At 44.0% G+C, this 54,634-nt stretch overlaps 1 protein-coding gene across 1 annotated transcript; it reads right to left on the bottom strand.

Moving 5' to 3' along the window:
* Positions 1–7,188: 7,188 nt before the first annotated feature.
* On the bottom strand, positions 7,189–30,228 carry GOLGA5 (golgin A5; the record flags this gene model as incomplete). Its single annotated transcript, XM_084241054.1, has 12 exons — positions 7,189–7,269; positions 8,398–8,461; positions 9,817–9,922; positions 12,120–12,345; positions 13,987–14,085; positions 16,828–16,956; positions 19,507–19,677; positions 21,668–21,871; positions 24,489–24,612; positions 25,065–25,284; positions 26,644–26,868; positions 29,685–30,228. 12 exons carry the CDS (start codon positions 30,226–30,228, stop codon positions 7,189–7,191), a joined length of 2,193 nt encoding a protein of 730 aa, XP_084097180.1.
* Between the last annotated feature and the right edge of the window lie 24,406 nt (positions 30,229–54,634).

The raw sequence follows: 54,634 nt of genomic DNA on the forward strand, positions 1-54,634 counted from the left end.
ATTTTTCACAATTAGGGGACATTACTCTAATGATCAGGGGGAAAAAATGATTTGAAATGTATTTTAGATCCAATTTTATGACTAAAAATAAAGCAAAGCCTCGTTTGCCTTCTGCAGAAAGGCAATTTCCTGCTTGGGTGACTGATGGAGTGTCTGCTCCGAGAGCTCAGAGAAATAAATCAGATGTCAGCAGGGAACACACACACCTGCTCCCTCTCACACTGATGGAGAACAATTAACTCTCATCAGAACGTATCTGGCTTCGCCCCAGGACTAAATGTTATTTGAAAAAATATGGCAGCTTTCCTCCAGCACCGAAGAGCTACTGGACGGTTCTAGATAAACTGGGAAATGCAAGACTTTGTTTCGGCAGATTTGGTAAGCTGACGTGATCGGAGCCAAGTAGTAGAACCTGTGGCTATGTGGGAACAAAGGATGTGTTTGCTCTCACTTTACGGCTGATCAGGGGCCTGGGGGGGTCTCTGGACTGTTTGTGAAATTATAGAACTGGACGTGAGGAGCTTCTGTCACAGTCAGCTGATCGAAGACCATGTCTTAGTCCAAACAAATACAAGTTAGGTTGTCCAAGCTCGCTGCAGCCCTGGAGAGAGAGCCGGAGAGCCAGAGCCGCAGGCGCATCACAGCAGGTTGGGGGGGGGGCGGGGTTCCGGGGGAGGTTGGGACAGTCCCTAGAGGGGCTGGGAGGGGCGTTAAAGAATTGGGGTCCAGGCCTGGGTGGATGCTGGGAGGCAGCAGGGGCGATTTGGTGGCTGAATATGTCAGTGCTGGTGCAGCGTAAATGAAGATGCTCAGGCTCTTGTGCCATTGGCCTCTGTGGCTCTCACCTGCGGCCTTGAGTGCAGGAGGCCTGGGGAGTGTGAGCAAGTGGGCACACCTGAGCCTGGAGGCTGAGCCTGGAGGTGCGGCAGAGGCTCTCGCGTGGAGAGCTGTGGAGAACAGCTCCGACAGGAAAGAGCGTCTAGAGATGTGAGGGGGCCCAAGTTGCTGCGCCCCTGCGGGCTCGTGTCCCCTGTGCACTCTTAGAAAACCTGTGGGCATGACGCCCCGGGCTCCAAGCTTCTCTTTTAAGCTGCCTGAACAGATGAGCCTGCCCGGCCTGGGATGGCGGCGGAACAGATGGCCGTCTAGGGGGAGGGTAAGCGGGGGTTCCAGCTGTCGGGGACACAGCAGCCAGGACTTCAGAAAGGAGCGCGGCTCGTCCTGACAGGCTGGGTGGTTGTGTCCGTGCGCGCACGAGCGGCCTTGCCCCACGTCCCGATCGTGTGATGTCCTGGGAACAGGCTGACTGCGGCTCAGCAGGGTCGTTCTCTACTTTCTTAGCCCCGTTAACTTTACAACAAACACACCAGCCAACAGGAAAAATACTTGATACACTTTTAGCCTAGTGTCGGGCAAGTAAACGAGATCAGGCTTTCCTGCCCTCCCGCCTTGAGGCTGGATGAGGGATCCCTGCAGTCCTGAATGCAGGCCTGACGGCGGCACCTGGAGTGGGGTGCGGGCATGTGTAAGTGGGTGCACCTGGGCTGAGACTGGGCTTGTAAGGGCGGCGTCACGGGGACGCTAGCAGGACCAAGAGAGCAGAGAATGAACAGGAGAGCAGAGAAGCAGAGACCACTGCAGAAAGCCGGAGAGCCCAGATAGAGTGAAGACTTGCTGGGGGCTGGGAGACCTGCCAGCCTCCCGGCCCCCCGGCACCCTTGCCTGCTGTGTACCCAGTAAAATCCCAAAAGCCACCGAGGTCTCCAGGACTCTCCAGGACCCCTCTTTACCCGTCTGCTCGGGTCATAGAAAACCTGCCCTGTGTCCTCCTGCGCACTGCACTGTAACGCTCTCCTAATGGATGGGGAAAGTCTTCGGCTCTTTCCTACGGCTCCATTCTCAGAGATGAGACTCTGAGGGTGAGAGCTGTTCAGGGACCTTCCCTGTACCGCCGCCGGCTAAGCAGCCAGAGCCAGCAGCAGGCAGCTTTACATTTCTACTTCTTTGTTGTCAATCATCGCTCCTCACCAGTCCTAGTGCCAAACATCACGTTCATTCCAGAACTCTGCGTTGAATCTTAATACGTGTCTTGTTCTCTTCCAGGCTCTGAAGATGCAGCTGTGATGACAGGTGCAACCGGCCTCGAGGTCGCTGGAGTGATGCAGGTGAGAGGCAACTCAGCTCATACGTATCAGGATGTGGGACTTACTGTGTGTGGAGCTCCTAACAGGGAGGGACGCCGTAGCGTGTCTACACAGGCATTCACGATGGCCACAAACTTGGTGGTTAAAAAAAGCGACTTTATTCTCTGTAGTTCTGGAGGTCAGAAGGCTTGAATCTGGGCGTTGGCAGGACTGAATTCCTCTGAGGAGGCTCCAGGGCTCTCCCCAACTTCCAGAGCATTCCCTGGCTCATGGTGCGTTCTCCATCTTGAAGGGCAGTGAGTGACTCATTCTCCCTTCTGCTCCGTCATCACATCTTCCCTGACTGTTCTGTTTTCATGATGACTGGGCGTAGCCGGGTGATCCAGAGCACTCCCCCGTGTTATGATCCTTGACCATATTGGCAACGTCCTTCTTGTAACATGTTCATAGGTTCCAGGGACTACATGGACATGGTTGGTGGGGGGGTACTTTTCTGCTTACTGTAGATACCCAGCCTAGTGTGGGGGGTTCTTTTGGAGAAGGAATTCTGACTTCATAGTAAAGCGGCAGCTGACGCCAGGAGGGAGCGGGAGCCGAGCAGGGAAGTGTGCCAAGCAGAGCAGGCAGGTTGGGGCGGGGGGAAGAGAGAGCACTGGTGGGGCACTAGCCAGCTATTGCCAGGTCACGCTGCAGTAGTGCTCGCCCGACCTCAGGGGCTGCAAGAACACAGATTTCCTTTTCACTCAAGCTGCCCGTGCATTGTGCACATGCTCCGTGTTTGGGTTCTGCTCTGTCTTCATTGCAGGACCTGACGGAGCAGCCCTCTCAGCACATGGCAGGGTAACAAATCAGGTGGCAAAGCCACAAGATGATGCTGGAAGCATGTGCCTTCCCCTTGCATTTCACCAGCCAGAGCAAGTCAGGTCATGTAGCCAAGGCTGCCGTTATTGGGACAGGAAGTAGAATCCTCCCTTGGGAAGAGCAGTGAATGATTGCAACAGCCGAGGACTAGTCCGGTCCAGGAGCCCGGAGAGTGAAATAAGATGCCGGGAGTGGCTTCAAGCTGGTGGGGTATTGCAGGCCTGATCATGGATGCCTTAAAAGTTAGTCGGCTCCGTAGAGACAAGAATAGGGTCTCAACCCAGTGTTCCTCAACCTACTCTTTCATTATGACTGCCCCCCTGTAACATCTTCACGCCGCAGACACTCTATGTGCTGCATGCTTATTTGTGCTTTGTAGCCCAAAGCAGCAAGGTTATTTTTGGCCACCTAAGAACTAATTTTTACCCTTGTGGGAGGTATTGCTGCCTGTTGAGAATGCATGTGGTAACCCTGACCGCTTTGCAAAACGTTGCTTTGCAAACCTTTCAAAAGCTGACCTTAAATGTCTTACTGCTTTCGGGAGCCTTCTCCACTGAACGGTGGCTGCGCCGGTGACCTGGGAGAGTCCATTTAGCTTGGCTGTTGAGGAAAGACCTTCACTGGGTCTTTTGTGTTTCATTCCTTATGGCTTTTCCCTCTTTGGGAAACCCCAGCAACCTGCTATCAATGTACCAGGCCTGTGTCTTCTGTGCTCTGGTTTTGGAGATGAGCTGAGCTGCATGAATGGGGCAGACCCCAAGCGCAGGTCTAAGATCTAGAGACACTGGGCATGAGCTCAGTGCTTTGCTGATTTAATCGAAAGTCAGGTCATGTAGCCAAGGTCAAGTTCAATGAACATCGGTTGAAGACCAATTATGTGCCAGGCACTGAGGAGACACTAGTGGATTAAAAAAAAAAGCAGTGTTTGCCCTCAGGGGATGACAGATAGCCAAGATATGTGCGCCTGTGAGCTGATACTTGGCCGGGTGATGCCAGGTGGGTTGGCCGAAGGACGGGACACGCCTGCCCCAGACAGGACAGCTCTCCTCTCAGATTCGTTTCCTCATTGTCCTTGACTCAAGGAGTTGACTCTGGAGGCTCAGAAGTCAGGGGGTGATTGTCTAGATTCATCCATGTGGTTTTCTTTGTCAGTGGGTAGCAAAACCACCTCTCAAAGCAAGTTCTTTACCAAAATGGCACGTGGAACAACTCTGTTTCGGAGTTCTAAAACAGTTGAAAGGTTTTTCCTGTTTAAAGAAGGTGGTGGTTCAGGGGCAGAGGGGGCTGCAAGATAGGTTTTCAAATTTAAAGTAAAGTCCTCCCTGGCTGGCGCTGCACTCCGTGCTTTCTCCCTCTCTACCCAGCCACGCTGGCCCCGCTGGCCGGGGTCCCCTGGACACACCCACCAGGGTCGCCTCAGAGGTTCTGCACTTAACCTAGTGCTACTCCATTCTGTTCAGCCCAGAGCATTCTCCCGAGGAGCACCCTGCCCTCCGCCCCGCCCTCTACTTTCACCCACTTTTCATCACGTGACGATGAACATGCATTTAGTTTGCCTTCCCCGCTTCAATGTAAGCGCCGTGAGGGCGGGGGCAGCTTTTGCCCACCACTCTGCTCTTGCTGAGAAGGGGCCTGCCCACGGGGTTCTGGGCATTTGAAATGATTTTGTCGTTTTATTATGACTTAAGATTATTTTACCACCCACTTTTTTTTTTCCTGAGACATTTTTCATAAAAAACCCTCTGTAGGGCCTCCCCGGGTGGTGCAGCGGTTGAGCGCCGGGCTGCGAGGCTGCCTGCAGCCTCTGCAGCCCTGGTTCGTTCCCCAGCCGCTGGCGAGGGGCCCCCCCCCACACACACACACACAAAGCCTCTGTAGGTAACACACTGTTTTATTTTGTGGCGTCTGTGTGTTGAGCCTGTGCCCGCATTGGAAGTGTGGAAGTTTAGAATCACTCCGTCTGTGCTCTTCTCACCCAGGAGGGTTACTGGGAATGCTGGTCCTGTGCTCAGAACCTCCACCGAATCTGTTGTTGCTTCCTCTGACAGCGGCCTAACGTGCCCAGGTCACCAGGCCCTGCCTATCCTCCTTGGCTTTACCAGTTCTTTCCTCCTGCTTCTGTCCAGACCAAGATTCCCTGAGTGACCTTTTCCAGTCGGACTGGCCTCTTGCAAGGGCCTTAGAGCCCAGAAAGGCCTATTAGTGCAGCTTGGTTTCCCTCCTCCCAGGTTAGCTGGCTGTGAGCTTTCTAAGGCTGGACTGCTACTCCCAGACAGTCTCACCACATCTACAGAACATACAACTAAGATGGTTTCTGCCCTAGTTTAACACAACCCATGCTTTGTCCTTTTGATGTTTTTATTCTGTAGGTTTTTTTGAACGGTAGCGTTTGGTAAGCACAAAATCTGGAGGAAAGGCAATTATAAAATGATTGTATTTTCCAGTTGGCAGCTGTGAGTACAAAGGAGTACAAGGGCCCTGACAATCCATGTACGTGTAGGCGCGCACACATCTTTAAACACACTGGATTGAGGGGAAAAACCCGGCTGTCACGCCGTCTTTCACTTAGGTTAAGAAGGTTCAGTGTTATCTGAGGATATGTGAATGGGAGCACTTCAAAAAAATCACCCATTTGTTAGTGATGAAGGATATTGAAACTGAAAACTCAATGACAGATTCAAGTAGCTGCAGAAGAATCAACTCGGAAACACTCCGTCAACTAGTTCCAAATCCAAGAATGTGTAAAGACTGAACAAAAGGTTTAGAAACATCGCTACAAAAGCCAGGCGGACGTGCAGAGACGGGAAGTCTAGCAAACACCATGCTGAAACGTGCTATTTTCCATTTTAAGTATGTAACCTGGTTTTAATCATTTTCCAGAAATGCATCCAAATTAGGAGGGAAAAAAGCCTTTAGGAAATACTAAGGCTAAAGTCCCTTTATTCTGTGTGAGATCAGGCCTGATTCCCGGCTCTGACCCTCATAGCCCATCGTGTCTGAGCAAGAACGAGGACAAAACGCCCACCAGACTTAGCCTCTACGCCCCCCGCCTTTACTGTCTCATGGCCACTGCTGGACATGGGACTGTCTGCCTTTTTCTTTTATGCATGTTGAAAAATGCCCAAATGTGCCTGAGGTGGCTTTAAAACTTCATTTTCTGATGAAAAAGAAATACATAGAGCCACTGGTGTCCCCAAGCTTCTACAGAAACATGCAGGATACTAAAGTCACAGCACAGAGTTTTAAGACCAGGAACTCTGGTCAGGGTGGGTCCGGTAGACAGCTGCTCGATGCAGTGGGCAGGAAGGCCTCACCCGCGCGGAGCCCAGGGACCAGGGACGAGCACATCTGGAGACAGACCAGCCCGGGGACAAAGTGAGAATCAGACACGGGGGTGGGATGGAGAGCAAAACAGTCATACTGAAACATCCCTTCCCAAAGAAAAACTCCCAACGACTCCTCGCTGTAGTGTTTTAAAAATGCAAAGGCTGCCAGAACAGGTTTGATTCCTAACCGCTCCAACAGGGCTGCAGATGGCCTGAGCTAGAGAAAGGAAAATAGGAGCGTGTGAGAATCAAAGGACGAAGGCGGAGGGCCTGGCCAGCACCAGCGCCGTCAGCAGCTCACTTCTGGTCCGTGCAGAAAAGTCTTGTTTAATGGGGATGAAAACCATCACTTACAAAAAGAAATGAGCATAAGTTGAAGTATTTATAAAAAGATTTATACCAATCAGGCCTTTAACATGTAAAAAGTAAATCTGTATTTGCAGAGTTAAATATATGAAAATACAGAAGCAGACTGAATTATCAAAAAGAAAACATTTTATTTATATCACTAAATACAATTAGTTTCCCTGATTATAACCCACCAAGAGCGTCGCCTTCAACAGGATGGTCTGGTCACGCGAGCAGCCCCAGCCTCTCCGTGTGTACAGACACACACTAAAGTCACTGGTCTCGGAAAAAGCAGAGCTGAGCAAGTTAAATTAATGTCTGTCTAGAAACTCTTACCATTTGAAGGAAATCAGAGGATGATTTAGGTAGCAGGATACTCGTATAACTTAGGGGGTTAAAAGCTCGTAGTGATAAGTCATCTTGTGCACTCTTCTCAGGCGCCTTGTGCACCCTTCTGCAGAGCCCAAGCCTGGAAAAAGCCGGCTGGTCACGGAAACACTGGGCTCAGCTCACTTGCCGTGTGGCTGGTCATGATGCATTTCTGGCGTGTAAGTCAAGAGAACAATCATAACCCAGAGGTGAAGCAAAGCCTGAAGAGAGAGAACAATTTGTGGGTTGGCAGATCCATCGACCTCACCAGGGCCCCGCGGTGCGGTGGCGAGGCCAGGAGCTGCGTCTCAGCTCTGCTCCTGCCACCAGCCTGCGCCCGCGACGCTGCAGGGCTCAGCACAGGCTCACCGGATAGTAAGGCAGAAACAAACGTACAATCAAATGAGCTCAATGTGAGGCAGAGTAACAGATGTGATCCCTACAGGCTTCTCTGTGAGGAGGAAGGTCCCTCACACGACGCACGTGTCCACACATGGAATCCACTGGGCGACCACACGCAGAGCAGCTTCATAAAAACTGCTACACCCCCAAGAAGTTGGCTGGAAAGGATTTTAGCACAGACTTAGGGCTGGGGTTTTGAAAGCGGGTTTAGCATGAATTAGCGAAGAGGAGATGGGGAGACACTGTTGACAACATAGTGTCAGGTTTAGAGGTTGACTGGGGTCAGAGTACAGGCCTCCAGGGGTAAATCCCACTGACCCCCTGGCCATGCTGGGACAGACGAAGGCGGCGGGGCCATTGTTGTGTGTCTGTGGCGTCACTGCCCCGGGACAGACAGTGCCCCTGGTCATGACCTCCAGCACCTGGGAAATGACCCCCGAGGTGGGCTATCTGCTCCAGGTCATTCAATTTCCTGTCCGGCTTCTGTTCTCCCCATTCCTCTCTTCTTAAAATTTTATTTCAAGGAGTAACTCTTCCCTCTAGTGGACCACAGGAAGATTTCCAAGTATGATTTTATCTCTTTTCAAGACTTGAGGTCCATTTAGAAAAGAAAGCAAAAGTCATGGAAAGAATTTAAAGCAACTTTACATCAAGATCAAAACGAAAACAACTGTTTTGTACAATATATCAATCAAGGAGCTTAAAAAAATGGAGGTAATTCTATTAAATTGTATTGAAGTTAATTTTATTTGCAAGAAAAGCTCTTGAGCAATTTATATTTCAGACAAAATGAATTGTCTACTTGCACCATAATGGAAGAAAAAACCTTAATGAGCAAAAATAAGTCCTATTTCAAAACTGTGCTCAACTTTTACTCAAAAAGGTCAGCAGTTGAAAAACGAAATAAAAATAAACAACAATGAGGCTTTTTCAAACAAGTTACTTACCATGTATATAATTACAAAAACCCGGGCTATGGGGTATCTTCGGAGAAAAATTCCCAGGCGGATGCTGTGCAAACAGTGGTGGGGAGGGAAAGACAAGAGTTATTCTCACAACTGATCCCCCTGTGGTCACATCTAACAAGACTCTAAAATTTCACCCATTTAAACAACGTGGCCACCATACCAGGAGAACTTTAAAAAACAGATTGTTAAATGATTACTTGAAACAACTATACGACGGCCACAGTAATAACTACTTCCATCACCATTTGGGGCTTGGCTATTAAACGTCAGCAAACACTTTCTCTTAATTCTTTGGCTACACTTGGAGGAGGCAAAGTTAGTGCTGCTCTGCATCATTTTTTAGGAGCTAAAGAAGTTAAAAAGATGAGGCAAGTGTGAACATGTGAACTGGGGGAAAAAGTTGGCCAGGGATTAATCTGCAAACGGCTAATCCAGGCGCTTTTGCAAGGACGCCTGCTTCCAAAAGGCACAGAACTCTCGCAACGCCAGTGAACGGGCTAAGAGCGAGAAGCAACATGATGTCCGGACCTTACTGCTCTTCTCTGCAAGACGGCTGTTTGCACAGGCAGACACACCTTCCTGCTAAGCCTTGCCTTGCATGTGGGTTCCCTGAGAATTATGATGTACATTAAAAACAGCCTTAAACAGATGTGCTTAGCAACCTGGAGATAACAGCCTCTAGGCCTATGGCTTTGGGAGCCGTAGTAAGTCCTTATTTTTAACACCATAGCTCTATTCTGACACATAAAGGCAAGAAAGCATTGCTCTATTATGCAAGAATTCATTAAAATTATTTAATTATAAACACTAAAAGGCAAGAGTTTAGCATGTTATTTAGACATGAACTTTATCGAGGACTATTAAGACATTTAAAAAATAAGGCAGATGGGCCTCCCCTGGTGGCGCAGCGGTTGAGCGCTGGGCTGCGAGGCTGCCAGCAGCCTCGGCAGCGCCGGTTCGTTCCCCGGCCGCCGGCGAGGGTCCCACAAAAAAAAAAAAAAAAAAAAAGGCAGATGCCTGCGAGTGTAAAAAATTTATTTAAAAATACACAATATACAAAATGCTATTTATGTAGTATACATAAAATACATACTGAGCACTGTGGGATAAAACATTCAAACGGATGTACTTCTATGAGATAGGTTTTCTCAACCATGAATTTTTAAATAGTTTATTCTAGAAAGCGGAGAAAAGGGTGAGGGTTAATGATGTTCAATAAAAGAGACACTGGCAGACCTCTTGAAGTAATTTCAGGACACTGAAAGACCATGAAGGGAATAAGGTAAATGTCATTTTAATTATCAGCGCCGCCGAATGGGCCTGTGACCTGCGATGGAGACCCCTGAAAAAGGCACACAGCAGCAGACGGCCCCTCTCTCACGCCGCCAGCTTTCTTACCTGAACTGGTCGATGGAACTAGCAGCTTTTCGGACCTTTCCATACATTCCCACCAGGTTAGCTTCCGAGTCAGTAAAAAGAACAGGGACGTTTCGCAGACGTGTGCCTGTTTTAAACAAGAAAAGGGCGAACTGATGTAGATACCAAAATCACCTTTCTGACAAAATTGCAGCTGAACATATTTTATGCTACACAGGAATGAAATGCTCAAGGCCAACTTTCTAAGCATTACATTCGAAGTGAAACCATAAAGAGAAGATAAATTAGAGAACATATCTAAAGTTGCACATCCACAAAAATCAAAATTTAAAAACTAAGAAAATTATTTCTCCATGAAATCAGTAAATCGAAGTCTACAGATACTTGGTGTTGATGACTCATAGGCCCCTCCGTCCCGTGCTAGCTGCACCCTTCCTACAAAGCTGAGGACTCCTAAACTCTCATCTCCAGCCTGGACCACGCCCTTAACTCTAGACTTGTCCAACTGCCTATTTCATTTCTCCCTGGATGTTAAACAGACACCTCAAATTTAGTACCCCCAAAAATATGATCCAGATTTTCTGTTCCCGGCCAACTTACTCTTCCTGCAGGCAACAACCCCATCCTTCCATCTGGTCAGGCCAAAAACCTTGACTCCTTTCTTTCCCTCAAACTCCCCATCCAATCTGCCAGCAAGTTCTGTTAGTTTCCCTACAACATAAATTCTGAATCCGCCCTACAACCCCCACTGGCCTGAACCACTACCACCTCTCACATGCATACAACAGTTCCTCCCAGCTCTCCCTGCCTCCACTGGCAGAAATCTGCATTCTGTTCTACAGAGCAGCCAGAGGCCTCTTGTTCAAATTCATGCCCACAGTTACCCCTTTTAGGACCCTTCGGTGGTGTCCCACGTCAGAGTTAAAAGTCCATATTCAAGCCAAACAGCCTCCTCCGTGTTCTCCGTAATCACCTGACATTGCTCTCCCCCTCGTTCTGCCTACAGCTGCACCTGCCTGTTCCTACAACACTCCTGCCTCAGGGCCTCTGTCCTGCTTCGCTCTGAACAGGTATACACGTGAACACTTTTCCCGTAGCCCGCCTCACAGTCACACTGCCCTAACCACGTATTTGAATTATAATCCCGTCTCCACACCTGGTACCCTGAACCTCTCGCTCCTGCTTAATTTTGCTCTGCCCCATATCTCACCACCTCACATAATCCACTTGTATTCCCCACCTATACTCCGCGAAACACCAGCTTGTCAGGCCTGCGGGTAGAGGGGTTGGTTTCTTGTTGGCCTCTGAATATCTAATGCCTACAATAGTACTGGTACCCAAAAGGCATTTAGTAACTACTTGTCTTTAAATTGGCCCAGCAATTCTATTTCTAATAATTTATATCCTGAGAAAATAAAAGCTGTGTACTGAGGGTATTTTCTTCAGCACTGCTTGTATTAGTGATAAAAATGGTACAATCTAAATCCCCAACCACAAGGAATTGATTAAACAAATGATGGTATTTCCATTGATGGATTTCTATGAAGCAACACATAAATTACATAAAATATATTATGAAAATATATTACAAAAATTTAAATTATAGGTACTACATTTATAAGGAAAAACTGAGAGGAGATGATCCAAATTGTCTGATTTCAACTGCCCCTCTTACGTATTTCCTTTCACAGCAACTATATTATTAAAAATATACATATAACATGTATTTTTTAAGTTAAAAATTTTTTTTAATTTAAGCAACAAAACCGTGGTATGTTAAATGACTACTGTGCAGACTATGAAGTCCTAAAATTAAAAATCTAATCTATTGAAGCTTAAACTAAAAATCCTTAATACCTTTTTATTATGTATTTTGGACATCTATTTTAATTATAGACCATGGATATGCCTATGTGACTATGTATTAGCTGGTAATACCTGAAATTACAGACTGCAAGATTATTAAATTGCATCAAAATTCCCAAAGTCCTTCCCATATTATTTGCCTCTTGAATTATGAGCTTAGCCAGCAATGTCCTGTTAAATGTTCTACATATTTCAATACAGTTTCAGTCCTCAGGCTCCTCTCTAAGGGACATTCACGAAACCATCATCCAGCTCACTAACCACCACAAACAGCGAGCACATGGCCCAGGCCTCACACTAGGAGAAAAGAGCATTCTTTGTTGGATGAAGCTTCTTTTCATTCAAACAACAAGTCTTTCTGCAAGTTTCACTCATGTCTGAATTAGCAAGGCTGTAAATTAAGGCAATGAGACATTCTGCTGAGCGTCCTTGCTTTATTACCTTCCTTGTTTTATTACCTTCACCACTGTCAACTCCAGACATGTTAATGGAAGACCCGTTGCTCCCACTTCCAGCTACACACTTCATCTGCTGCTCAAGGCGCTCCAGCTGAAAGACCAGAGAGTTCTTCTCTGTGCTGAGATTCTCCAGCATGGTCTGCTTCTGGATGAGTGTCTCTGTGAGCTGATGGAGTCGATTTTCTAACTCGGACTGACTGCTATTGCTTAAAGTTTTATTGGTGAGCTGAAAGGCAAGATGTTCAGAAAATTTAAGTCATAACAACACAGAAACCGAATTACCACATCCCCACAAGTAAACTGCGGCATTAATTGATTTCCAAAACTGTATGATGATTCTTCCATTATCAACAGAAGTAATTTTTCCAACTCTAAGAGTGGATGATGAAATCAATATGGTGGGTCACATCAGCTTTAAAAAAACAGAAGAGCCTGGGATATATCAGATTGCCCAGTACATAATGTGACAATATTATTTTGTGAAGCTTCTGTTTGTGAGAACCTCCTACTCTTTATTCTAGAAAAGTTGTAGCTTAAAGGTTTTAGCTTATATTCCAAATTGATTTTTGTTAACTTTATAAATCTAATTAGAGGATAAAGGTCAAAGTTGATTTCTTCTATTATGTTTTTATCCAGTGCCATACAATAGTTTTGAAAGAATGAAAAAATAGTATAGCGGTAACCTAGTTTTCTTAACTAACATATTGTTCTCCTAAGAGGCCCAACGGTAATAAGATAAGCAGAACCAGATTTCTTATTGTTTACTCAGTAAAAATCTTAGCTCACTCTGATTTTTTTTTTAAACAATGTATTAAGATATTGATCTCTTTGTAAATTGTCCAAGTCACCTTATTTCTATGAGACAGTTTTTTTTTCCCTGTTCTGTATAGATCAAAAAATTTTAAGACAAATTCTCCTTTGGCTAATTCTTGATTACAAAAAAGGTACAATATCTTAGTCATAGTAGGCACTCAATGAAAATTTATTTAAGGATTAAATCAATTGGTGGTTTATGCTCCTTTCTTTAACTTTCTGCTAGCAGGGCATGTTATCATTTGTAAGCATTACAGAAATGTAGGCAAGGGAAGGAGAAAGGAACAATCAAATCAGTTATCCCCAGCTTTTATAAAAATAATTCTTTTTCTCCTGCTTCCCTCCCCCATTAAAATATTTTAAAACATTTTAAAATAGCCCAAAATTTAAATTATGGGCTACTATGAAGTCTGAGAACTTAAAAACTAAAATTATTTGCCTTTTCATGTCCTAAGTCATTAACTAAAATAATCAAACCACCTAAATTATTTAAATGATAAATGCATCTATAATTTGCTTAAGTCAATTGTCTGGCTGTAAGGGAGGAAAGACAAAGCACAATTCCAGGATGAGCGAATGCATGACATGGTCAGTTAAAAACAAGCTTTGGGAAATCTGGGTGGCAGGTACATGTTTTCTGTGCTTTATAGTTTCAGAGTTAAAGTAAGTTCTTGGTGACTTTATAAAGGACTTATCGATCTGTGGTTAACAGAAAATGTATCACTGAGTCATTTTTATAGTAGAAAAGAGAAGCCACCAGAGTTATGAAAATGGCACTCAGCACAACTACCACTGAAGTTAGAAGATACAAATTTGGGGTAGTTCACATCTCCTTGAGCGATTTTGCCAACGATACCTCTATAAGAAGCAAGCCATAGAAAATGGTAAATGCAGACCCACAGCATTAGATGAAAATTTGTATCAGGTTGAAAAACCTTTATTGCACTGTTGCAACAACAGAATTCAGGAAAAAACATGGGCAAAGAAGGTCTTACTAACTCCTTTAAAAAATGCAGTTTTACAATAGTGTCTTTTCCCAGGTGTTGATTCATACCTGATTTCTGAGTTTCTGAATTTCTTCTTCTCGATCTTTAATTCTGCTTTGTAATGTGTTCTTTGTTCGATAGAGATCTTCTTCTATGTAGTGGAATTCCTAGAGTGAGGTGTGAATAAGCAACCGCTAAATCAGCATTCTCTGCTCCATCCCCAGTACCTAAAACACTGCGTGCCACATAGAAGACAATCAATTTGCTCTGAGTAAATATACTGAATGAATAAATGAACAGACTTGGCTGGGTCTGGGGAAAAGTCAGTACTCCAGCATGATATATCACTTTGTACATGATGAATAGCCAAGGACAAATCTTAATGTGGCCAAGTGTTTTTGTCCTTTTTGGGTAGGTGTGGAGGAAGAGAACATCATGTATAAGTACATCCAACCTCAAAAAAAAACCCTGCCGAATGGTTTTCTGACTTTTCCACAAAAGACCTTTACCATTCTCACAGCAAATGGGAGAGTTCCAGATCCTTCCAACACTTGGCACTGTCACCTCAGTCAGGGCAGCCTCCTTATTGGATGTGTAGTGCTAGCATGTGGGTCTGGATTTGCATTCGTTTAATGATGCTGAGCAGTTCTTTTGGCGCTTATTTGTATCCAACGGTATCTTTACCTGTTTTGTCCCATCATTAGTACGAGAGAGAGAACAGAAAGAAATACCCCAGGGTACTAACAATTGCACTGATGCACTGCCAGTTTGCACAATGGACATAGTCAGAGTCGGGTCTGAATTTAAGAGCAAAACTCACGCCAGGGAAGAAAGAGCAATTAAAGTTAATTAAGCACCTTCAAGAGCATCATGTTTAATTGTGCAGACAATGTAAGTGAAAAGTGCTGGACGAAGAAGTAAATGTGGTATGGAATCCCACTGTGAAGATGATTTTATGAGTAGTTCAGCCTACTCACTTCAAAGATTCAAAAAATTGAGATAAGAAAAGACAAAATTAGGTGGGTAACTGGGCTATAAAAATCGAAATTTATAAGAAGGTTTACCTGGCGGAAGTTTGAGGTTAGCAAAAAATTTAAGGTTAAACTAACGAGGAGCACTAAAGGAATATTTAGTCCCAACAGTGAGTACTTTCTGTTGAGAACAACTGATTCCTAAGAGCCTATAGCTATATTCAGTCCCATTTTCCTCTAACATGGACTCTCCCCTTTTGAAAGGGCAGTAGACGTGGATGCGGCAAAACCATTTGCCATAATGATTTTATCTCATCAACCATCAAGAATATTAATGTTTTGCCTTTTAATATACAGTAGCTCCCCTTCAGTAAATTAAAATGCAATTTCCGAAAGGACAGTTAATCTTTAAATTACCTAAAACAGCCCATGTTGAGCCCTGCAGGTTGCTATTCAGAGAGTTTTGTTCTCACGAAGGAAGCGCTTGCAACTCTCATTATAAAAACAAACATTTTTTTCCTGAGAATAAAATCAATTTCAGAAATGATAAATCCCAATAGAAAAACAATCTTTAAGAATATAAATATGCAGAGCTGGGAACATGAGTGATGAACTGAAATTTCTAAGTTTTCTCTTCCGTAAAATGAAGAGTACAGTGATTTCACTGTGAGGAGGCTGTAAGTACCTATAACAATGTCATTACTCAGGAAATTACAGGTGCTATTAATATTGGATACTGAATCTTATTCTGAAAATGAGATTGTAAACACATTTAACTGTTAATACTGAAACTCTAAGTATGTTAACATATAATTATTGGCTGGGGCACAGATAACTGCTAACTGAAAAATGAAAAATTTTAAAAGTGATCTGAAGAATTTAATTTTAAATATCATTTGTAGGAATAGTTTGTATAAGCATTTTCTTCTCAAATATTTCTTTTTTTTAAAGATTTATTTATTTATGCATATAACAGCTGGGGCACAGGCCAGATATGTGGGGGGGGGGCGGTGAGAGGATTCACGAGAAAACAGCAGGGAACAGAACAGGCAGACTGACTCTAATACACTGCTGAGGGGAGCAGCAGGTGAGACAGGAGAAGTCTGCTTCGCCATGTGGGTTGCTCCCTGGCCAGCCAGGGATCAAACTCGTGCTGCAAGAGCTATGGATTGCTTCATAGCGTGGTGCTTAACCCCTTGTGCCACCAGGGAGGCCCTCTTCTCAAATATTTCTATTAAGTATTTATTGTTGTTTCTAGAAAGTACAAATATAAGAAAATACAAAAATCAACTGAGGTTTTTAAGTGTTCTATACATATACACTCTGACAAGGAGATACAATTAAATGCAGAATAGAGTAGCAGAAATAATTCTGGGCTCCAGGATAGAAATCCTGGGTTCTAGTCGAATCTAATTAGTCATGTGAATTAAGCAGGTCTGCAACTATTTTGTGCCTCTCTTTTTTATCTGTTAAAAAAACAATGAAAAGGGCCTCCCCGGTGGCGCAGCGGTTGAGCACTGGGTTGCGAAGCTGCCGGTGACCTCTGCGGCGCCGGTTCGATCCCTGGCTGCTCCCCGGCCACCGGAGGAGGGTCCCACATGGCGCGCAGACCTCTCCTGGTCCTTCTGCCTGCTCTGCTCCCCGCTCTGGCTCTGGTGAATTCTCTCACCCTCCCGTGCTTCTGACTGTACCCAGTGCTTGTATAAACAAAACAAACAAACAAACAAATAAATAAATAACCATGCCTCAATTAAAAAAAAAAAAAAACAAAAACAATGAGAAGAGTGAGTAGTAATAAGTGGGACTTTGAGGTCCTGTCTACCATTAACACTCTGAGCCCATCCTCTAGGGACTTCAGTGAGTTACTTTTCTGCGAAGCTCCATGTGACCCCTAGTGGACAGAATCCACCTTGGGCATCATGAGTCTAGAACACATACCTGCTTCTGCCGCTCCAATTCTGCCTCTAGTTCTTGTTTGGATGCTTTCTGTCCCGCTATCTGGTCTTGCAGATCCTGTAGCTGTTCTCTGGCTGATTCTGCTTCACTGACCTGCTGGGCCTCCATGTCCTAGAAAAAAATGACCCTTACATGTGAAATCAGTAGCTAACCACTCGATTCGACATTTACTGAGCAATCGTGGTGAAATCACCATGAATGGGCTCAGCAGGCACTGGAGGGATACAGAGGAGGGAGACCTGGTATCAGCCTAAGAGGAATTACATAAACTGACACTTCATTATATAATATGGCAAATGGTAGGAGAAATGAAGAGGATACTACAGATGCCACAGCACAAAAAAAATTTAGTTTGGTAAGAATGAGGAGACTGGAGAATGAGACTCACTAGGAGCTGTTTCTGTTCAAAAGTTAATTTCAAAAAGAACAGAAACAGCATCAATGTAATGAACAGCAAAGTGACTACAGTTAATAACACTGTGCTGAATATTTGTTGCTATGAAAATAGATCTTAAAAGTTGTCATCACAAGAAAAAAACCTGTCAATTATGGATGGTAACTAGGCTTCCTGTGGTGATCATTTTATAACACATACAAATATTAATCATATGGTATGCACCTGAGGCAAATACAGTATTACATAATGTCAATTACATCCTGGGGGGTGGGGGGGGAATCTAACAACAAAAATACTTCACTACATTAGTCCCCTGAAACTGCAGTCTGTAATTAGCTTTTGTGGTATGTGGTTCTCGCATCACCTGACATTAGCATATTGTCTTTTTTTTTAAATGAGCCATATTACTATAACTTGTTTTTACATTTTCTCATATTTCTTACTCTAACTTCTTCACTTGGTGTCAATAGTATCATTTTTCCAAACTCAAGAACCACCTCTGGCTTTATGTGAAATCTACTAGTAGCAAGGAACATGGCTCTAGATCCTAGATTTCTATATTCTGGAATTCACTATTTTCCCCTATGGGTAAGCATTAATCTATTCATATAGTAATATATAAGATTAAAACTAATATTTTAATATCACTTTTTAATCTTTTGATAATCTGTTATTTCTATAAACTGACAACTTCACATATTACCTGAAAGAACTGACAGATTAACAACAGTCAAAGAATCACAGTGTAATAATCGAAACTCATACAACTTTGTGGATATAGAGGAAAACAGTAATTATTTTTCGCGTTGGTTACGTTTCCAGTGTTATTGATCTTCACCATCAATTTGACTAGATTAGATGAATTCTTGAGATGCAAGAAGCAGGCACAGTGGTTAAGAACTCATGTTCTGGAATCAGACAGACCAGGTATCCTGGCTCTGCCTCTCCCTCTTTATGGCAAATTACTTTCTTCTTCATGCCTAAACTTTTTCAACTGTAAAATGAGAACATCACCTCTCTCTCAGGGTTATGGTAAGAAATAAATGAAAGGATGTATGTCAAGCACTTGGTGCAGTGCCTGGCAGATAAATGCTCAATATGTTATAACTATTATAACATTAACAATTCTTCCATTTTGCTAGACCTAATCTACTATCTTTGAGGTATTATTTCATAAAGTTCTTGAGAAAGGGTAGGAAAATGAGCCAATGTCATCAATAATGCTAGGGTAGGGATAAGATTAAATAAACAAATCATACTTCTCATAATCTCACCCAAAAGACATGGAATTGGCATGAGTAACTTTAGTATCCATGCAGTTTCTAAGTTCATAGGCCTGAATTCTTCAAATTTAAAATTTACAAGGAAAAATAAATTCTGCCTTAAAGAATTAGAAAAAAATCCAGAATAACAGCAGCTACTATTTACTCAGTGTCTTATGTGTCAGGAAGGATGGCAGGTCCTTTACCTGCTTTATTCCTTATCCTCAGTAGGCCCCTCTATGCAGGCGCATTTTACAGATGAGAACACCAGGCTCAGGGGAAGAAGTGCCTCCTCGTGTGCTCATCTGTTACATGCCAAAGATGGGATTTACAACCAGGCCGGTCTGAAATTCAAGCTACACGGGATATTCTATTCTCACAGCTTCCACATTTTCCTTTGTAGTTCATAGACATCTTACAAATCAGTCATTTTCTGAGTTAATGCATAGGTGAATACCCTTTGTAAAAAGCATTTTTTTTTAAAAAAAGTCTCATTACCATGTACTTCATTGTCTGTCATTCTCAGGGACTCCTATGATATTTAAGTCAAAGATTTCATGTTTAAATAAAGAGCTCAATTTTATTTTTAGACTAAATATAGTAATTAGACATAAACTACAACTTACATGACTATGCATGAAACTGTAAGTAAAAGACTACCCTGATCCCATTCTAATATCAAAAAAATTCCAGTTTTATAGACAAGCCCAAATATAATTTGTTTTTAGCCACTAGATTATAAGATCCACAAATATGAAGATTCCTGTTCTCAAGCGCCAGGCCTAGGAGGTACCGGCACACAGCAGGCCCTGGGCAAGTAGTTGTTGAACAAGTGAATCTGGTGACCACGTTTCTTATTTCTATCCATGGACAAGAAAGCTGCTGCTCATCTTCTAGCAGAAGTTGCACACATTATTTTGTTAAAGTCCTCTCTCCAAAATACAGACTCCATCACCTCTCAAACTGCTAAAAGTGGGAGTAAATAACCATAATAGATCTTACCTGTAATTCGGATCTCAGTTGATGTATCTGGCCCATCAGCTTCTGTATTTCCTCCCTCTGCATCTCCTTCTCATGCCGAAGTTCTTCAAGTTCCATGCTATTAGCAGTGCTGCTATCTAGGCCTTCAAAGCCAGATCCCTCCTTAAGGCTATTAATCAATTTTTCTTTAGACTATTATAAAAAAAGAAATATCTTTAGGCAAAGCAGAGATTAATTTGTACGCTAAGTCTCATCTACCACACAGAAACTGAAATGCCCCAGAAACATTCCAACCCTAGGCTCCACTGATTTAACAGACTGTTAAATGCAGTGGGATAAAAACACAACAGAGGCTTGCTATCCAGTGTCTTTGGATTTTAGTCCCCAGGATCACGTTATAGTTGAAAACATAACACGATTTTTCTCATACGTTCTTCTCATGTTCCTTCCCTCTCCCCTCCGCAATCATATTCCATTCAACAAATATTTATGGAGCATCTGCAAAGGCACTGCGCTCAGTGTCCTGAGTAATCAAGGACAGCACCTCATTCTGGGTAGCACCCCCTGCCTTATGAATCAAAGGGAAGCTACAAGTATCCAGCGAGTGGCAATAACCAGAAGGTGAGAATTCCAAGGAGGAAAAACTATTTGAAGAGGAGGCGTCACCTGAAAGAGCATCTATGCCGGCCTTGGGAAACGGCTAAGATTTTAAAAGGCATAGAGAAAACAGAGCCAGAAGCTGGAAGTACAAAAGCACAGGGCCTCTAAGAAAGTACCATGAGATCAGAAACAACAAAAAGTACTATGAAATGTGCTCAGACAGTGTGTTTGGACCAATCTGTGGGGGCTTCAGATACCAGGACAAAACATTCACTTTTGCTAAGTTAAAACAAGTCACCAAAAAGCAGACAGGACAGTGATGTGACCAGAGATGTTTTAGGAGGGCTAATCGATAGTGGCATAAAGCAGGTGCCTACAAACTATGACTGATCTGGCCTGTGGCCTGTTTCTGTACAGCCACAAATAAGAATGGTGTTCATATTTTTAAGGGACTGCAAAAAGCAAAAACAGAGACTATGTAATGTAGACGACAGACACAAGGCCAAATGTACTATTTGGCCCTTTAGAGGAAAAAGGCTGCTGATGCCTGGTGTAAGAACAAGTTGGAAAAAGATTTGATGTGGGAAGACTAGTTTCGAAAGTGCTGTAACTCTAGACCAGTAATAAGGACCATCAGCTCTTTCACCTTAAATGCAAGTATTTTAAATTCATTCTCGTCCATCAAAAAGTTTTTACTTTTTATGTGGTAGATTTATGGGTGACTTTTTTCAAATTTTCTATGATAAATACAATCATGTATAAAATTTACTTTTTAAAATCACAAAGCAAAACCCCCAGCATCACATTTCTATCTGGCTCTTATTCTTTCCTCATGGCCACAGTCATCAGTGTCTTCGTATTGACACCTTCCAGGGGACTCTAGAAGCACCTTTTGTGAGGTTCCCAGGACCTCCGACTTGCCAAATACAACAACTGTGTTCAGGCCCCATGGCATGGGCACCCTCTGTCCCACTGATGAGCCCCTACTCTAAGTCTCCCCCTGTGTGGCTTCCCTGAAGGCAGCAGTCTCTTCCTGGTTCTCTGCCAACTTCTGCCTACCTACGTTCCTTCTCAGTTTTTAATTCCATGGGACAGTCTTATGGAGAACGGGCTATTTGAGGCAGGGTGGGGGGATCAAAGTACAGGTAGACGTTATCCTCAGGAAAAAATGAAAAGACAGTCTTCCCTTTGATACGAGAGGAAAGGAAAGAGAAGTACCTTCGATGACTGCAGTATTTTCTAGTTAAGGGTGCGGTCACCTTAGATTTAAGTGAGGGGAGACAAAAGCTGGATGATGCCTAAACTAGTTGCTCCAAAAAAAGTCAATTGTTAATATTATCATGGTGGCTAGGGTGGTAGGTCAAAGACCTGAAGTAGGTGGTGGCAGAATGAATTAATCCAAAAGAAAAAAACGTGAATAAGACACACTTCATTCTTTTTATTTTTGAGGAGAGCAAGGCACCTGAGTGCACCAGCCCAGCCGAACACAAACAAGTCACCTCACAGATGCATATCGAGTTTCCCAATGCCTCTCAATCAGCTGGCAAATCTAAATACCCACACGTGTACACCTCCCATTTACCTGGAGTATTCTCGTGGCTTTTTGCTTGTAGTCGATTAATTCCTGCTTCGAAGATTCCAAGTTGGACTTAAACGTTTTGACTTGCTGTTGAAGCTCATCAACTCTCTTCTTCTCATCTGCGTATTTTCTTTCTGCCAGAGTAACTGACTCTGCCAACTTCTGACGCTCCACTTCCATTTTATTAAGGCGGGCAGTAAACTCACTCTGTGATAAAATTTTAGATCTTGCTCATTATATATCCTATGTTGAGATATTATTTTATAACCATCCATTTAGATATTTACGGGATTTATTAGCTCAGCCAACAATGTAACGGGAGGGCAAAAATAAATACATGAATAAAACAATAATAAACCAAACTCATCTGTTGGAACGTAAGAAAAAAAACTTAAGGTTGTAGCTCTGAAATACAGCACATCATCAAAATAAGTAGGGAGTTTGGGGCCTCCTGGTGGCACAAGGGGTTAAGCGGCAGCACCATGAGGCTATCCACAGGCACTGCAGCATGGCTTAAGTTCAGTTCCAGGTTGGCCAGGGAGCTAACCCACATAGTGTGGCAGACTTCTCCTGTCTCGCCCACTGCTCCCCTCAGCAGTGTATTTCAGTTAATCTGCCTGTTCTGTTCCCCACTCTGTCTCTGGTGAATCCTCTCACCCCCAGCACCTCTGGCCTGTACCCCAGCTCTTATACGCATAAATAAATAAATCTTTAAAAAAAAAAAAAAGTAGGGAGTTTGTTAAAAATACAACCACTCAAGGCCATTCCTGGCCTCACTGAATTGGAAGTTCCACAACTGGTGTTAGGAATCCATTTTTAAAGACATTTCCCAGGTTAATCTGGTCACCTGGATACAGGGTCTTGACTAATATTAGCTGATGAATGGACAAAAGGTCTAGCGACACTAGAAAGTGTTACAAAGCAAATGGAAGAAACAAGTAAACTGCTCCATCTTTTCTAATGTTTCCCCTTCATTTCAAATTTTCTAGTAAACAAGCCAATGTAATCTTTAGCTTAAGAGACTTTTAAAGCACAATCTAAAAGCACACGGCCTGTCCCTTACTGGCCGATCCAGTTCTGAGAATTATTTTTTACCTTCCCAAAGTTTCTGCCACCAAAAAAGACCAGAATGTAAGGCAAAAGTCAGAAGGCATTTATTGTTACATACCAGTAACTAAAGCCCACAAAACTTTGCTCTATTGTTAACTCTTACTTTGAAGAAAAGCAGCAAGAGGACCTCAGCTGATGTGTCACGAACATGTGAAATGTGTCTAACACAACTGAGAACTGTATTTTTTAAGCTTATTCATTTGGATAAATTTAAACATGAAAACTTTCTAACACAATTAGCAACAGATTTATGGAGACATAACCCACATACCACAAAGGTCACCCTCTTACCTGCACAACTAAGTGGTTTTTACTCAGTGTTGTGCACCCACCACCACTATCTAATTTCAGAACATATTCAACCTCAGAAAGAAATCCTCTACCCATCCCGCCTCCTTCTCAGCCCCTAGAAACCTTTAATCCACTTTCTTTCGCTATAGATGTGCATATTCTGAACATTTCAGATAACTGAAATCGTGTAATATGTGGCCTTTGCCTGCCTTCTTTTCTTAGAGTAACATTTTAAAGGTTGCTCCATGTTGAACAGGAATCAATACTCCCTTTCTTTTTATGGCTGAACTGCATGTCCTTGTTAAGACTGTAAGACACTTTGTTTATCCATTCAGCAATTGATGGACACATATATTTTTTCCAGTTTGGGTCTATTAAGAATAATGCGTATGTGTACAAGTTTCCGTGTGGACATATATTTTTAATTCTCTTTTGTATACATTAACTAGGAGTACAACTGGTAGGTCATATGATAACTATGCTTAAGTTTTTGAGGAACTGTCTATTACTGGAAAACGTCAAGTATGTTTATAACAATCTGGGTACGAAAATTTACTTTTTTACCTATAGATTTTATAAATTCTAAATACAGCTTAAGCATTTGCAAAGAAAATTTAGTGAATGAATTGTTACACCATATTTTAAAATATTAGTCTGCAAAAAAGAATGTAAAATGTTTGATTAATAACTTTTAATATTACTACATGTTGAAATGATAGCACTTTGGATGTAATATATTCATAAAAAAAATACCAGTACATTTTTAAAAAAAATCTACATTACCTGGTATTTATTTTCAGGGCTTCACTACTTTCACCTGTTGAAAAGATAGTTCTAGACTAGGGGTTCTGACCCTGACTGCCTATCAGTTACACCTAATACTAGCACCTATGTCCCCACCCCATATAGTGAAATCAGATTCTTCTGATACAGAGACCAGACATCAGAAAGTATTAAAAGCCATACAGATAATTTTAATGTGTAGCCAGGGCTGTGAATCACTGAACTAGATGCAAAAATTCATTTCAGAGTAAAACTCTATAAATACTATGTATCATTTTCTCTTGAAATAAATGAATCAGACTAAACTGGAATCAGAAAAGGCTTAAATAAAAAGAATAAACAAGATGCCCAAATCATCTTTTAATCAAATAATGGTAATGTTGGCTGTGCCACCAAATTAAATTAAAAGATTTTTAAAAAGATCTTTAATGAATAGTAACTACTTGAACTATTTTTTAATTTCAACTTATACAACTGAATGCATTTAGCAAGGATTAAGTTTTATTTTAAACCTTTGGTTTATGTCATAAAATTTTCTGAAATGTACTACAGTAGTTTATTAGCATTTAAACATTAAGAAACAGCATAAAGTCACTCCTCAACCAAATCACAAAAGGGAGGTGTCGCCTTCTGCTCTGACCTGCATTTGTTTGTAGCTCTCCTGCTCTCGCTTCAGAGTGGCATCTGCTTCATGCAGTCTCTCCTGAAGAGTCTGCAGGGCTTGATTCTGCAGGCTGCTACCTTCATTGTGATCCTGCAATATCCTAAAAAAAGATCCATCGCTTGAAATAACTCTTATGCACAATGGACAAGTGATAAGGCAGAATAAATTTGAGAGTCCTGGCTTGTTAGTACTAAAAAAGATGGCCTGACTAAAACAGTCTTAGAGAAATATTTTAAACAAATGTCACCTCTATTTGTAGGCATACAAATGCAAGCACATAACAAATTATTAAATACCAAGACATTAATGATACTATATTCTTCAAATATTTTAAAATTTACAAGTTGTGAACAATGCATCAATATTCACATAAATTCATTTTTAATCACACACATTTCTAACATTACTAAAAAATAAATGTTCCTGCTTGTAAATTTCCAAAAGCTAAATTTTCACAAGATAGGGTACACCGTAATGTTTACCATTATTTATACTGGAAAGAGAATCATTCTAGACTAGAATAATCCTAATCATTTGAGTAGGATGAGTTACCGTGACTTTTCACTCTGTAAGGTCTCCAGTGCTTCTGTGCGTGTGTTTAGTAGCTGATCGGCTTCCTGGAGTCTCACTCTCAGGACAGCCAGCTGGGAATCTTTTGCAGCCACTGCTTCAGTCAGGTCATCTACTTGGGCTCGAAGTTCTCGAGTTATTCGATCACTCTTTGAATGATCAACATTCCACTTTTCAACTCTTGCTCTTGCCTTGTTTAATTCTTAAAAAAAAAAAAAAAGAAGCAAAAAACACAAAAATTCTCTATACAAGTGAACCAATCTTCCTCAGATCACACACAGATTCTCTTTTGAGTCCCTTCTGTACTTATTTTCAAAATTAGGAGTTTACAAATATCTTCAATATTTTTTTTCCAGGTGGAACATCCCTTTTCCAAGGCCAACAAGCACATCTATCTCAGTTGAAAAGGGCCATGAAGCAAGTTGCTCTTCTACAAAAAATTTCTTTTTCCCTGGAGATAGACCATGAAGCAACTAGGAACCAAAACCAGTAGGTAGGAGTTCAAAACTCTGAGATGATCAGTGGATTTATGGAGTTTTGCAAGAGACAGGAAAGAAGAGAAATTCACCTTAAAGGTAGATAATGATTGTACAGCCCAGTGAGACCAAAACAAACAAAAACAAAGGATTGTTAAACACAAGAAAGGATCTATTTGCTTCAATGACTGTGGCAGAAAGATATTATTCTCTGAACCTAGGAAATGGCTGTGGGAGAGCCAGGCCGCGTACCCTTCCACACCTCCGTTTGCCGTCTGCAGCTGCAATTTGCCAGCCAGAAAAAATTTTCTTTTGACTATTAAAGCAAACCTTACAGGACCTCAGGAAAAGCTGTATTTCTTTGTCTAAAGTAATCTGGGTAAAGTGACACTTTTCCCAAGTTCCATTCAGTAAGACTCATACAGTCTTCCTACTGCTCTTCTGCGCCTTCAACCACGTCTTCGCAAAACTCTTCCTACTGTCCCCGCTCTTCTAATCACTTCGCAGAGATTTCTTCTTTCTGTTTTCTCCTCAGTCATACTTACATAATTACTAACATAGTCCCCACCACGACCTATCATGGGATTATGTGCTTAATTACCCATTGCTGAGAAACCCAAGGGTTTTCTACTCTAGGCCCCATTCTGTGCACAACTCCAACGGGATGCTATTTAAACTGAATTCCTCAGTCATTTTTTGCTCCCTAAAAGTGCAACACTGTGAAAATGTCCTGTGGTGTCCAGTACTGTGATTTAATTCCACCTTTGGTTCATGAGCAGTCTCCCATGAAGTTCAGCATAAATCAATTAAACGAACCAGGTGATTACTGAAAGTCTGTTCTTTTCAGTTCTTAAACTGGAATGACCAAGTAAGGAATGATCAAATAAGCCAAACGTCTCCATTTTGGAGTGGGAGGATGATTGGTCCTAGATCCAAACCTGGGCCCTGTATTTCTGTGAAAACACTCTGTGACAAATCTCTAAAATAGTTCTAAATAGCTAAAACAGTTTGGATATTATCAAGCTTTTAGTTTCTTGTTGAACTGATAACATTTTTAATCCTGGGCAATTTAAATAAGATTCTACCTTCTTGAGTTTCCTTGGATCTTTGAAGTAACGAGGCCATTTCTTGATTTAAAGATTGAACTTCATTCCTCAACAGCTGGTTCTCCAGGCGAAGATTAGACAGTTCATGTGATTTGCCATCATCATTAGGTGCCGGGTTGTGATCAGCACAGGCATTTGATGGTACATTTTCCTTTGAAGAATCTTCTTGGCCTTCATGGCCAGAATCTGAATTATTAGAAGTTTCTGTAAAAAAGGAATATATTTTCATTACATCGGACACTCACTATTTAAGCACTGATAGCGTGCTTGGTAGAATGCCTTTGGCTGAAGTTGATGGTGAAAGTGAAAATGGCATTGAAAGGAAACTTAAATTCTCAACAGACTTCCCTCCAATAAAATTTCATTCTTATCATCAGTGGAATCTAGACCTCAAAGAATCTTCAAAATCTGAACTCACTGAATGAATGGTGTCAAGAATGGATACAAGAATACAGTTCAAGAAATGAGGAAATCAGAGATAATTTAAATGGAAGAAGGATTTTGTCTTCCCATTTGTCTCCGGATGATTTTTGAAAAACAGAGTGAAATCTCAACATTGAAAATACTGGAAAGGCATAAAAGCAGAGCTGTGGGTTTCAAGACAAGGCCAGAGAAATTTGCTTTATACCAAACTGGAATCTAAATGTCACGCAAGGGCCTCCCCGGTGGTGCAGCAGTTGAGCGCTGGGCTGCGAAGCTGCCCGCAGCCTCAGCATGCAGGTTCGATCCCCGGCAACCGGCTAGGGTCCCACATGGCGCACAGACCTCTCCTGCTGCACCCGCTGCTCCCCTCAGCAGTGTCCTCTGTCTGCCTGTTCTGCTCCCTGCTCTGACTCTGGTGGATTCTCTCACCCTCCCACGCTTTCGACAGTACCTAGTGCTTGTATAAATAAATAAATAAATCTTAAAAACTAAAATAAATAAATGTCACGCAAAATACATTTTTACTTACACTGACAAAAAAATGAAGTATATGCTACAAAATAAACTATTTTCAACCCTACCAATGCAATGAGAAGAAAAAGATTTTTTAAAGAGTTAAAGGGGTAAGAAGAAACCAAACTGTCACTAACTGCCGATATTACTGTGCATTTGGCATCCTCTATCACTCAGCAGCACTAGGCATTCTAAGCATCTGTTCTTAAACTTGGGTGATTTCACCCCTAAGAGACATTTGGCAATATATGAAAGCTTTTTTACTTTTCACAACAGGAAGGTTCTACTGGCATCTAATGAGAGGCTAGGGATGCTGCTGAATATTCTCCAGAGAACAGGACAACTTCCCACATAAAGAATTGTTCAGCCCAAAATGTCAACAGTCCCCAGGTTAAGAGAAACAAAACTTAATTTTTATAGCTCCTTTGTATTATACTGATAACTGGTTCTAACTCCTTTCTTCCCTGTTAAGCAGGGTCCTTTATAACTAACTGCAAGCTGTTTTCCTTAAAAGTAGAAAAATAATCCATGTCACCCTTAGGCTTAAAAGACCTCTGCTAGCATCACATTGCTGTGGCACATGGACTGCCTGGACAATGAAAAAGTTCCAATGTCCCGACTTCATCCCCAAAAAATCTGACTCAGGAAGTTGCAGGGGACACCCAGTAATTGATTTTATTAACCACAAAGTGATTCTAACACAGGTTGTCCAGGAACCACTCTTTGAGAAACAATGCTTTCCAGGAATAACGGGTTTGAACAAGTAAGGAACAGCATTTTATAAGGGCCATCAACAATAGGCCACAAATTTCCTTGCTGGCTTAGTTTGTTCATCGCCACCATCTCACACACACTGTTCCCAAGAACTCTCTTATAAACCTTTTTTTACTCTACCAAACTTTTAAAGAATCTGTGCATGTCTAGCTGTGGTAAGTCCTCTGTTCACCATGAAAACTCTTCAGAAGACCCAGTTGAAATTACAGATCCTACGTTAATCTGTATCTGACACGTCAGGCAGTGAGTTATTACCTTCTCGATGTTTCAACTACTCTCTGACCAACTCCATGACTGCATTTATCACACTACCTGTAAATTATCTGTACTGCATAATACTGCAGTGTCTCCACTGCATGCACTTTATCCTAATCCATTCAGTACTGTATGCTGGTACCCAGCAGGTTGTCAACGAATGATTGAATAATTAATCAAAAGCTAGCTGAGAAGAAATCTGTCAGCGTGCATACTCAATAAATTAACTGCTAGGGCATGCTCCCGTCTTGGAAGCCCGACACCCCTGCCTTTTTACCACTTAATAATCTCAAAAATACAAAAGAGATTTTATTTTCTAACAGCAAAGATGGTGGGAAAAGTTCTAACATTTAAACAAGTTCTAACATCTTATAGATGTATGAACTGCTGGATGTACTGCTACTTTAAATGCTTAGTAGGTACATGAATTAGCCATGTTACTGTGTTAATCTTATTTTTGCATGTGAGAAGGTACACATGTAGAAGTAATTTCATAGCAAATGAAATAACTGAAAGACCAGAATTCTAAGTTCTTACTTCATTACTTAGCCAATGCCTTCAACCCTTCAAATTGGATCAAAGTGCAGTTTCTTAGTTTTACTTCTGGGGGGGACACAGGGAGTGAAAAAAATATACACCAAAAAACTCACAATCCAGAATATGTGTGACATATAGTCTCCTGCATTTTTATAATGTACTGACAAAGAGAAATGGGGGAGCTCCAAATCCAGAATAACGTAGTTTTTTTTTAGATTTCATCCTCCCCTCCTTTTTGGTATCTTAAAATATCTTACAGAATAATTTTTGTCATAACTTCTCAGATGCAGGCCGGGAAATTCCCCTAGGACAACATTCAAAGGCCCCTGTGATAACTGCCTACTAACAGTACACCACGTTCTTTTGCTAATGCCACACATTTCAGAGCCTGCTCTTACACCAGTGGGGACAGTAAATAAAACAGGATGAGCAACATTATCAAATATTTGAGGCTACAAAGACACATCCAATTTGCATAACTAAAAAAAAAAAAAAAAAAAAGAGGACTGATGAAGTACCAGCGCTGTGGCTCCCGGAAGGATTTTCCTCAATGGCTCTGACACTGGCTGGGCTGGGTGTAACAGAACTGACGCTTGCTTGAGAACTCGGAAGCACAGATGTCTTGCTCTTTTCTTTTTTGATTTCTACCCTCCCAGCAGGCTCCTTCTGTGAACTATTAAGAAAATCAAATAGCAGCTCATCGTCGGGTTCTGACTTTTTTCTTCGAACAAACTGCGATGAAGGCCTAGGAACAGACGCATTTTCACCGGGATGGGAGGCCTCCGCTGATGTCCTAGATCCTACTTTCACATTTGCAGTGCCAGCTAAGATGGTAGTTTTTTGATTTCTAATGTTATCAGCTGCCGAGGAAATATAAGGAGCTTTAGATCCAGTCTGGTAAGTTAAATCTGCAGTTTGCTGATGAAGTTCAGGATAGTCAGTATTTTTGCTATACACAAAGTTGCTGGTATTCTCTTTTCTATTGAGAGCTGTTGCAGCCCCTTGATCAACTCGGTTTAAAAGATCTTCTGCCTTTCCAGCAAGATCAGCAAACCAAGACATGATGGTAGCAGGATAATCCTACTGGGCAACCTGTAAAAAGGACATAAAGTAATCAGAATGAAGTAACAGCAGAATGTGTGTAAGACCAGGCTCCAGAGCCAGATAGTGCAGGAATGAAATCCTAATCCTGCCTCTTACTAGCTGTGTCTTAAGCAAACTACTTAACTGAAACTGAGAAACTTTATGTAGAAAATGAGAAATGTAAGTGTATTTACATTACAGGATGGTTTAAACTGAATATATAGAAGTGGTAAGCAAAATGTCTGGTACACCACAGGCAGTCACAATTACAACTACGGCTGCTGTTACGATTCCTGTTTCAGCAAAGGGCAAATTTTAATGTAATAAAACACCCCAAATTATCAAATAATCAGTATGGCAAAGCTAAATAAAAACAATTCTCTCAGTTGTTTTTAAGTGCTTGTTTTAAGGTGCCGACCCTTGAAAAACCTTTGGACCAACACACAGGCTTTCTTAATGGTAAACTGCAGGACACCCGGATAGTTAGGTGTGCACAACAGCAACCCGGTAATTTCAACACTCAGTACCTACTAAGTGTTTGTATTAAGCTAAGTTCAGAATTTTAAAAATGAATCGTCATTCACCTGATGGTTGAATACTTAAAACGTACCACAATGAATTAAGATAATGGTGAAGTAACCAGTTCTCAAGCTATCGAAGAAACAATATATACGTCAACCATGTCTTGAATGTGTACACTGTCCCTTTTGCCTGGACTGTCCTTTCATGGTTAACTCTTTCTTATTCTTGGTTTTCACTTGAATGTCATCTGCTCCCAAAATAGTATTTTCTTTCCAACAAAGCCAGATTCTATCATTTTTCTGTTCACACCCTATTCTTTCCCTCACAGCCTCTCATGTCTTATGTTTTTTCCGTGTCTCCTTACTGGGGAAAAGGGTTCTGTCAATTCTGCACCCATAAATACTGCCTGATGGAATTATTTTATGTGCTAGATGCCAAGCACACATTATCTTCACGACACCCGATTTCCACAAGCACATGATCAGGAGCAATCATGCTTTTTTCACAAACGGGATGCCAGCGTCTAGACAGCAGCTCAGGTACTCACATCTAAGTTAGCCAAACCCACATTTTTACCCCTGCCTTCCCCATTTGGCCTCTCCGTATCTGAATAACCTCAAGAAGAAACTCACCTGGTAAACGTGTTCCTAACGAAACAGAACTAATACATGGCTGTGCATTTCACAGGACTTCCGTGTGCAAGCAAGTAAAAACGGAGGTGACATGCTCTGTAACACACGAAACTTCCAGAGGCACCTGAAACTCTGAGGTATTATTAGCAAGTAAATATCGGTGACTGGGAGCAAGGAAATATGGGGGTGAATGGGAGCAAATTATCTCTTCTAATAAAGCAATCAAGACACTTATTAATACCTTATTTCTCACCTCCCGTCTGAGTTTAAAGGACTTGAGAACAAAAGCCTGAGCCTTCACGCTGCTCAGCCCCTGGACTGCCGAGCTGGGTTCTGGCGCTTGCCTCGGCGACAGCCAACCCTGAGAGGCCTGCGAGCCCCAAGCCTCAGGTCGCTCCAGGTTGGCCCGGCCCGGGGGCCCCCGGGGGGCCCGGGGGGGGTCTGCAGGCCGGGCTGCCCAGACGCTCCCAAGCTCCGGAGTCGGCTCGAGAAAGGGGGTTCGGAGGGTGGGCCCGGGACGCGCGCCCGTCAGCCAAGCAGGCGCGCCCCGGGAGCCGAGCGCAGCCCCGCTTCGCTGCCGCCGTCCGCCCGGGCCCCGGGAGGAGCGGCCCGCGGGGTGCCCAGGAGGGGCCCGGACCGCGCCCGGCTGCGGGGCTCCCCCGCCCCGCCTCAGCCTCCCGGCCGCCCGGGACCCCGGCCTCCGCGAGGGGACCCGGCCCCGCCGCCGAGGCCGTTAACGCCCCGCAGCCCGTCCGCGCCGGCCCGCCGCCCTCACCTGGTCCCGCTGGCCGCCCGCAGCGGGGAGAAGCCCCGGCCGAGCAAGCGGCCCCGACGCGCCCGGCCCGGCGGCCCCGCTGCTTTTCCGGGAGACGTGGAAGGGCGGCGAGGACCCCAAAACAGAGTGACCTCTCGGCTGCCTGAGCTGCGGAGCCGGGAGCAGCCACGGGCAGGCGATCAGGCGGGGCGCCGGCGGCCGCGGGGTCCTCGCGCTGGCCACGCCCCCTTCCGCCTGCGGCGCGGCGGGGCGGGACGGGGCGGGGCCTGCCTGCGTGTGACGTAGCTCGCCTCCCGGCACGCGGCCGGCACAACATGAGAGGCCACGCCCACAGTGGGCGTGGCCCGCCCCTGCCGTCGGGGCGGCCGCGGGGGACGGGCCTTCCGTCAGCCCGCGGGGGGCAGGGCCGCGGGGGGCGTCCCCGAGCCGCACGCCCGAGAGACGGGCGGGGGCCGCGGTGGCGCGAAGCGGTGCGGGAGGCACGTCAAGGGCCTGGTCAGGGACGTTCTCTCTGAGGAGGTGGCGTTTGAGCTGAGAATCAGGTGGCGACAGGCCCGTGACGGCCGCTCCCGGCAGCGCGGGGGTCGCGTCCGCGCACGGCCCGGCCGGCGTGGCCACTTGTCAGGGGGCGAGGCTGTCCTCAGGCTGATCCCACACAGGCTTCGTGGACGCCACCCCCACGCCAGGCCAAAGACACAGACACTGGGAACCCCAAATCCCATCCCCACCCAAGGGAAGGGGGCTGGGACCTGAGGGCGGGGTTCAGCAGCCGGGTGGGTATAAAGCCAGACTCGTGGGCTTGGGGGGGGGTCCCCCCCATTTTGGCTCCCCCCCAGCTCGCAGCGTCCGGCCAGCTCCGAGAGTGCTTTTTGGTTTCCAGGTCGGCGGATCGGGGAGGACGCATGAAAGACTTTATTTCCCTAGTTTCTCCCTGAGTTGTACGTTTTCCTTATTTCCTTTTCCCTTGTGAATAAACCTTTTATGAACCTTCTGTGGGCGCCTGCAGTGGAGTATTCATAAGGCCCTTGTAAGCGCGCGGGTGGGGACCCCCAGCCAGGAACCCGCTCAATATCGGGGCTGCCCTACAACACACTCAGCGGCTTTCGGCGAGGTTGGGCTAATCGGACCCTCAGGACAAGCCTGAACACAAGCCTAAGGACCCCCCTCCTCAGGATGAGGAAACGAAAGGTCAGAGGTTGAGCAACTGCGGTCACTGCCCCCATAAGGGGTTCACACTCCTCAGAAGCCTGTATCCGCAGACTCAATGTTTTATTGTTTCCAAATTAAATTGCAACTTCTTTTCTGCCGCCAACTCAGGATTAGCCCAGTCCAGTGAACAGAAAAGAGAAGATTTTCATGACACTACTATTCTCCGCCACTTACTGGGCCCTTATCAAGTGCAGAAGACTGTGTCACGCTTCGGGCATGCTTTAGCTCTTGGAGATTTACAACAGCCATAGGAAGGTACTGCTTCTATCTGGTGGTAGGTGGTGGTGATCCCACCCATTAAGTAGCTCTTCCTTTTAGGGTTACACTTTGCCACCTGTTGCCATGCCGCATCCTTCGGGAGTGTTCTTTCCAACCTCACTGATGTCATGCTTGATCCTGTGACTTTCTTTGGCCAATGGCACGTGATCAGAAGAGCCTTTCACCACATGTGACTGGAAGTGTAAAGAGCCAAGATGTATTTCCACAAAGTCTCTTGATCTTTTTCCTCTATCATGAGAATGGCCTATGGAGAGAGGCCTGCTCACTCAGCCTGCACCCTGCAAGGAAAAAAAAAAAGTGAAGTGGTCTATATCTAACATACAAACAAAAGACAAACCTTTGTTTTTAGATGCCACTGAGATCTGGGATTGTATCTTACACAGCATTACCTATAAAAGCTGACTAATACTTACCCCCATTTTACAGGTGACAATACAGAGATTCAAACAGATGCAGTTACTTTTCCATGTTCACAGGATGTAGTAGCACATCTGGGAATCAAATATAAGTCAGTGTGACTCTTGAAACAATGCTCTTAACTGTGGAGAGGATGAGAATGAAAGAAGTTGAAGTGGAATCCCAGAGCTCTAGAAGGTCAGATAAATTAAGTCACTAGAAACTGATTAGCCAAATAAGATCCCAGATCATCTGAATTTTTTGAGGATTTCAGAGAGGAGAAAAATATTTGAATAAAAAATGGCCCCAAACTTCCCAGTTGATGGAAACATTAACCTAGGCATCCAAGTTCCATGATCTTCATATAGGATAAATGCAAAGAGACCCATCCTGTATATAACTATCAAACTGTTGAAAGACAAAAAAAAAAAAAAAAAACAAACAGAGAAAATCTTAAAAGTTGCAAGAGAAAAAATGTCTCATCACATCCGGGAGGATAAGAGTACTAGCTGACTTCCCATTAGGAACAGTGAGAGAGAGAAAGCAGAGGGGATGGCATATGTAAAGTGTTGGGGGCTAAAACTGCCAACCTAGAATTATTTTTCCAACAAAAGCATCTTTTGAAAGTGAAATCAAGATAAATGCATTCTCAGATAAACAACAGCTGAGAAAATATGTGGGCAACTGAAGGTGGCTTAAAGTTAGGGGATCAACCAAGATATCCTTGAGGAAACATTCAGAAGGAATAATGAGAATTGGGAAAAAATTATAGTGGAGCAGAGTTTTTGGAAGAAGTTGGACAATTTCCTGTCAGTTCCCCCCATGACTTGAAACTTCCTAGTAAACTGGCTACTATAACTGTGCCTAAATCACACAAGTCAATTCCAACTTCTTGTCACACAATCATCCATCATCCACCCACCCACCCACCCATCTGATTGTTTCTCTGAAGAACCCTGAATTATTACCAGGACCTTCCGCATATATGACACCTCCAGACAGGTAAATTCCAGAGACAAAGCAGATTGCTGGCTGCCAGGGTGTGAGGGGTGAAGAGGCATGAGTCCAGAATTTTCTATGGGGGGTGAAGATGAAGATATTTTGGAACTTGAATTAGGTGATGGTTGCACAACGTTGTGAAGACCACTAAATTGTGCTTGAAAATGACGAATTTGGAATTATGTGAATTTCACCTCAATTAAAAAATTGTGTTAGAGATCAAGCACGCTGATACTTGGGAAAAGAGCGGTGGATTTAGTGGTGTGGCAGTCACAGCTGACCTGGACAGGGGTGGTTGTGGTGGGCATAGAGCAAAAACAGAGAGAGTGAGGTCAAGGGGACTGGCCACAAGGGGGCAGACTCGAGCCCACAGTTCTTCCAGGAACTTTGGCTGCTTTTCCCAGAGCGGAGGTTGGAGTATTTTCTGTGAGTTTTAACAATTCACCTCAGGTCTCCCTCTCCTGTGGGATCTCCTTTTGTCCTTGGCTTCAGAGCTTTCTCATACTCTTAACTTTCTTGCTTGCTCTTCTGTATGCTTAAAATGATGGTTTTGTCCAACTTTACAGTTTTGTCACTGTGGCTTCTAATATGTAAATATGCGTATCTAGATATGGCTGCATTACAGACGCATTTTCTAAGTATGTAAAGTGAATATGTAAAATATGTATATGTAATACTTCAAGAAATATTTTATCTAGTAATTTTAAAGTGTTTCTAATGTAGGAAGGGCTCAGGGTATTATTCACAGATGTTTTGAAAACAAACTTCTGCATTTTATTTTTTTAAAGATTTATTTATTTATGCATGCAAGAACTGGGGTGCAGGCCAGAGGTGCGGGGGGTGAGAGGATTCCCCAGAGACAGAGTGGGGAGCAGAACAGGCGGATCTACTGAAATACACTGCTGAGGGGAGCAGCGGGTGAGTCAGGAGAGGTCTGCTATGCCATGTGGGTCAGCTCCCTGGCCGGGGATGGAACTTGTGCTGCAGAGGCTGCAGAGGCTGCGGACAGCTTCATAGGTTGTGTCTTAACCCCTCGTGCCACCAGGGAGGCCCCAAACTCCTGCATTTTACAGCAAGGAAAGTATGAAATACATATGATAGACTCTCCAGATATGGGGTTGCCAGTGCTTCAGAACCCCCTGAGTGTTTTTTCCTACCACAACCCTCTTCTGTGCTGGAGGTGATAACTCTCCTTTTCTGTGGCCCTTCCTCTAACTTTGCATAGCTGCACAATCTAGCTTAGTTTCACCTGTTCACGTTCCATGCCTGGAGTCCTTGTGTGGATTTTCTTCTGTGGCTGGCTTACTTAGTCAATGTCAAGGTAAGATGTATCCGCATTGTTGCCGGAGGAATTTTTTTTGTTCTGAGGTCAACCATGTCTCATTACACCCCATTGACGTGTCTGTATATACATCAGCCGTCTACCAAGTGGTGCAGACAGCAGGCAATGGGACACATGAGCCTGGGTTCTGTTTGGGGGGGACTTAGCTAGAGAGAAACCTGTGGGGTCGGCAGCATGTGGGTGGAAAGTCACACCGGTCAGGGAACAAGTGGAGCCAGAGACAACGACAGTCCTGCCCTAAGGCCTGGACCCTCCGATGTTCAGAGATGAAGGGGGGAAGGGGAAGAGGGAGGAGGAAAATGGGAGAGTGTGGAATCCCAGAAACCGCCTGGAGAAAGCCTGTGAAGTCATGGTGAGGAAGGGATGGGCGCGCCAAGTCCGTGAGGGCTTGGTCCCGTGTACACGGAAGTGCCAGAATATCTGACTCCTGGGAGAGGAGGAGCAAGTTGATAGGGTGGGGTGTGGGAGGAAGGGAGCTGTTTAACAGTTACAGGGTTTTTATTTATATACAGGAAATCTGTTGTAAAGGAAAAGAAGATAAATGGGCAGTTTCTGGGGGGGCATGGTGGGGTCAAAATAGGCTCCCCCCACCCCCGCCTTTTCCATTTTTAAGGATTGGAGAAAAGAACAGCATGGAAAAGATCTCTTTTGAGAAATATCCAAAAGAGAAAGAAGGGTTGCTACTGCAAGAGCCAGAGGGAGAGGAAGCAGTGCCACGGCGCTCAGGGAGGATCTGACCGTGAGGAGAACCAACGCTCCCACCTCCTCACAGGAAGCCAGGCCCGGGGGCAGGTGAGCGGATGTGCAGGTGAGCTTGTGGACGTTCTCAGTGAAAAAGAGAATTAGGTCACCCGCTGAAGATGAGAATTGGGGAAGAGGCCCAGGGGTTTTAGGGGAGAAAAAGTGTGAACATGCCAGCAGAGTGGGAACATGGGGGCAACAGGAAAAAACAGATGATTCTGGGCAGCCTGCAGGCCAGGTCCACTTGACATCAGAGGTCAGGAAAGCCCAGTGAGGTGAGTCAGGCTGGTCATGTGACCCCTCGGTGTTTCTCCTGCTGCTGGAGCGCTGGTGCCCAGCAGGTGGAGCGATGGACTTAACCCGATAACTCAGGATTTAAGCCAGTAACAATGGGTTTAAGCAGGATTTAACTCAGCTAAGCAAGTTCAAGGAATGTGTGTCCCTGAAATAGTCATGGAATTTAAAGTAGGATAATGGGAGTGAAGACGTGAGGTAGGGGATAGAGAGGGAGACAAGCTGGTACAGTGGATTGGAGGCTCTGGAGGGTCCAGGACCTGCTGAGGCTGAGGTATGGGAGCGGATGGGAGGCAGGAGGAGGGGGTAGTGGAGGGCGCGTCACTCAAAACCGAGTTTCTGGTGGGGGGTTGTGATTCCTGCTTGTTACAGACTGAATTGTGTATCCTCCAAATGTATATATTGATGCTATACAAGTGCCGTGTGAGTATTCGGAGATAGCCTATAAGGAGGTATTAGGGACAAGTAAAGCCATAAGGGTCAGGCCCTGTAGATATAGGATTAGTGTCCTAATGAAAAATACCAGAGGGCGCTCCCGTGGGCGCCCATCTCCCCTGCATCAAGAGAGGACACACTGTGGAGGCGGCCATCTTGGAGAGCAGGGAGGAAGAGAGTTCTGCCAGAGCCTGAATGGGCCAGCACCTTGATCTTGAACTTCTAACCTCCAGGACTGTCGGAAAAAAAAAAATATTCTGTGGCGTGAGCTACTTAGTCGATGTTATTTTACAGCAGTGCGAGCAGACAAGCACACCAGCACGGATGCCTGCTGGTCTAGGATAGGGCATGGGAATGGCAGGCGCAGGGCACGGGAAGGATTAGCTGTGAGCATGCTGTAATCACCACGAATCACGACGGGCATTGTGCAAGGGAGAGTGACAGTGAGTCAGTCCTAGGAATGAGGAGCTCACATGTTAACTAGACCGTGGTGCTCATTTCACAATCCACACAATATAGAATCGTCATGTTGGACTCGTGAAACAAATATAACATGTCAAATAAATCACAATTAAAACATATAGGTAGGGAAAGGAACAAGAGTTTGATTCTGGTGTCAGCCCTAACAAGGAGAAACAGAACTGGGTAAGTTCTGAGATTCAAAACTGGATATTTTTAGGGAGGAGGCAAGAAGGGACAAAAAGATTCTGAGGCCAAGGTGGGTGAGTAGAAATTCCATCCAAAACCTGGGTGGAATCCGGGGAAGGGGTACAGGTCCAGTCTTGTCTCTCAGACCCCGGAGGCCTGCTCCCAGGCTTGTCAGAGAGGGAGTGAGATGGTGCTGGGAAGGGCAGTCAGCTTCGAATTCTTCACATGTTGGAGGGGTTGTAATCTTGGCTAAGGACCCACCCACCAGGCCTCGAGCAGGCCAGGAGTATGTGTTCACCTTGAAGATGATGCCGTTTTCACCCTGGCAGTGTGATCGCAGTGGGTGGTTTGTAAAATCACATGACAATGTCCTCTCTATGGCTAGCTCTTCCATGGAAAGTGTAGCAGAGCCACGGGCCCACACAGAACCTCCGTGTAGGGGAGGGCCCATGTGGACGGGCCTGGGCTGACTTCCATTGCATCTTCCAATGAGGGCACACGGGGTACAACTGTTACTCCTACCTCAGGGCCTTTGCACTGTTCTCTTTGTGGCAGACATTCCCAGAACTGGTCCTCTCGTTCATTTATTCAAGCTTCCCATCCCAAAGGCTCAAGCTCAGACAGCTCACCTCAACCTCTCACTGTTTGTTTATTCTGCTGTCTCTCCCTTCATAGCATTTACTGTCATCTACCATTAACATTTTTATTTGTCCATTTATTTTTGTGTCAACACTGCAAGGTAAGGCCATGAAAGCAGGCACTTTGCTTTGTTTCTGTTTCTAGATTCAAAAACATCTATAGCAGTGGTGGGTAAATATCTTTTGAAGATGAATGAATAATCTTAATCCTGAGGAAAGTAATCTGGATAGGGTTCTGAAGTTAGATTCCTTGACTAAAATAATGCCTAGGCAAAAACACAAGAAGAGGCATGTCTAAGCCAATTTACGGCAACGCTATTTTTAGTAAGAAAACCACCCAGTTGCCTTCAACAGTGAGTTCGTTGAATAAGTCCCATCCCTACTGCAGCCACTAATCTACTCACAGTCTCCATAGAGAGGCCTCTACTGCGCGCTTCCTGTAGTGGAATCATCAAGATATGTTCCTTTATGAGTAGATGCTTCAATACTTCATTCATTGTTACAGCTGGACTCTATTATATGGCTATACTGTTGTTTTTTTTTTTAAAGATTTATTTATTTAAGCATATAAGAGCTGGGGTACAGGCCAGAGGTGTGGGGGTGAGTGGATTCACCAGAGGCAGAGTGGGGAACAGAACAGGCAGACGGACTGAAATACACTACTGAGGGGAGCAGTGGGGAGTCGGGAGAGGTCTGCTGCGCCATGTGGGTCGCTCCTTGGTCGGAGCTCGAACTCATGCTGTAGTGGTGATAGCACTGAAACTTAACTCCTAGGCCACCAGGGGTGCCCCTATACCATTGTTTTTAGTCCATTCAACAGTTCATGGCCATTTTGGTTTTTTTCTGCTGGTCTGTTATGAGTAATACTGCTATGAACATTTATTTGCAAGTTCTTGTGTAGACATAGGTTTTCATGACTCCTGAGTATACAGTAAGGAGTGGAGCTTCTGCTGATTACTGAAATCTTTAGGTTTTTTTTTTAATTTTTAAAATTTTAAAACATTTTTTAACGTCATTTTTCCTTTTCAAACGATATTTGTTTCCCCCCACCCCTCAGTGTAGTCCCCATGGAGTTTCCTTCTCTAGTGCACCTGTGCACCATCCCCTCGTCCCCTGGGCTCCTCCCTCCCTCCCTCTGCTCCCTCTCCCGCCTCCTCCCCTGCTGGATGTCTCTGATTCATAATTGTCTGTTTTTGCTTTGTTGTGGTTTGTACTGTTATTATTTTTTTACACTGATGTCTTATTGGGTTCCCCTATATTCCTGCTATAAGTGAAACCATCCGATATTTTTCTTTTTCCTTCTGGCTTATTTTACAGAGCATCATTCCTTCTAGCTCCATCCACCGTTGCTGCGAATGGCTTTTCTTTTTTGATTGCTGAATAATATTCCATTGTGTATATGTGCCACATCTTCTTGATCCAGTCATCTATTTTTGGGCATTTGGCTTGTTTCCAGGTTTTTGCCTATTGTCAATAGTGCTGCAGTAAACATAGGTTACAGGTGTTCTCTTGAATCAATGTATTTGTGTCCTTTGGGTAGATTCTTAGTAGTGGAATTGCTGGGTCGTATGGTAGTTCCATCTTTAGCAGGTTGAGGAACCTCCACACAGCTCTCCATAGTGGTTGGACCAGTTTGCACTCCCACCAGCAGTGCAGGAGAGTTCCTTTTTCACCACGTCCTCGCCAACATTGGTAGTTGCTTGCTTTTTTGATATGTGCCATTCTCACTGGTGTAAGGTGGTATCTCAGTGTGGTTTTAATTTGCATTTCCCTGATTATAAGGGATGTTGAACATTTTGAAATCTTTAGGTTTTTTTGTAAATCTTTTAGTTCTTGGAGTATTTGTTTACGGGAATGGGCAGCCAAATTATTTTCTCTTAAAATAACTAGCAATAGTTTCTGTTGGTGTGGTTATACTATAACTCAATACACAACTTTTATTTCATTTTTTTGGTTTTGATTTTGAGGGGGAAATTCTTATAAAATTTCATTTTGTTTCATATCTATGCAAAATATTCCTATGGGCTTCCCATTTCCTCACTTGCTACCTTTAATAAGCCTGTGGAAAGTGGCTAGAAAGGTCCAAGTAAAGAAGGCAGCCAAGAGTGGAGGTCAGGGATCAGATGAGGACCCCACAGGTCAGAGGCCTGGCAGTTGGGGTCTCGGCAAGGAAGTTGGGCAGTGACCAAGCAGGGTTGGAAGATTTGTTACAGAAATTAGGATTGAGCAAAAATTTAAATATCTTGAAGATAATGGATCACAGGAGGCAGGTGTCTCCTTGTCAAAGAAGAAAGCTGCAAATATGAAAAGGGGACAGTCTGGAATGAACCTGGTGGTGGTGGATTGGAACTGGAGATACTGGTGTGAACTCATGGTTCTCAAACTCTAACCAGACACAGAAATAAATAGCGAGCAACTGTACGCACACTGGGGACCAGATCTGTGTTCTGAATGCCAACAGGAACCACTGCTCCTTGGGGAAATGACAGATTCTAGGATGGGGACCCAGAAAGGATAAGATGAGCCTGACATGTCTTATAGTGCCAGAAAGCAACAATGTGCTCTGAGAATGAGAGTGAACTGTCAGAAGGACAGAAGGATTAAAAAAAGGATAGAAAAGTCACATTCTAGGAAATGACATGAAAAATTTTTTTTATGAGAGCACCAGATTACATTCCATTGGATAAAACTGGACCCTGTAAGTCTATGTTGTATCAATAAGTGAATGAAAAATGAATGCGGACAAGAGAAAGCACTTCCTTGCAGTAAAAAGGCCAACTAATAAATATAGAAGGAAGATGGACTCGGGAGGCCATCCTGTGGCCTTCACTGTAGCAGTGATTCACTGAGGCAAGAAGCATCGATGGACACTAAATCTAGTGGGTGAACGTTGGGGGAGAAAGAGGATATTTACGTGATCTGGAAGTACCTCCCTACAAAATATTTATTAACTCTAAAGGGAACACAGATAACTCTGGTGGAGAGTCTTGGCAGAGAGGATCATCTCCTGCTGTGAGTCTGCGCCATGCAGCTCCCTGCCGGTGCTGGTTTCCTGGGTTTGCTAGGAGTGTAATGGCCGGTGGACTGCGGAGGAGCACTCTGGGCGCTTTGGTGATGGGAAAGTTCCGGGGACCACACTGATGGGGGAAATTCTAACAGACACTACCAAGGATGCAAAACAGTGGTACCTTAATAAAAAGAAATAAATTTTAAACATACCATGTCTGTAAGTACCAAAACCCCTCCTCTTATCTTTTAGAGAGAGATTAAAGTATTTATGGACAGTGCATTGTTTGTTACTATATAACAATCCATCAAAACACAGTGACTAACAACAGCAGTAAACACTATCTCACAGTTTCATGGACCAGAGGCTGCCTCACAGTCTGCCCTTTGGTCCCCCATGATTCAGTTCTTGCGCTGTGAAAAATACACTCACCACCTCCCTAGGTCCTCAAAAATCTCGTTCCATTACCACATCAATTCAAAGTCCAGAATCTCACTATTGAAATCATACCCGAGCTCTCCAACGGTGGTTACTCTTGATCTGTAGACCTATGAACTAAAGACATTTATCCCCTTGCCAGCTGCTCTGGCGAACCAGGCCGAGGATATTGGTATAGATAGTGCTATGCAGAGATGGTAGCTACACAGGAATTGCTGGTGAACGGCAGTGGATTCTGAAATCCAGCAGGGCGGGTGTTGGTTCATCCCTTGACTAGGGCTCTGGGTTCGGGAAGACTCCGAGGGCTCATGGCTCTACCCCTGATCATCTTTCCTTTTCCTTGAAGGGTAGCTTGACTTTCCTCTTAGGTAGCCCTATACCGCTTTCTGCCTATGGAATTTTGGAGACTCAAAAATACCTTAATTTATATGATCAATCCTAACTGGTGGTGTTTCTGTTGATAACAATTGTCTGTAAAACTTTGGGGGTCACTTATGAACATTTCCCCATCAGCCAACATTCACAAATCTCTGTGACCTCAGCTCTTTGGTACTTGAGCTTTGCCTGCGGCTAAGAACAGTGCTTTTAAAACCCCTAGAAGATCTTTTCTTTTTTGGAGAAAAAGCAGCACCAAACACTTTTACGGCAGTAATGAAACTTGAAAGTCATGTAGTTGGGAGGTGGGGGTGTGGCAGGCAGCAGTAGTTTCTCTCAGCAGATCACTTCCCAGGACAGCAGAGGGGTGAGAGGGGAAGGAAAAGGCAGGGAACTTTGAGATCAGCAGGCGGAACCGAAAGTCAAAAATACAGAATATGCTGCAGCAGCACTCACCAGTATCCTTCTCTTACAAGAAGTCTCCAAGTTTATCTGACTACGGAGCTTTCACTGGGTATTAAATGTCTGCAAATAGCACCTTCAATTTAAACTTTCATTAAAGTCCTTAAAATTTAGGGAGAAGTTTGGATAGCTGTGAGATCACAAAAGTCCTGAATATCTATGAAAACACACACACACACACACACGTGCACACACACACACACACACACGATAGGGCAGAGGCAGGCCACCCCCAAGCAGGTTTCAGAGGTCCCTGCTAGCCTGGGGACTGATACCTGCAATGTCCAGCATCACAGTGAAAAGGACCTGCTTTCAACAGGCAGAGGATTTGGGGTGGGGGGGTGAGGCAGGGTGGTGGAGGCAAAGGGCTACACCCTCCTTACTTCAGTTTTGGGTTGGGCTTTTCATTCAACTCAAGGACATCACTCAACTTGGGGGAAAATTCTACCCTCAGTAGTGCCTCTAGTCTGCTATGGCTTTGTAGCACTGTGGCAAGAAAGTTTAATATATAAATGATTAAAGTTTCATCCAAAAAATAGTCTACACACACACACACACACACACACCAGTTCCTATTTGAAAGTTAACTCATGACTTCTGTTGTTAATGCTTAATTGAAAACCTTTATCCAAAAACATGAAACTGAATCTTCACCCCAAAATGAGAGCAAAATAAAATGAACAACTTGAGCTTTATGGCATATCATTTTGGTCAAAACATATAAAAGAAGGGAAGAGCAGGGCCTCCCCGGTGGCGCAGCGGTTGAGTGCTGGGTTGCGAAGTTGCCCGCGGCCTCTGCGGCTCTGGTTCGATTCCTGGCTGCTCCCCGGCCACCAGAGGAGGGTCCCACATGGCGCGCAGACCTCTCTTGCCGCCCGCTGCTCCCCTCAGCAGTGTACTTCGGTCCTTCTGCCTGCTCTGCTCCCCGCTCTGGCTCTGGTGAATTCTCTCTCCCTCCCGCGCTTCTGACTGTACCCAGTGCATGTATAAACAAAAACAAACAAACAAACAAACAAACAAATAAATAAATAAATAAATAAATAAAAAAGAAGGGAAGAGCAAAGCCAGGTGATGCTTCTATGGGTAGATGCTTATACAGTGAGTGGCGCATCAGGAAAATCGCCACGTGGCTTTGTGTGTGGGAATATGCGGGTGCTGGTTTCTCTGGAACATCCCAGAACCCGGGGTTAATGAGGCAGCCAGTCCTTTCATTCTAGATTGAGAAGTTCCACATCAAAGTTGAGGCCAGCATTTGGTGGGATGGCACCTGGGTGCCCAGTGGCATCATAGGCATAGTCTGGGGAGATAGTTTGGCTCTGACTCACTGTGGTCTGGCAACCCCTTCTGCCCAGCTCCTGCTTGCCTGGCATAAACTTAAAGAGCTTATTTCTGTCCAGAGGGGATTAAATTCTTTTTATCTTCAAGCTGACCCAGTGCGGTGTGCCACGCATTACGCTAGCATAGTGCTCACTGCTGGCTAAGCTTCTGGAAGGTGCTGGGGTCTGGGTTACCTGGTCTCCACCTGCACTCCCCTGGCAGGGGCAGCAGCCCAGGGGCAGGTCCCGAGCTCTGTTCTTTGAAATTCTACCTGAGGCACTGCCTCTCATCTTTTAAAGGATTTTATAATCTGCCCTTGATTTTATCTTTAAACCATGTTTTCCAACTTGTGCTCTGATTATTACCTAGAAGAGAATCTAGGAATTCCCAAATCTGGCAAGTCCTAACAATTTTATGTTTTACAGTTGCTTTTGATTTTTGTTGTTTTTGCTTATCTCTGTCCTCTTGCACTTTGCTATGGGCACAAGAAAAAGTCAACTAGGAACTCTCTGCCTGCCTATCACATCCCCTTAGGTAGAGCACCCATTCATTAGGTAGATTTTCTACTTTCCATATTACTGTGGCCACAGTGTGGCTAAACTTAACCATTAAGCACCTTTCTTCCAGTTTTTATCATATTTTCTTCATTTTCCTTCAAGCCTTCCTAGTAGGCCACTTGAAGGCCATTAAAATACTTTTAACTTCCTCTTTTAAATTTTCATTAACACACTTCTCTTGATCCTTGCAGTTTCCACCCTTTTCCTAATCCCAAAACCATTCCCACATTTTCAGGGTTTTGTTTAGGCAGCACCTACTTCCAGGTACCAATCTCTGTACTAGTTACCTATTGCTGCATAACAAACTATTGCCAAAACTTAGTTGCTTAACAATACTGTGTTTACGTATTATCTACTATGGTTTCATGGGAAGGGACTTGGGACCAGTCTGAATGGGCAGTTCTGGCTTATGAGCTGAAGTCATCTGAATTCTTGAGGGGGCTCATGGATCTAATTCTTACATCACTCACTGGCTGATGGGCGACCTCTGTCCCTGTGCCCCTGGGCCTCCCAGTAAGTGTGCCTTAGTGTCCTCATGGTATGGCAGCTGTCTGTCCCCTTGACTTCAGATATAAGTTTTTAAGGCTCAGAAGCAGATATGGTATTATTATTTGGTAAAGCTGGATGGTGAACATATGAGCATTTGTTATTCTGCAGTTTGAAATGCTTCATAATAACAAAGTAATTTGTTTCTAAAAAAGCAGGGGTACCTACTGATATTCAACATTGTACTAAAAGTCTCAGCCAATGTAATAAAACAAGAAACAGAAATAAAACATTTTAAATTTTGGCAAATGATCCAAATACTACCATAGTACCTAAAGTAAGGCATCTTTTAGGGGAATTGAAGAAGAGTTTGTTTTTTTTTAATACTATAAGAATATTTCTTCAGGGATAGGAATAATACGAAGACCTCAGGCTCCTTCCTTGAATGACATAAGGGAAGATAAGGGACCATGAGAATTTATTAGCATAAAACATCTCCAAAAGGCTGGGGATTGAATTTCCTCGTACACTCTGCCTAACTTTTCGATTCAGGGTCTGTCTACTCATTTACAGAAGCATGAAGGTGTTGGGAGTCTCTTACTGATGACAATGCTTTGTCAGTCATTTGCTGCTTCCTGTTTTGACTTTATGTCCTCAGTCAGCAATCTCACTTTTCAATCAAGTTATTTTTCTGTAGAAAAGAAGGAAAAACAGGAACTCTGATCACATGTTGACTATTTTTTATGTTTGAGCTCATGTTAATTACCGTCTTTGAGTTTTACTGAAGATCACAAGTCAGCCTTGCTATTTATGCAGTTCAACCCTGGTTTGGGGAAGTCCTGGGTTCCAGCATACCGTCCAAAAATAATAGTGACTTCACCAACTTCTTTTCACGCTCAACATCTTTTCATGCTCATGGAAGAGTGAAGATAGACGATGTAATAAGAGATAACGATAGTATTTATTTGATTTACTCAACCCTAAAATTGAAAAAGAGCTTGCATTTGGGAGAGGAAGTACAAGAAAATGTCCCAGATGATACCTGGAACTTGAGACAACAAGTGATTTTTAGGGTATCGCCGGATTCAGCCCAAAGTCTTAAATTATTTTATCTGTGGCAACTTCTCAAGGGGCTTGTGGGCTGGAAACTAGAAGAGATGGGTTCAAGTCCTGCCTTTTGGCGAACTAGCTCTAGGACCTCGATCGTCATGTTTCCTTCAATATCTCAATTTCATTATTTGCTGTATCATCTCCAAAGTATCCCAGGTCCAAAATTCTATGTCCAGAAGTCAGAAGGGAACTTTGTTTATTCTAGAAAGAGGTCATCAGAAGTTGGAAACTCTTCTGACTTGTTCTTATGTGTTAATTTGATATTCAGCCAACACTGTTAAATATTATAATGATTTGAGGTATTGGATAAAAACACTTAATGGATCATCATCCATGAACTTGGCAGTGATTTCTGAGAAAGATGTGGTAAGGGGGAACTAGATCCAAGCATTTTGGCCATCGTCCAGTATCTTCCTTAGCTAGGAGCTTGGACAAACTTTCTTGAACATAATCCTCCAGAGGGGAGCTTTCTTGAAACCTTTAGCTTCAGCTCTACAAGAAAGCTAATGTTAAGTACTCTGATCTTTTAACAAGGTTGATGGAAGAAAGCAATATCTTGTGAAAGGTTTAAGCAGATTTTAGTTCCACTGCTAGCACAGGCAATTGATGTTCCTTTGTTTTGGGAAGACCATGTCAACAATGGTGAATAAATAATTCCGAATAGCATTTCCCACATACCAACTATCACATAGAGTCCCACTCAATACCCTCATTGAAATCCTCATGACAGAGTGTGAGGTCGTATTATTATTAACCCCATTTTATAGTTGGGAAGCAGAGGAACATAAAAGTTTAAAAAACTGACTCAGTATCACATACAGTATATAGTAGAGTTGGAATCTGAACCCACACACCTGTAAGAACTGTGCCTTTAATTCCAACTACTGATGTCTCTCTAAATGGGTCTATTAATGATGTCAAAGTAAAGCTAGCATTAGCTTGTCCCATTGCATCTGAGTCCTGTGACTACTGCAATAAGTTGCTACTAACTTAGTGACTTAAAACAATACAAATTTATTTTCTTGTAGTTCTAGAAGTCAGAAGTCCAGCATGGGTCTCTGTGATCTGTAATAATGGTGTTTGCAAGGCTATAGTCCTTCTAGAAGCTCTAGGAGGGAATTTATTTCCTTGCCATTCCCAGAAGTTACCTACTTTCCTTGGCTCATGGCCTTCCCCCATTTACAAAGTCAGCCATTGCGCCGTGCAATCTCTCATGCAGCACTGCTCTCATTCTTTCCCTTTGATGAGTGGGTAAAGAAAATGCAGTATATGCTTCAATTAAATATTATGTATGGTGTTGGCATCCCTGGTGGCACAGGGGTTAAATCTCAGCACCATCCAGCCACTGTGGCATGAATTCGATCCCCCGCCAGGGAGCTGACCCGCATGGTGCAGCAGACTGCTCCTATCTTGTCTGCTGCTCCCCTCAGCAGTGTATTTCAGTAAATTCTCCTGTTCTGCTCCCCACTCTGTCTCTGGTGGATCATCTCACCCCTTTACCTCTGGCTTACACCCCAGTTCTTGTATAAATATTATGTCATAAAGGAGAATGAAGTACCCATACATGCCACGACACAGATGCTATTTTAAATGAGAAGCCAGACACAAAAGACTACATAGTACATAACTCCATTGTATGAAATATCCAGAAAACATCAATCTGTTGGAACAGTAAGTCAGTTCATGGTTTCCTGTACTTGATAGGGAGCAAGGGGAGGGGAAGGAGCTGGGGGTGCCTGCAGACCAGCACAAGAGGTGTTCGGGGCCAATGTAAATGTTTTAAAGTTAGATTGTGGATATGCTTGTACAACTCTATACTTTTATTATAAATTATTGAATTGTACTCTTGAAATGAATGAATTGTATGAGTGTTGATCAATCTTAGTCAAGGTATCTTTAAAGAAGACTGAATGAATGCACTCATATGTTGAAGTGAAGTGGCCCACCCCTCTTCTTTACAAGCACTGTCTTTTATTCTGAGTTTGTTTCCTTTCTACCTTTTTTTTTTTTAAAGTTAACATGTTCTTTATTTCTGGAAATGATATAATAGCAAATGGTAGCAACTTTGCTTTTGACTGTCCTTCCTTGGAAAGTAAGAGAGTAAAGACTGTGAGACTGTGTCATTTCTTGGACATGTGTGCCATCTCTACTAATCCACGAAATCCAACCATTTGAGAAGCCCTAGACCAGCTAATGTGTTAGAGCTGGAAGAAGTGTTAGGGATCACTGAATTGAACCCCATCATTTTCAAGATGAGAAAGTGTTAGTGGCCCATAGCAATGGAGATGGCTCTGTGGGTTGCCCAGCCAGTCTTGGGGTCATCCATTTTCTCTGCCTCTTCCCAGGTGCCTTCTGATTCCAGGAATCTAAGAACTCTTTATCAGGATAGGTACTATGGGCTCAGCAGGCCAAAATGTTAAAAGGCTTCATTCAGGACATGGCTTTAGGGGAAAGACTCATCTCCACTGAACTGAATTAATCTGGATAGGTCAACTGACCAGACCAGTGTCCACCAGCACATGACAGTCAAAGATCATTTGGTGAATCTGCCAAATGACTGAGAAGTGCTTACTAGCCCAAAGGGGATGTTAACTGTGTTGGTAACTTAGGGTATTTCTGCAAGGCTCAGCAGAGTGGGACATATGACTTGTCCCACTGAGGTTGGACCCCAGCACAATTTCACTTTCACTCTTGCTGCTGAAAATATACTACAAAGGTATCTGAAAAATAACAAGACCCCCAAGGGTCCAGGGACTCAGAAATACAAAGATGAATCAGGTGTTTCTGTCTTTTTTTAATCCACAACCAATCTTGTTCCAGAAAGGATTGAAGGCAGCTTTCAAGGATGCATAAAATTCAGAGTGTACATGAAAAGGGAGGGTGAGGGCCTCCCCAGTGGCGCAGAGGTTGAACGCTGGGTTGTGAAGCTGCCCGCAGCCTCTGTAGCTCTGGTTCGATCCCCGGCCACCGGGTGAGGGTCCCATGTGGCGCCCAGACTTCTCCTGCCGCCCGCTGCTCCCCTCAGCAGTGTATTTCGTCAGTCAGTCTGTCTGTTCTGTTTCCCGCTCTGGCTCTGATGAATCCTCTCACCCTCCTGCGCTTCTGACTGTACCCAGTGCTTGTATTAAAAAAAAAAAAAAAAAAAAAGGGAGAGTGATACTGAAGTCATGTAAATGTAGAAGTCATGTTCTGGTTTGAAACCCAACTTTTGATTAAAATTGTAGATAGGGCCTCCCCGGTGGCGCAGCGGTTGAGCGCTGGGTTGCGAAGCTGCCCGCTGCCTCTGCGGCGCCGGTTCGATCCCCGGCTGCTCCCCGGCCACCGGAGGAGGGTCCCACATGGCGCGCAGACCTCTCCTGCCGCCCGCTGCTCCCCTCAGCAGTGTACTTCGGTCCTTCTGCCTGCTCTGCTCCCCGCTCTGGCTCTGGTGAATTCTCTCACCCTCCCGCGCTTCTGACTGTACCCAGTGCATGTATAAACAAAACAAACAAACAAACAAACAAATAAATAAATAAATAAAACATGCCTCTATTAAAAAAAATAAAATAAAATTGTAGCTAATATTTAAGTAAGAATTTTAAAAATCTGTTCTTGGCTCTACAGTATAAAATTTAAAGTATTTTTATTGAGATGTAATTCACATACCTTCTTATAAATTGTACAGTTCAATGATTTTTAGTTATAGACCCACCACTGTCTAATTCTAGATAATTCATCACCCCAAAAGAAGCTCTTTACCTATTAGTGGTCACTCTCCATTCTCTTCCAGGCTGGCAAAAACTTCTTCCTCAGCTACTTTGTGACTCTGTGGATTTACTTATGGACATTTCATATAAGTGGGATGGTACACATATTATCTCCTTTCACTTTTTTTGGGTCACAACCTCCCAATAATTCCCCAGGTGTAACCTGAAATCGGCTCCCTACATGCAGAAGGCAGGAAGAGATGAAAGAAGACATGGCACTCTACATTAGCAGGTGACAATTTTAATGAGCATGGAAACTTACAAGGCTGGTGGTGGGTGATGGCAAGGTGAATAGTTTCTACCTCACCCAACCCAAAAATCTCAAAAATTTCATAGCAGTCTTATCTGACTCAGCTATAAATACAGTCTAGATAGTCTCAACAACACGTTAAAAACACATTTTTTCAAAGCTGTATCTTTGGAACATCTTCTGGGAACAAGGGGCAGGGCTATGATGTGCATTCCAAGGGGAGGGGCTGAAGAGCCTCCGATTGCCCAGGTCCAACTTGCAGGTCAACAGCCAGTCATGCTCTTTTAATTACCTTTCCCGACACTCCACCCTGGACCAGCTTTTATAGTCACATGCGCCTCTGCAATGTGTCTTGAGCAGTCAGCAAACTAGTTCACTAGTGGAGGAGGCACATTGGACAGAGCTACTAAGCTGCATTGAAGTCAGATGCCTCAGCAGCAACACAGGCATTAGCATGAAACAGATCAACATGATCATTCTCAAGTCAGTGACAACTTTTTCCTACCAAGAATCCCCTGATTTAAAATCATTGATTTACTAAGTCCCCTCTGGGGGGTTGGGTCATTCAGGGTTCTTATGTCCTCAGGTGATTCAATAAAGATAACACATTCGAAGACTCATCAGGTGTGAACACACTACACTGTTTGGATGATGGCACGGGTGACTCCCTGAGGAACAGTAATAGTGTGCAAGGCCATTCTGTTTTGGAGGACAACTTTTCTCATGTGAAATGTTTCAGGGTACACTAAGGATGGGTTTTATTGGCTATCATTCTAGCCTTGCTGAGTGAATTGAGTAAGGGCTTCTCTGTTCAAACAGAAATGAGGCATTTTTAGGAGCTTGACCTGATTGCTGATTGTACATACCATACATATTGTCTGCAGTAGGGAGGGTGGGGTGACAGCACTGTCAAGTATGAAAGGGGCAGGGGCAGGATATATCAGACCAGGGCTCATGTTTTTTCTCCTTTTTAAATGGTGCAGGTTCATTCCAGGCATAGTGCGTTCCAATAGGCCCAGCTTGCAACAGGACAGCAGGATCCCTGTGGAGACTGAGTAGTTCCCTTTACCCAGTGGGTAATGTATCTCACCAGTCCTGGTAGGATATTTCATCGAAGATTCAAGTAGTGTGATGGGGCTTGGTTTCCTCAGTAAGCATGTTGCTCCTGGCTAAGAGTTAGGATGAAATATCAACTTCATGTCAATGAAATATCAAGAGCTAAGGACTACAAATCCTAGCATGCTGTGAACCTGATGCCCTGAACGAAGGGCCGAATTAAGTGGCCACACTTGGCTTATAACTGAACATATATGTGTGTGCTCACTCTCTCTTGTTTTTCTGGCTTCAACTTCATGCATGCTGGTATCTCAGCTCAGGTAGCCGTGCTGGAAGGAAATGTCAGTCATTTATACTTTTCTCTTTCTCTTTCTGTTTTCCCTCTTCTCATTTCCCTTGTAAACAAAACTTTTACAAAAATTTCTCGTCGTGTGTCTGCTTTTATCTCACAGTTATTAAGTGCGTGGGGGAGGACTCACAATTCGCATCATCCTGTTTCCCCCTGGGGTTGCCTGTGAGAACTTGGTAACCAATGTGGTGTCATCACATCTGTGGGTGACCAGCCTACATGATTCTTCTTTGCATTGGCCACTGTAAAGTCTGGTATATGGAACACTATTTTGGTCTTAGGAGTTCCTTTGGGCATACATTGGGACTCAGCTGCAACCTCCAATTTAGGATTTTTCCCTTTTGGGAATCTTCTCAGCCATGTTCATAAGGATTTTCTATAACTTTTTTTGTTTGTTTGGTTGGTTCTACTTTGAATAAGAGTCTCCTGGGACAAATTTTGGATGCCCTCCATAAGCTAGGCTTAGAAAAGACAGAGGCCAATTGGATGGCACAAATAAGGGTAAAGTAGCCCCCCCCCTTATCCTGATAGCAGTAATGGTGAGGAGGAGGGGAGGAAGAGGAGAACCACTACTTACTGGAGGTTTTGAACCCACCAATGGAGACTCCCTTTCAAGAGGGTCGCATCCCTCCTGGGGAAACTGCAGAGGCTCTGAAGACCTTGTAGTCACAGTCCCCAGGACTGGTGGTCAAGAATGTGCCAGCATGTCCCCGGGGACATGCTCAGGGATGAGTTGTGGAGCAGGTTTGCAAGGCAAGACTCTGCTGCTCAGTGAGCAGCCCTCTTGCTATTTATTAGCAGAATGAACAAGCATGATCGATGATGTGACAATGGCAGGAGGAGCAGGGTCCAGGAGAGACAAAGGGTAATCAACTTTATGGGGAACAGGAAGGGACATGTTGACCATGTATACAGGGAGGACTACCCGAGCAGGCACTTGGTGTAATTTCGAAGCTACTCCCAGACCACCTGAGACCATGGCCACACAGTCAATGGCTGCCTAGGCATCCCAGGCTGCCTCGTGATGTGGACCATTGTCTTAAGGCAGTCATGCAGGAGTGCCTTATCCAAATCTTTCACAAATACACACATGCAAATAGAGGCCACACACACACAGGTGCAGAGGCCCTAAGTGGTAGAGAGGCCACACCCAGGTTGGAACTAGAATGGTGCCTCCTCCTCATACTAAACAAGGCACCCAATTTGGCCAAAGTAGTGACCCTAGGCTAGGGTAGGACAGTTCCCTCTTTGCCAATTCCCAATGGTTGGATTGAATGAACAGAGGCAACCTATCAAACATTATTTTCCACTGGGAACCTCCCTAATTGGAGAAGTTCTGTCCATCCCTACTGATAGGATCCTAAAAGAATGGCTAGTTTGTTTGCCTCTATTCTTGCCTCCCACCAGTGTACCTGGGTGGACCTACAGTCAATGTTACATATGATATTAACATCAGCTGAGTGGAAAATTGCATTAGTGAAGGCTAGTGAAGAGGCTCATTGACTCCACCAGGAGGATCTAGAAATCCCTGAACAACACACTGTTATGGTATCATTACTAAGGTTAAAAACTAAGCCCCACCCCATGCTCAGAAGGCAAGTTTGGGATGCGTGAATATGGAGTGAATGGGACTACCAGGTGAACTGGGCCCTTAAGCTTATCCAGATCATGAACCAGGGCACGATCAAGGCTAGATATCCTAGCCAACCACTGGCCAGCATTTGTAGAGTGTCCCCACATTTCTATAATGGTCCCCAGCATCTGCATATTGCCCACCCACATAGGGGCTGATGACCCTCAGGATTTCCCCCATGGATGTCTTTTCCCCTAGGTTAGGGAACTTAAGAGATTTGTATAGAAAACTCCTCCCTAATAGAGGCCCAAGGCCAACCGGGATTTCCCCTGCAAATGTCTCTCTCTCAAGGCTGATTTCTTGGGCCACCCCACATAGAGGTTGATGGCCAGCCTGGGATTTCCCCATTGCATGCCTCTTAAGAATTTTCTAAAGATCATTCTTAAGGAACTTATGGGATTTATACAGAAATATGTGTCTTTCTCAAGGTCCAGTTCTGGCTGACTTGCCATTGCAACCTTCTCGGAGCTTCCAGGTATAATCTGAAACTTGTCTTGGGCAGCCGCAAGACTCAAAAGACCCACAGCCTTCCGCAACCTTTGCCCCCTTCTCCCACATGCCTAGTCAAATCTTGAAGGTTTTTGTCTTTTAAAGATTTATTTTTATGTAAGAACTGGGGTATAGGCCAGAGGCACAGGAGGGTAAGACAATTTACCAGAGCCAGAGTGGGGAGAAGAACTGGCAGATGG

Source organism: Talpa europaea (assembly GCF_964194135.1).
Source record: "Talpa europaea genome assembly, chromosome: 8".
Classification (NCBI taxonomy): Eukaryota; Metazoa; Chordata; class Mammalia; order Eulipotyphla; family Talpidae; genus Talpa; species Talpa europaea.